The sequence below is a fragment of the Zingiber officinale genome, chromosome 2A (genome assembly GCF_018446385.1).
Source record: "Zingiber officinale cultivar Zhangliang chromosome 2A, Zo_v1.1, whole genome shotgun sequence".
In the NCBI taxonomy this organism is placed as follows: domain Eukaryota; kingdom Viridiplantae; phylum Streptophyta; class Magnoliopsida; order Zingiberales; family Zingiberaceae; genus Zingiber; species Zingiber officinale.
The window spans coordinates 30,901,267-30,973,355 of NC_055988.1; the positions used below are offsets into that span (position 1 = coordinate 30,901,267).

General features: G+C 39.5%; 3 protein-coding genes across 5 annotated transcripts in view; 1 reads left to right on the forward strand and 2 right to left on the reverse strand.

Annotated features, from left to right (window-relative positions):
* Positions 1-40,893: 40,893 nt before the first annotated feature.
* Positions 40,894-44,442, reverse strand: LOC122040999 (probable plastid-lipid-associated protein 10, chloroplastic). Of its 2 annotated transcripts, none has more exons than XM_042600519.1 (8): positions 44,225-44,442; positions 44,046-44,153; positions 43,825-43,959; positions 43,661-43,756; positions 42,705-42,785; positions 41,742-41,828; positions 41,447-41,502; positions 40,894-41,384 (listed from the first exon to the last, which is right to left on the reverse strand). In XM_042600519.1, the coding sequence occupies exons 1-8, from the start codon at positions 44,378-44,380 to the stop codon at positions 41,336-41,338; spliced, it is 768 nt and encodes a 255-aa protein (XP_042456453.1). In that variant the 5' UTR covers positions 44,381-44,442; the 3' UTR covers positions 40,894-41,335. The 2 variants fall into 2 exon arrangements, with proteins under 2 accessions (XP_042456453.1, XP_042456452.1); XM_042600518.1 differs by having other exon boundaries at positions 40,894-41,373; positions 44,225-44,441.
* A 361-nt stretch (positions 44,443-44,803) lies between these two features.
* On the reverse strand, positions 44,804-47,371 carry LOC122041000. Of its 2 annotated transcripts, XR_006128763.1 has the most exons (3): positions 47,209-47,371; positions 46,535-46,584; positions 44,804-45,285 (listed from the first exon to the last, which is right to left on the reverse strand). XR_006128763.1 is itself a non-coding variant. In XM_042600520.1 (2 exons), exon 2 carries the CDS (start codon positions 46,538-46,540, stop codon positions 46,109-46,111), a length of 432 nt encoding a protein of 143 aa, XP_042456454.1. In that variant the 5' UTR covers positions 46,541-46,584; positions 47,209-47,367; the 3' UTR covers positions 44,804-46,108. The 2 variants fall into 2 exon arrangements, 1 of the variants encoding a protein (XP_042456454.1); XM_042600520.1 differs by having other exon boundaries at positions 44,804-46,584; positions 47,209-47,367.
* A 23,216-nt stretch (positions 47,372-70,587) lies between these two features.
* Positions 70,588-72,089, forward strand: part of LOC122041001 (beta-ureidopropionase-like) — a 4,087-nt gene continuing 2,585 nt past the window's right edge. The window contains exons 1-2 of the mRNA XM_042600521.1: positions 70,588-70,800; positions 70,993-71,100. Coding sequence (XP_042456455.1) covers positions 70,606-70,800; positions 70,993-71,100 — 303 coding nt within the window. The 5' untranslated portion in view covers positions 70,588-70,605. The remainder of the gene's footprint in view (positions 70,801-70,992; positions 71,101-72,089) is intronic.

Sequence of the window (72,089 nt, forward strand, 5' to 3'; positions counted from 1 at the left end):
ACACGGTGGTGTAAGGCACTCCTTGTTGGCGCAGGGCACGGCCGTATGACGGTCACACGGCCGTGTCACTTTGGTCGAGAGGAAGGCGTCCAAGGCCGTGTGAACCCACACGACCGTGTCACCTTGGACGAGAGGAAGGGGTCTGAGGCCGTGTGAACCCACATGGTCGTATCATGGGCCGTGTGGGGGGCACACCCTGCTCTACTAAAGGGTTGTTCTCCCCTTTGTACTCATCCTTGGGTTAGGGTTCTCTTTCATTGCTTGAAGAGGGGTCCTCCCCTTTGGGGAGACCCTAGATCTTACCTCTTTGCCACTATAATTATTGTCACACTGATAAATTCATCATAAAGTATTAGATAAGAAAATACATTAGCGCCAAGATCTAACACCTTCAATGCATTAGTAAGTTCCAAGATCTTCTTCCACTGTTCCGTCACACACACACACAAAACACCGCTCCTGCCGCCTCCTTTTACTCGAGCTTTCCTTTACCTTTATCTGTAGTATAAGGAAATGCAAATCTATAAGCAAATACTTAGTAAGTACCATCTACTCACAAAACAAGCATTAAAAGAGAACATGCTTTTCAAAACTGCTTGGGGAAAATACAAAACTTGCACGTGACAGTAATTCATGCTAAAACGCATAATTCGGAAATATATACATGGCATGCATTTTTAGATAGGTTTGTCATGTAAAACATCAACTTAAAACCATGCTAGTAATGTAAACATGTAATGGAAACATAAGTCTTCATCAATACTACACTTTATAACTCTAGCTCTCAAAATTAGGAAGGCTTCCACTAAGACAAACAACGAGTTTTGAAAACTTTATATTAAATAACTAGTGAAAATAATAATAAACTTGCTTGGGATCGGCATTGTACCACTTTGCGCGCATCCTTAATGAGATTCGAGGTAGCTAATCCCGAACCTATTAAGGTACTACTAGGCGATATAGGGCCTAGGGGCGATCTAGGAGCCCACCCATGGACCTTGTGTCTAGTACATGCCACTTTAAAGTAAAATACTTTCTTTTTAACATTGCTTTCTTATACTTGCACTTACTTGTCATTTAAACAAGCACATTATGTACGCTTAATGCCCCACACTTATAGGGAAGCACTTTAGGGCACTTGAATATGCTTCTTAGCTCTAAAACTAAATGGGAAGCAAATCAAGATACTCCAAACATGCTCTTAATACCAAAACTTTGGAGGGTCTCTTGCAATCAGAACATGTATCTTCTTTAACATGCATAAAACATATCACAGCATGTATCTTCTTTAACATGCATAAAACATATCACAACATGCATCATCGAAGCAACTCATACTACAGGTGAGTAGTACTTACATCCTTTCGCTATATCTTACTATTATAGGGTGTAAGAAAGATAATCCTTTCTTATATGCCTTAATCTCCAAGTCACCCTTCATGCACGTACTAATCCTTGTGAAAACTCTCCTCTTAGATTCTCCTCTTAAAGATCTTCTTCCACTGTTCTGTCACACACACACACACACACACAAAACACCGCTCTTGCCGCCTCCTCTTACTTGAGCTTTTCTTTACCTTTATCTGCAGTATAAGGAAATACAAATCTATAAGCGGATGCTTAGTAAGTACCATCTACTCACAAAATAAGCATTAAAAGAGAACATGCTTTTCAAAACTGCTTGGGGAAAACACAAAACTTGCACTTGATAGTAGTTCATACTAAAACGCATAATTCAGAAATATGTACATGGCATGCATTTTTAGATAGGTTTGTCATGATAGGTTTGTCATGTAAAACATCAACTTAAAACCATGCTAGTAATGTAAACATGTAATGGAAACATAAGTCTTGTCATACTATAGAATTCATCAATGCTACACTATATAACTCCAGTTCTCAAAATTAGGAAGGCTTCCACTAAGACAAACAACGAGTTTTGAAAACTTTATATTACATAACTAGTGAAAATAATAATAAAGTTGCTTGGGTTCGACATTATACCACTTTGCGTGCATCCTTAATGAGATCCGAGCTAGCTAATCCCGAATCTATTAAGGTACTACTAGGCGATCTAGGGCCTAGAGGCGATCTAGGAGCCCACCTATGGACCTTATGTCCAGTACATGCCACTTTAAAGTAAAATACTTTCTTTTAAACATTGTTTTCTTATACTTACACTTACTTGTCATTTAAACAAACACCTTATGTGTGCTTAATCCCCCACACTTATAGGGAAGCACTTTAGGGCACCTTCTTAGCCCCAAAACTAAATGGGAAGCAAATCAAGATACTCTAAACATGCTCTTGATCTCAAAACTTTGGAGGGCCTCTTACAATCATAGCATGTATCTTCTTTAACATACATAAAACATAATACAAGATGTATCTTCTTTAACATGCATAAAACATAACACAACATGTATCTTCTTTAACATGCATAAAACATATCACAACATGCATCATCGAAGCAACTCATACTGTAGGTGAGTAGTACTTACATCCTTTCGCTATATCTTACTATTATAGGGTGTAAGAAAGACAATCCTCTCTTGTATACCTTAATCTCCAAGTCACCCTTCACGCGCGTACTAATCCTTGTGAAAACTCTCCTCTTAGATTCTCCTCTTGAAGAACTTAGAAACTTGGAATGTAACGACCACCCTTCTTACTATTACTACTCTCTAAGGATGATCGTTACTTAACTACTAACTCTACTTAGCCGGTACGCTACTTAACTACGAGAAATCCTTACCGAAAAATTTTGACAAAATCTCCCCTATACCGATGACCATATTCAACAATACATGCAATATATACTCAGCCACAAGCGGCTGGAACACATATCAATCAACCACGCAGTATAATAAATCCAAAATAAAGAAAACAATACCACAACTCATCACACCATATCACAATTCATCCACTATGTCCTAATCACATCAAAATATCGTGTACTATCTCAAATACTTCTAACATAACAAATGACAATAGAAACTAAAAGAAAACTTCTTTCTTAGTCCCAAGGCTTCCATAGTCCTGGCATCACACATCCTTCAAACACCTCCTTGTCGCCTTCCTTTCTATATCTTTTCCTTTCCTGTATCTGCAGTAAGAGGAAGTGTAGTCTATAAGCAAAATTTGCTTAGTAAGTGCTATCTAACTCACAAAATCACGAATGTGCATGTATACGAAAAGAACTAGAAACTATATGCTCTAAAAAGAAATAAAGCATAAACATAACTGCTCATGTCAAACTAATAGCAAGGAAAAGCTAAGGAATCTACTCATGTAATTCTAATAGTTAATCATGCTACTCTTCTAATAGGTAAACATGAAAACTACTCATCTACTAGATAAACATGGTAGAATAAAGATCTAAACTTACTGATTTTTAGAACTATATGAATCTTATTTCATTTGTTCTAAACTTAATCTTTAATACTTTATGTTTATGTAAAACTCGTTTTACTTGTCCAAAAACTTATACTTATAATACTTGAAAATAATAATCAACTTCTTCTTGGGCCCAGGCGTAGTACCATCTTATGCGCGTTCCCTAATAGGTTGGGGCAGCGAGCCACCAATCCTACTTGGTCTACCAGGGCCAAGACCTTGGAATTGGACACCTGGATTTGTTTAACGACAACCTTGTGAAGTCGGGTACTAGCCTCTTCTTAAAAGTAAAATACTTATTATCTTGTTTACTTCTTTAAATGCCTTGGCATTTTAATAGGCACCTTGTGTGCCAAAAATCCCTAAAGTCTTGACTTTGGGATTTACTTAAGGCCTTGGCCTTTTCTTTCTTTTCTTTATCTTTCTTATACTTTTCTTCATCTTTCTTATACTTTTCTTAAACCCAAAATACTGTTAGGGTATCTTTCGTATGCATCTATGAATGAAACTAACTATGTAACACATAATCATGCATAGAATACAAAAGAAATTTGCACATACAATACTTATCAAAAATCTGCACTAATGCTTAACAGAAATCTGCATACTAGCTTAATAAAAATCTGCATAATAGCTTAACAGAAATCTGCATACTAACTTAATAAAAATCTGCATAATAGCTACGGCTGTTCATGCTTATCAATGCACGAAAACTAAATTTGCCATGCTAAAAAAAACAAGGCTGATCATGCTTCTTAAAACCGTAATAAAACATCTAAACAGAAACTCCAAAGTGGGGTTGTTTGTGCCCATTTCATAGCTAGAACTAATACTTATACTTTAACAAAGGGTTGTCCTTGCCCATTAAATAACACTAAAAAGGTCTAAACTTGTTAGGACTTGAAACTCTAGCACTTCCGAAATTCATTATGGCTAAATCCGAAGGTAAAGTTTCCATCCTTAATTTACGTCATCAACATTTAGAGTCATCACGAAAGAGTAGAAATCATGCTCAAAATTGATGTAACATCTAAATCTCTTTTCTCATCTTCTAAACTAAACTTCTACTCTAAAGTTACTACTTGCATATCTAAATCAATCACATACTTCTTACCTGTTAAATTCATTACATCACTTCAAATCATCTTTCAGTCTTAATACATGATACTCACCAAAACATCATAATACATATGCTCATCTTCACCCTTTCATCCACACTTCTGCACTAAGGGAATTACACTACCTACTTCATCATAAATAAACCAAAAATCACTGCCGGATCAACCTCCAATTAGCCTAATAAACCAAAACCTATTCCAAGCCATTCTGTATTCATTGCCTAATAGCAAAACAAAAGGGAAACTAAAAGCTTAAAGATAAATCTAACTTTACATATACTTGAAATAAACTGCAAGACTTCCTCAATTCTTATCATAACATGTAAAGAACATCTTTAACCCAACAAAACCTCTCAAATCTACAAAGGAATATACTTGAAACCTCTTAATCTACACCGGAAATTTCCACAAGCAAGGAAAGAACTAAAATGTTTCTTATCTTCTAATTCTTTTATTATAGAATGCCTCAACATTTCTTTGAGCACTTGGCGTGCTGCTGATCCCAAATTCTGAAATTTAGAGATCCTATCAAGACCTTGGTCTTTTATTACTTATAGCTACTCATAATCTTCTAAAAAGATTTAATGAAACACATGCTTTATATTAAATTGCTATTCTTGCTCGTTAATGAAGTAGTAAACTTCAAATCTGCACTCTAAAGAAACTAAACCATATACTCGTGCATATCTAATAGCAAAGAAGACTAGTCATGCTCAACTCATAGCAAACATAACTAGAAAATATACTCTTATTGTCTGAAGATCAAATCGAATAATATCTTCAACTTCAAGTCCAACCATTAACTCCTTTGGAAACCGAATTCTATCTACATAAACAGAATCAATAACTTGCAACATGTAACTGAAACATGTAATTGAATGCCAACTAAATGCTTAACATATACTATCATATATGGATCAACAGCAAGGATAGGAACATAATTTAGAGATCCACTTCCGTGGCATTCAAATTTGACAACTGGACTTCTATATGGAAACAACTAAGCTACTGTTATCTAACTAAATACTTCCAGAACTAAACTAGAAATCTGCTACCGTTTAAATCCTATATAAAGGCTTGAAAAGAAATAAATCTGCATTGCCACTACAGACTGTTCTAAGCTCTAAATAGAGTTGTGCGTTTCTGCAGCAACACAAAGAAATCTAGACTGGAATGAACTCCAAAAAGGAATGTGGCTGCTCTAAGCTCCAAATGAAGCTATTCGTGCCCCTATTGTAGCGTAAATCAACACAGAATTTGCTGGAAAATCAGAACCTAAACCACATGCTCAAAAATCTAAACCCTCACAGGTTCATTGCCTGGCAGCAACAATATCCGAATTGCACAGCAAGCCCCAAAAGGAACTGCTCGTGCCCCTTTCCCAGCACAACCGAACTCCACAGAACACTTCAAGAGAAGCTGTTTTTATCCTTTTCATTGCACAATACTAAGTTATGCTTGCTGGTTTGTTTTTAAGATAGAACCTATGCAAAACTTATTCAATCTTTGAGCATGCTACCACAGAAGCACAAAGGAGAAATCAATTCTCAGAACTACACTTAACCCTCTAACAAAAACCCAATTCTGCACATCACTCCGAAAGTAAAGAAAGAGATCAAAATCCCTAGCAAATATGAATTCGGCACAACACAATCCGAAAACAAAAGCACAAACCACCTACAATTTATCCCAAAGCTTTCGGAAAAAGAAAGAAACAATCGGAGCTATCCTACTGCAGGTGAGTAGCAACTTACTCCTTGTATCCTTGAACTCACAGCCGGAAAGGGGGATCTAGGGTTTCGGATAGATGAGAATCCCGGTAGCTTCTTTGCGTTTCCGAGCTCCTCTCGTCGAGGTGGTCACACGCGGATGAAGACCGGTCAGAAAACGATGCTCGTCGGCCGCTGGAGACGTGCCCTAAGTCGTCTTCGTTTCCACCCGAGCGAGAGCCGTCGCGCGGCGTCGTGAGCGTGAGAGAAGAAAGGGAATTTCGGGAGAAATTTTAGGTTTAGGGAAAAGGATTTAAAACTTATACTCAAGGTTATTTTCGTTTCCAACTATAGCTTAAATGGAATTTTTCTCCTTCTTTAATAACAAACAATCGCTAGCACACTTGGTCAGCCCGGCTTTAACCAAATCAGAGATCTTGGCTTCGATTCCTCAGCCGCGCACTTTTATTTCCAATTTATTTTACTGTTCCTAACTACTACTTAAATATATATCGCTCCATATATGATTAACAAATCGAGCGCAGCTCGGTTGGTTGGGCCGGTTTTGCTTGGGTCAGGGGTGCTGGGTTCGAAACCCAGCTTCTACAACCCTTTTTTTTTATTTTAGTTTATTTTTAAAACTTATTCTCCTTGGTAAAAATACCAAACGAACTCCAAAAATTACATAAAAATACTCTAAAAATTTCTAAAAATCTCTAGAATTTTTCTATAGCATTTCTAAATATTTTTGAATTATTTTTGGGGCTCAAAATGAAGAAATTTGGGTCGTTACATGGAACCCTAAGGTTCTTGGCCGAAAACTAAAAAGAAAGGGGAAGAGGAAATTTCGGCTAGGGAGGAGAAGAGGAAATGAAAAGTTAGGTTTTGATCTCTTCCATTCCCTTTTATACTAAGTGGAAGTTGAAGCATCTCTTCATACATAATCTACATATAATGAATAGTTTCATATTTCTAATGTGATGCTTTACCACCACCCTAATGGCTACTTAAACCAATCTTAGATCAATGGTCTAGGGTTTAAATTCTAGCCCAAGTCATTTAAGTATATATTTTTATTTCTTTTCTCTTCTCCTATTTCTTTTTGTTCTTTTGGAGGAGAGGAAATTTACGGGTGTTACAAAATGTAATTAAATAAATTTCAACAATAACATAAAAATATTTTTCTCATTTAGTTTTCATACGTAATATGCAAGAAAATAAAGATTCATTATTAATATGTTCATTTAAAACTAATACTATACTATAAAAAGTTTCTAAAATTAAATGAGCAATGGGATAATAAACACCATAAAGTTATTCGATTGCTTCGTTAAATACTTTAAAATTTCAAAAATATTACTACAAATATTTTATTGTTATGAAAATAAATATATAATAGTATTAGTATTTTGTGTAAAAAATAAATATAATAATTTTGAAATGAATCTTGTAATAATTGATATATCAAATTCAATGTGGTGGTACATCACGAGGAAATATTTTAGGTCTCATTCCATTAGTTTTATAAAATTTACCTCATTATTTTATTATAGATGGATGTGACCATAAATAAGAAATTACAGTAATAATTGATTTAATATGATATTCTAAAATTTCAAATCCATCTTGAACATATAAATTTTAGACATGGCATACACAATGAATATGAAAAAATAAATCACCAATAATATGTTAACAAACAAATTTTAGCTACGATATTGGAACTAGCATTATCTAATGATATTGAAAAAAAATTATGAGTTAATCCATATTCTTCTAAAATTAAACATAATAATTATGTGATTCATTTAAAACTCTATAAGTTAACAATCTTTTTTAAAAATTCTAAGAGTTATCGATCTAATGGTAAGTCACACTTATATATGAATGTATTTGGCAATGATTACTTCCCATATTGGAATATATAGAAACTTTATTATTTAATTTACTAAATTCATCAATTAAATTCTTTTTTCCTTATTTTACTAATTTTTTAATTGTGCGAGTAAGTGTAGTTCTAGGAACATATTTAGCACATAGATTAAAAGATTCTTTATAAAAATCTTCAAATGTGCATTTAGATCCAAAACTAAAAGAAAAATATTATACAGAAATCAATTTAGCTAATAATTCTCTTAATTTATTATCAGAATATAAAAATAAATCGAAATCAATACTATCGCTAGTTGAAGAAAATCTAGATAATTGTATTTGAGAACAGTCAAGTCCATATTGTTGGTCCCCGTGGGTGTTTTGATGTGATCAACCAAGTTGGTTAGGTCCTGCTGTGTTTGATCCCTGTGTCTAAGTGTGCAGGAGCTTAGGAGCGCAGGAAGTCGAGTGGAAGACGCAGCTAGCCAGAAGGACGGCACGGGAAGGGAGTCGACGGGCTCGGTACGTCCGAAGGATGAGAGAGCTACGGAAGAGTACTCCGGTGGAGCGAGAAGAACGTGCGCAACGTTTGAGGGACGAGAAGCCGGACGGAAGCTGTTGGTGCGGTTAGCACTAACGATTTAACCCAGGTTTTGATGAATGACAAATCAGGTTAAGTTAGTCTGTTGTTGTCTAACACTCTGACCGAGTGTGCAGGAGAAGTCCAAACAGGTCGACGGGCTGACCAGATGTCTGGCACGAAGCCCAGCTAGGTCAACGGGCTGACCAGATAGCTGGCACGAAGTCCAAGCGGGTCGACGGGCTGACCGGACGCTTGGCAAGAAGTCCAGCTAGGTCGACGGGCTGACCGGATAGCTGGCGAGAAGTCCAGACGGGTCGAAGGGCTGACCGGACGTCTGGCAGGTAAGTAAGGTAAGTCACTGGAGGGGAGTGATTGCGAGGACGCGTTCCCGGGAAGGGAACATTAGGCGTCGATCCGGCTTAGATCCATTTCGGATATCTAAGTCGAGATCGTGACTAGATTCCGGTCTCGGAAAGACGAAATCTAAGTCATACTTTTTCTGTTAATTCATTGTGCTAACAATCTGTGTTGCAGGGTATATTTTGCCTCAGACTAACCTTGTTTTGCAGGAGAAGGAATCTCTGGAAAAAGGTTGTCCGGGCGCCCGGAGGCAAGTTTTATCCTCTGCGTCGCCTCGCCACGTGGAGCATCCTGACTGGACTTGCCACGTCGCACCAGGGCGCCCGGAAGAGATCCAAGCGCCCGGAGCAGCATATAAAAGAAGCCCCAGGGTGGAGCTTCAAAAACACATCTCTCAGAATTCCCAGATTGCTTTGCTGCTCTGTGCTCCAGCGACGCCAACAAAGCTCCGACAACGCGCCCTTGCTCTTTAAGTTTTCTTTTCTGTCGGTACAGCTTTGTGTTTTGTTTCATTAGCATTTCTTGTACTCTTTTTGTAATCACATTCGAATTGCTAGTGATTTCCCAACGAAAGTGGTTAAGGACCACGGGCCTTCGAGTAGGAGTCGTCACAGGCTCCGAACGAAGTAAAATCAATTGTGTTCATTTACTTTTCCGCTGCGTACTTTTACACTCGAGTTTTCGAATCGATATTCACCCCCCCTCTATCGAACGATCGCGGTCCTACAAGTGGTATCAGAGCAGGTACCGCTCTGATTTGGTGCAACCACCAATCAAGCAAAGGGGGGTCGTTTTAAAGAAAAAATTAGATATTGTTTGTCTTTTAAATAAAACCTTACGCCTTTCATTTTTTCCCTCCAAAACGGTTTTTGAAAAATACATCACCATCTTTTCACCATTGTTTAGTATTTAAAAAATATTACATTTTCAAAATTTTGAAATAATATTTTTTTCACATATTTTATTAATATTTTAATAATATTTTATTATTTTTTTCCCGAAAATAGTGAAATATTATTTTTTTCAGCACTGCTAATCCAAAACCAAGTCTTGGGATTTTTTTTCTGTTTCTCTGTGTGCAAGAATAATGACTCTTCAAGAAGGACGGAACCCTCACGAACCACCACCATACGATCATGAAGACTTCAACTACTGGAAGCGATTAATGGAATGCTTCTTAGGAAGCATAGACATCGATTATATGTTAATTTTGAGGAAACCTTCTCAAAACTCGGAACTGAACAAAAAGGTAAGTAACATTATTTGTAATGTTTTACCTAACAATATTTTATGCAAATTAGAAAAGTACAAGAATGCATATGAGCTGTGGACCCAATTGATCAAGCTTCATGAGACGCCGATGGAGCTAGAAGATCAAGTTAAAGTCAAATATGGACTCGAGTCAAATCCAATGGAGAAGCCTACTAAATTAGGGGTTGCGCTCAAGGTTAGTAATTTTTACCAAAATACCCCTGCTTATAGTAGTTTAAATAATCAGCATGATGATAAGTATGAAATTAGTCCAAGTATGGTGCATGATAATCTAGATTTAAATGATTTAAATTCAAAATCACAAAATAATCAAGACTCTGATCAATTTGGCATCAACCTTGACTTGGTCAAACAAAACAATGACCAAATCAATTCAAATAATTTAATTAATTCAAAAAATTTAAAATTAGGTGAGCATTTAGACATAAATAAGTCAAACATTAAAATAAATTTGAATTTAAATGCTAAAAATGAGAAAATGGATAAAATCAATAAATACCTTGATAAAATATTTAATAATCAAGATAAAATCAGTCTAGAAAATGCTATCCAAAACCAAGATAATTTAATTAATAAAAAATTAAACTTTAAAGATAAAACTAATCTAATAAATTCAATTAACCATATCAATTTAAAAGGCAAAGAAAATATAAGGATAAAATCAAACACTTTGATAAAATCAAAACGGAATTTAACAAACTTAAAATTAAATGTTAAAGATAACATATTAAACAAAAATAATCTAGAAATTTCAAAATTAACAATTAATAAAAAGCTAAAAGATAAACCGTTAAGAAAATATAATTCAAACAGTTTAGTTAATTCAAATTTAAAATAAATAAAAACTTAAACTTTAAAAATAAGCTATTTAATTCAATTAATCCAATAAAATTGAAATTGAAAGAAAATTCAAATATTAAATACACTCTCTTAAAGAAAGATAATTTGACCAATTTAATTAATTCAAAATTAAAAACTTAAATTTAAATTACAAATTAAACATTAAAACTTAACTAAAACCAACTCTAATTATACAAAAATCTTAAATTAAAATTCAATAATTCAGGGGAGGCTCCAGAGTAGCTGGCACCTCCAAAATTAATCTACCCGACAAGGGTAAAATAAGAGTAGACTACCTGGCAGGGTAGTTAGGAATAGAATAAATAGGGACAAAAGTTTAACTTGACAAGTAGTACTGGTGAAGTTTTGGATGATAGTACGTTGGGGAAGCTTGGGCATCGCATGTCCAGAAAGATATGACTTCGATCTGGTGCATTTGGCCAAGTGGAACTGACCGAAGCTACCCCTTATGAATCCTAACTAATTAGACCAAGGTTTAGTACTAAGCTCCGTGGATAGGACTATTCGGAAAACCTCGAAAGGTTGGTTACTTCTAATGATGTCCAGGTGACTCACCAAGCTTAGAAGTTTATCCGAAGAATGCCTATTTGTTGAGACCAAAGCTAAACCTGAATCCAACACAAGTTAAACCAAACTCTGTAATTAAATCTAATTCATCTCACAAAATTATAGGATTCCCTGATTGATAATCTAAGATCGGGTGAGATGAATAAGGATTAAATCAATTAATTTTCAAAATAAAGTAAAATTAATTAAAATTAAATTTCAAATTTCAAATTAAATTAAAATTAAATTTTGAACTTCAAATTAAAATTAAATTTTGAATTTCAAATTAAAATTAAATTTCAAATTTCAAATTAAATTAAAATTAAATTTTGAATTTAAAATTAAATTAAAATTAATTAAAATTAAATTTCGAATTTCAAATTGAATTTCAAATTAAACTTCGAATTAATTAAAATTAAATTTCAAATTAAAACTAAATTATTTTTTAAAATTAAATTATTTTTAAAAAAAAAATTATTTTAAAATTTAATTAACTTTAAAAATTATTTTAAAAATTAAATTAACTTTAAAAATTATTTTAAAAATTATGTTAACTTTAAAATATTATTAATTATTTTAAAATTAACTTTAAAATTATTTTAAAAATCTAACTGAAAATTTTAACTTTAAAAATTTTATATTTAACTTTAAAAATTTTATTCTAAACTTAAAAATTATTTTAAAATTATTTTCAAAATTCTTTAAAAACTATTTTAAAAAACTCAAAAAAAATCTTTTAAAAATTCTTTAAAAACTATTTTAAAAAATTCTTTTAAAACTATTTTAAAAATTCTTTAAAAACTATTTTAAAAATTCTTTAAAAACTATTTTAAAAAAAAAATATTTTAAAAATTCTTTAAAAACTATTTTCAAAATTCTTTAAAAACTCTTTTAAAAATTCTTTAAAAACTATTTTAAAAATTCTTTAAAAACTATTTTAAAAATTCTTTAAAAACTATTTTCAAAATTCTTTAAAAACTCTTTTAAAAATTCTTTAAAAACTATTTTAAAAATTCTTTAAAAACTATTTTAAAAATTCTTTAAAAACTCTTTTAAAAATTCTTTAAAAACTATTTTAAAAAATTCTTTTAAAACTATTTTAAAAATTCTTTAAAAACTATTTTAAAAATTCTTTTAAAACTATTTTAAAATTTTTTTTAAAACTCTTTTAAAAATTATTTAAAAACTATTTTAAAAATTCTTTAAAAACTATTTTAAAAAATTCTTTAAACACTATTTTTAAAAAAACTATTTTAAAAAATTCTCTAAAAACTATTTTAAAAATTCTTTTAAAAATTCTTTTAAAACTATTTTAAAAATTCTTTAAAAAAAACTGTTTTAAAATTCTTTTAAAACAAAAAAAATCATTTAAAAAATTATTTAAAAACTCATTTACAAATTATTTTTATTTTAAAAATTATTTAAAAACTAATTTAAAAATTGTTTTAAAAATCTTTTAAAAAATTATTTTGAAAACTCATTTAAAAATTGTTTTAAAAATTCATTTAAAAATTATTTAAAAACTCTTTTAAAAATTATTTTAAAAAATTATTTTAACTTAAAAATTATTTTAAAAATTATTTTAACTAAAAATTATTTTAACTTAAAAAAATATTTTTAAAATTATTTAAACTTAAAAATTATTTCAAAAATTATTTTAAAAAAAAACTTTTAAAAAAAAATCATTTAAAAAAAAATCTATTTTAAAAATTGCTTTAAAACTATGTATCATTTTGAAAAATTCTTCTTATTTTTTCACTCTAATAAAATTCTGTCAACCAAAAAAAAATATTGTAATAATAATAAATTATTTCTATAGATTATTTTCACTTTAATAATTATTATTTTGACTTTAAACTCATTTTTAATCTTAAACATCTTTTTAACCTTAAAATTATTTTTTAATTTAACTGAAAATTAAATCTTAAATTAAAACTTAATATTGAAATTACAATTTTTAACTTAAACTTAAAATTAAACTTAAACTTAAATTAACCACTAATATTAATTTAAATTTAAAATCAAAACTGAATCAAGCGTACGTTAATTGACATAAAACATATTATAAAAATCATCTTAAATTCCTTTTAAATATTGTTTTAGAAATCCCATTAGAAATCCCTTTTAAAAAAATATATATTTAATAAATAAATAAAAATAATTATTATTATTATAACTAACACTTTCATTTTACCAACTCAATCAAGTAATATGAAATTTAAATTATTTCACTAAGTATTAAATTATTAAATCAAGTAAAAACTGATCAATAAATTATTGATAATGCTTAACTGTTATTGAATTAATAAAATCTTATTTTATTTAACCTTAAACTAAAGTTAAGCGCCTGAATCTAAAATCAATTATTGATTATTCAAACTCAAAGAAACAATTATACTAAGGATACAGAGATAATAATATAAGTATTACTAAATTAGACAAATGTATTAGAGCTTTGAAATTTAACACAACCAAACCTTAGTATTAACTTAAGGGGGAGATATTAAGGAGAGTAACCAATTCTGGGGGAGGTTCAATTTTCTCTTTTTAAATCCCCTATAAAGATTAATAAATTAAAGGAGAGTAATAAATTAAAGGAGTATCAAATTCAGGGGGAGGTTTTTTTTAATCTCCTTAAGTGCTATTTTTTCTCTTTAAAATCTCTTTAGAAAATTCTACCCCAATTACTTTGAAAATCTTATATTAAAAATTCTTAGCAAATATTTTCAAAAGCTTTATTTTGGATATCAGGTTTAGGGGGAGAATTAAATCAACACTTAGCACCTAAATTATTTTCTCCACCTTAAACATAAAGTTTTTAAAAACTTAGTCAGTATTGAAAAGTAGATTTTTCAAACTTAGTTTTGGAATTTTGGTTTTGAAAACTTATAAAAGCGTTTCAAAGTTGAAACTTGTTTTGAAAATTTAAAACCTGATCTTGAAATTTAGAACTTATACACTTATGTTTGGAAATTAGACTATCTAAACTTAGCTATTTTTCTAAAAGCTAAAAGCTAATACTTTAAACAAGTTTTCAAAAGTTTAAACACCCCCTGATTAACTTGACATTATTTTTTACTTTGTCTGAAGTCTATGTTTATGTTTACTTAATCCATGCTTATTTTTGATGAATGCCAAAGGGGGAGGGTTAGGTGGTTAAGTTAGCTAAACCAGAGTTGAAAATACAAACTAACTTAAAAAAACCCTTTAAATGCTTGTTTTTTCTTGCATATGTTTTCACTAACTTAACCAGGTTGTCATTCCATCAAAAAGGGGGAGATTGTTGGTGTGGTTAGCACTAACGATTTAACCCAGGTGATCCTGTCCGAGTCGCTGAATCGATGGACGCTGGGCCCGTGGCGCTCTCCTCTATCTCTGACTAGCTGCACCGACCTCCGGCGAACCTGCATAGAAGTCGGGCCGGGGAGGGGTCCCCGGCGACGACCCTCCGACGCTTAAATCAGGCAAGCAAACAGCAGATATGAGGCTCCAACATGCGAGAGAGCGTACCTCCGGCGAATGGTGAGGACCCTTATATAGGGCTGTGAAGAGGCATGTGCACTCATACCGAGGTGCACACGTGTTCTGTGTCATACCTTAGTATGGGCTTGTCAGATGAGCTTGCCTGACCCCTTACTGCTACAGTTCGAGCACGTCTCTGATGGGACAGTGAGCCCATGCCCTAAGATCCTGCGTATCACCTGCTGTCAGAGGATGTTTCTGTCCTTGTCTCCATGCCGAGCGTCCGACCGGTCGGCGGTCTCCTCACTTCTGACTGGTCGGATGTGCTGATCTGCTCGGGAGCTTCCTGGTCGCGTGCTCGGGACTGTTCGCAGTGTTGATACTTTATTCCTTTGGCCGAGCGGGCCATCCGATCGGCACTATTATACTGTTCATCATGAGCGTCGGCATCCCGACTCCCCGCCGGGGTGTATCGCTTCCGCTCGGAAGCTTCAGCCGGTCGTCACCATCATAATCAGCTCGGCCAAGCTTCTGGTTAGCCTTTTACCTTTCGACCTCCACGTGGCATTGACTCTGCTAAATGGGGTCCCCCATTCTTACTGCCGGATCACTTGCCTCCCCTTCAAGTCTAGTCGAAGGAGGCAGTGAGTCCGACTGACTGGACTGTGTGTCCGAGCGGGCGGTCATCGCCTTATCACTGCTGCTAATATCCCTTGAGCCGTTCGGCCCTCATGCCAAATTTATCCGCTTGGCTCTTCGCTTTGTATGCCTTGGCGCCCAACGTGGATGTTTGCTTGTCTAAATCTTCTTGAAAATCGCGCAAGTCTTTTTCATTAAGCCGAAGCATGCGCGGATATTTATAGCCGGTTGGCGCAGCTCTCGATCTTTAACGACGGAGCTCGTCGGCGCAGATATTTATAGCCGGTCGGCGCGGCTCTTGATCTTTAACGACGGTGCTCGTCGGTCTTCTGCTCGGGGATTTATAGACGCCGGCTCGTCTCTCGATTTTTAACGTCGGAGCTCGACGGCGCGGTTATTTATAGCCGGTCGGCGCGGCTCTCGATATTTAACGTCGGTGCTCGACGGCGCGGTTATTTATAGCCGGTCGGCGCGGCTCTCGATGTTTAACGACGGGGCTCGTCGGCTTTCCGCTCGGACGTTTATAGACGCCGGCTCGTCTCTCGATATTTAACGTCGGTGCTCGACGGCGCGGTTATTTATAGCCGGTCGGCGCGGCTCTCGATGTTTAACGATGGGGCTCGTCGGCTTTCCGCTCGGACGTTTATAGACGCCGGCTCGTCTCTCGATATTTAACGTCGGTGCTCGACGGCGCGGTTATTTATAGCCGGTCGGCGCGGCTCTCGATGATTAACGACGGTGCTCGTCGGCTTTCCGCTCGGACGTTTATAGACGCCGGCTCGTCTCCCGATTTTTAACGTCGGAGCTCGACAGTGCGGTTATTTATAGCCGGTCGGCGTGGCTCTCGATGTTTAACGACGGAGCTCGTCGGCGCGGATATTTATAGCCGGTCGGCGCGGCTCTTGATCTTTAACGACAGAGCTCGTCGGTCTTCTGCTCGGGGATTTATAGACGCCGGCTCGTCTCTCAATTTTTAACGTCGGAGCTCGACGGCGCGGTTATTTATAGCCGGTCGGCGCGGCTCTCGATGTTTAACGACGGAGCTCGTCGGCTTTTTAAGCCTAATTTGGACAACGTTTACCTGGCCGAACGGCACAGGGTCTTCGGAATTGAGCCTTTGGCTCGTACAATATACCTCCGACTGAGCAGCTCGGGGCCTTCGTAGTCGAGCTAGGGCTCGGCTAACATACTTCTCGATACTCGAGCGTTTGGCTCGGCTAATATACCTCCGTCCGAATGGTACGGGGCCTTCGATCCTCGAGCCTTTGGCTCGGATAATATACCTCCGGCCGAACGGTCCGGGGCCTTCGATACTCCAGCCTTTGGCTCGGCTAATTTACCTCCGGCCGAATGGTCCGGGGCCTTCGATACTCGAGCCTTTGGCTCGGATAATATACCTCCGGCCGAACAGTCCGGGGCCTTCGATACTCGAGCCTTTGGCTCGGCTAATTTACCTCCGGCTGAACGGCACGGGCCTTCGATCCTCGAGCCTTTGGCTCAGATAATTTACCTCCGGCCGAACGATTCGGGGCCTTCGATCCTCGAGCTTTTGGCTCGGATAATTTACCTCCGGCCGAACGGCACGGGGTCTTCCCATCGAGCTCGGGGCTCGGCTAATACACTCCCGGCCGAGCGGCACGGGGTTTCCATCGAGCTCTTGGCCCGGATATATACACTCCCGGCCGAGCGGCACGGGGTCTTCCCATCGAGCTCTGGGCTCGGTTAATATACTCCCGGCCGAGCGGCACGGGGTCTTCCCATCGAGCTCTTTGTAACGACCCAACTCCTGGGTACTAATCTGTGAGCCGGATCGCTACATTAACTACTGAAACTATACTGTGCGGAAAGCTGGGCTAATTAAAATTTTACTAATTATCTGATTAATGTTAATTAGGACACTGACATTCCGGGGTACCTTGGAGTTGTACACTTGCTAGGGGAGATAACCTATGCCTCCCGAATGACCTGCTAGCTGTAATCAGGCATTTCAATCGATCCACAGATCGATTGGGCTGTCGGATCGATCACGGGATCGATCCAGCTTGATACTGGCACGGTAGAGGTCTCTGGATCATACAAAACATGGCATAACATAAGCTGAACATAGAGCTAACATGGAAACTAAACTGAAGCATAATGCTGAGCTAAGCTGAACTAAAACAAAGCTGCAATCAACTCAACTGATATAACTGTTTTGAGTTTTGAAAACTAGTACATAGTAAGTGAAAATACTAAACATGCTGCTGTAGGGCCCTGGCAACTATACTTGCTGTGCGCGCATCCCTACTAGACCCGGGGTTGCAAGTTCCGAATTTAGCAGGGTTTACTAGGTTATCTGAACCTAGGGACGACTGTGGGAGTCCAACCCAATGGATATCTAATCCAGTACAGTGCCGCTGCTGAAAGTAAAATACTGATATGCTAATTAGCTGAATCTAGGTTATCTGAACCTAGAACTAGGTTGTCTGAACCTAGAGGCGACTGTGGGAGCCCACCCACTTGGATATCTAGTCCCATATAAGCTAGAATAAACTGATTTACTGATCTAAATGCTTCTAATGCATTTATCTACGCTGTTTAAAATGCCTAAGTTGCATTTTAGCTGGTCTAGTCATTTTATCGAACACTTGGTGTGCCTAAACCCTCCTTTCCCTTAGGGAAATCACCTCTAGGCACCCAACAGCGTCTATGACCTCCAACTGAAGGAGAATAAACGTGTTCGGCCCATCTAAAGGTGCTAACTAAATCCCTAAATCTGAGAGGAGGGTTAAAACACCCTAGATGTCAACAAAATCTGCATATTACTAATCTAATGCATAGAAAATCCAAACGGAGCTATTATACTGCAGGTGAGGGGTTTCTTACCTCTTGATCGTAATTTCTTACAATTCTATTCGCTAGAGTTCCGGTGGAGGTGATCCTCTCGACGATCCGATCACGTCTTCGCGTTCCTCTCGCGGAGAAGAACCTCTTTCGTGTTGGAGTCGTCGCTGGAAGGTGAACCGATGGACCTTGGGCTTGGTGTGCCGTGCATGAGGAAGAGGAGAAGAAGAGGGGCGCCGGCGTGAGGGTTTGAGAGGGGAAGGTGCCGAACCAAAATAAAAATAACCTAACTCCAACTTAAGTTTATTATTTATATTAAGTGGTTTAATGAACCCAACTCTAATATAAATATATTTGGTTCTCCTTTCTTTCAGCACGGCCCTGCTGGGTTCACCGGTTACTAAACTTATCCGTAAACCATAGGTCTCGGGTTCGATTCCCGCCTAAGCTATTTTACGGTTCTAATTATTTTTGCTACTTCCGCTACTCGGAAAATTCCGGAAAAATATCTAAAATTTCCAGAAAAAAATCATACTATATTTCTAAAACAGTTTTGAGAATTTTCGGGCTTTACAATCCCCCATACCTTATAAAAAGTTCGTCCCCGAACTTAAAACAATTCTGGGTACTTCTGTCTCATGCTGGCCTCTGTCTCCCAAGTCGCCTCTGCTGCTGTGTGATTTTGCCAGCTGACTTTGACTAATGGTACTTCCTTGTTCCGTAATTTCTTTACTGCTCGGTCTATTATCTGAATAGGCCGACTGTCATAGCTGAGATCATCACGGACCTATACCAACTGGGGCTCAATCACCTGGGTGGCGTCTGGAATATGCTTCTTCAGCATGGAGACATGAAATACGTTGTGGACGGCTGACATCTCCTGAGGTAGCTCTAGCTCATATGCTACCTTGCCCACTCTCTTCGTGATAAGGTATGGTCCCACATATCTGGGAGCTAGCTTGCCCTTCTTCCCAAAACGCATGACTCCTTCATGGGAGCTACTCGAGGAAAACCGTATCCCAATCGAAAACTCTAGGGGTCTGTGGCCAGACAAGATAGCTCTTCAGCTCGAGCTGCCTCTATCCTCCGCGGATCTGGCCAGATGGTGGCTGTGGTATCTCGCTACTAGATATGTCTCAAGCTCTAGTTCCCTCCGCTCACCACTCATACTAGCAGATTGAGATTTACACCTCCGCCCATAGAGAGCCTCGTAAGGTGTCATGCCGATAGTGGCCTGATAGTTGTTGTATGCAAATTCTGCTAATCGGATATTTGCACCAACTCCCTTGAAGTCTAGGGCATGTGCTCGAGCATATCTTCGAGTATCGATTCACTCGCCTCCGTCGACCATCCGTCTCGAGGATGGAAAGTCAGGTCGAATCTTAGCTTGCACCAATGCATACACACCCGTAAGTGGGATGAATCTGTCTGAAATGATGGTTCGTGGGACTCCATGTAGTCTGACGATCTCCTGGAGATACAACTGAGCTAGCTTCTCCATGGAGTAGGATATCTTGATAGCTAAAAAGTGGGCTGATTTGGTCAACCTGTCGACTATTACCCAGATGGCGTCAAAACCATTCGTGGTTCTGGGTAGTCCCACTATGAAGTCCATCGAGATATCCTCCCACTTCCATTCTGGAATCTGTATTGGCTGTAAGACTCCTCCTGGTCGCTGATGTTCTGCCTTGACCCTCTGACAGGTGAGGCAGATGCTAACATATCTGGCGATGTCTCGCTTCATCCCGGGCCACCAAAAATGTTTCTTCACGTCTTGATACATTTTGGTTGAACCTGGATGCATCGCATAGGGAGTCTTGTGAGCTTCATCTAAAATCTGTCTCCGCAACTCCCGATCTGGAACACAGAGTCTGTCTCCAAAATACACCACCCCGCTATCGGACACCCTGAATTCTCTACTTTCTGATTCTGCTAGCCCTTGCTTGATTTTCTGAATCTCAGGGTCCTGCTCCTGAGCTGACTGAATATCACCAAGCAAGGTAGACCCTAAGGTCATAGTAGAGAGCTGTCCAATGATGAGTTCGAGACCGAAATCCACGATCTCCTTCTGTAGGGGTGGTGACACGGCTGTAAGAGATAATAAGGTAGCACTGGATTTTCTGCTAAGTGCGTCTGCTACCTTATTGGCTTTCCCTGGGTGGTAGAGGATGTCTATGTCGTAGTCTTTGACCAGCTCAAGCCACCTGCGCTGTCGCATGTTCAGATCCTTCTGAGTGAAGAAATACTTCAGACTCTGATGATCTGTATACACTCTGCACTGAGCTCCGTATAAGTAATGTCTCCAAATCTTGAGAGCGAACACTACTGCTGCAAGCTCAAGGTCATGAGTAGGGTAGTTCTTCTCATAATCCTTGAGTTGTCTGGAGGCATAGGCGATCACCTTGCCGTTTTGCATCAATCGCGCCTAGTCCCAACTTAGAGGCATCACCGTAGATGTCAAAGCTCTTGTCATCCGGTAGAGCCAAAATGGGAGCACCGGTCAATCTCCTTTAGCTCACTGTCGCTCACCCTCCGTCCACCGAAATTTCTGCTCTTCCGGTAAGAGCCGCTGGGGAGGCTATCCTGGAGAAGTCCTCTACAAACTTTCTGTAATATCCCGCTAATCCCAGAAAGCTCCTGATCTCGTTGGCGTTCCTAGGTCTCCTCCAGCTACTTACTGCTTCTATCTTGCTGGGATCTACCATAATACCATCCTTTGAGATTACGTGACCCAGGAAGGACACCTGATTTAGCCAAAACTCACATTTCGTGAACTTGGCGTATAGCTGGTTCTGCTGAAGGATCTGCAATACTATTCTCAGGTGCTCTGCGTGTTCTTCCTGAGTTCCTGAGTAGATAAGAATGTCATCGATAAACACAATAACAAACTTATCTAAATACTCCCTGAATACTCTGTTCATGAGGTCCATGAATGTAGCTGGAGCATTGGTCACGCCAAAGGGCATGACTACGAACTCGTAGTGTCCGTATCTGGTCCTGAATGCCGTCTTAGGTATATCCCCTTCCTTGACCTTCACCTGATGATAACCCGATCTGAGATCTATCTTAGAGAACACTGCTGCTCCCTTCAGCTGGTCGAACAGGTCATCGATTCTGGGAAGAGGATACCTATTCTTGATCGTGACTTGATTCTGGGATCTTAGTCTATGCACAATCGCATGCTTCCATCCTTCTTCTTCACGAACAATACAAGCGCCCCCCATGGTGAGTGACTCTGAAACCCTTGTCGAGCAGCTCCTGGAGTTGCTCATGAAGTTCCTTCGCTGCTGGAGCCATGCGATAAGGCGCTTGGAGATAGGATTTGTACGGTATGAGCTCTATCTCAAGTCAATCTCCACTGCGGTGCTAAGCCCGGTAATTCTTCGTGGAAGATCGCTGGTAGTCACACACGACTCGGACCTCTGCTAGTTGTCCTTGTCCTGTCCGGTGTTGACCACGTGTGCTAAGAACCCCGTACATCCTGAATCCATCAACCTCTGTGCCTTCATGGTTGAGAGAAACTTCTTGGCTTTTCTCTTTGGTTCCCCACAGTATTCAAATTGCATTGCTTCTTCAGGTTGGAAGATGACTTTCTATTTACGGCACTCTATGGTAGCACCGTATTTGATCGAAAATCCATCCCAAAGATAATGTCATAGTCGGTCATCTCTAGCACTATCAGATCATAAATGACCGGCACTGCTCTGAGCCAGTGCGTGGATGCCATGATCTCTCCCGAAGGTAGTGCCGTTAAAAACCGACCACCGAGTACCTCGGGGTATTTGTAATTTTTCGGAGAACATCCTGGCTATGAATGAATGGGTTGCCCCAAGATCAAATAGAACAGAGCACTATAATCGTAAAATGCTAATCGACTGTGACAACGGCCGAGGCATTAGCTACGCCCTCTCCGTGAGTGAGTAGATCCTCGCTTTGTCGTAGCTAGAGGGCTTCTAATCTCCTGGCTGATGTGTGGACCTTCTAGGCGGCTCAGATCCGTATAGGTGAGCTACCGGCTGCATCTTGAATCTGCTACCGAGGAAGACCGGTCTTGTTCTGCACCGCTTGGCCATGTGCCCTTCTTGTCCACATTCAGCATCCTCGTGTGCCTTGCGACAAACTCCCGGTGGAATTTCCACAAGTAGCACACTTTGGATGACCGGGTCGCTTGCTAGATGGTCCTCCTTTGGGTCACTCCTGATTTGCGCTTACTGTTGGAGTTCTTCCAGCTGGAGCTGTGGCCTTGCTGTTTCGAGTGTGAGAGTTTCCTTGGCCCTTGGACTCAAGCGACTTGCTTCTGTTCTGGTAATGCTCTGTGGTCAGGGCACTGCTCACTAACTCCTCGGTGGTTTGTGGCTTATGTATGCCACCAGCCACGTTCATTGCTATCTCTGGCCTCAGCATCTTGAGCATCAACCGGATTCGTTCCTTCTCTGTGCTGGCTAGCTCTGGGCATAAACGAGCCAACCTATTGAATTTCTTCACGGCTTCCTCCACTGAAAGGTTGCCCTGGCGAAATTCGATGAACTCGTCGTAACGGCGGTCTGTGACCCGCATGTGAAAGAACTCCTCGAAGAATTCTTTCTCGAAATCCGCCCATGACATCTGATTCACTGGGCGCTTTGCTCTGACTCTCTCCCACCACATACTGGCGTCCCCTGTCAGGCAGAAGGAAGCACATTTCACCTTCTCCTGCTCCGGCCAGTCCAGAAGCTCCATTATCCTCTCTAGTGTTTTGAACCATGCTTGAGCATCCCATGGTTCGCTAGTGCCTGAGAAATTCTCGGGCTTAACTCTCTGCCACTGGATCAGGTAGGCTTCCTTTCTTGGCTCAGCTGCTGGGACTTTGGGTGCTGGTACTGGTGCTGTTGGCTGCTGGTTAGCCTTTAAGGTGGCTATTTCCTGTTGCTGTTCAGCTAGCTGCTGCTGTAACTGAGCCACCAGTGCTGTAAGATCTGGAGGAGGCACTGAACTGCCTGCCTCTTGTTGGGGCTCAGTAGCTGGTGCCCGCTTGGCTGGGCGTCCTCGTGCCATTTCTAATGACATAGAGAACATACATAACTAACACTATCACAGTTATCTAACTACTGATATCATGTTTAAACTATCACATACTAACAAGCAGTAGGCATATAAACATGAACTGTAATAATAAACAAGAATCATAAATAAAGTAGAGGTGTTCTTACTTGGAAGCTGTAGGCACGATGCTGATGTGTGTGTAGGAAGTAAGGAACACTGCTCTGATACCACTCTGTAACGACCCAACTCCTGGGTACTAATCTGTGAGCCGGATCGCTACATTAACTACTGAAACTATACTGTGCGGAAAGATGGGCTAATTAAAATTTTACTAATTATCTGATTAATGTTAATTCGGACACTGACATTCCGGGGTACCTTGGAGTTGTACACTTTCTAGGGAAGATAACCTATGCCTCCCGAATGACCTGCTAGCTGTAATCAGGCATTTCAATCGATCCACAGATCGATTGGGCTGTCGGATCGATCACGGGATCGATCCAGCTTGATACTGGCACGGTAGAGGTCTCTGGATCATACAAAACATTGCATAACATAAGCTGAACATAGAGCTAACATGGAAACTAAACTGAAGCATAATGCTGAGCTAAGCTGAACTAAAACAAAGCTGCAATCAACTCAACTGATATAACTGTTTTGAGTTTTGAAAACTAGTACATAGTAAGTGAAAATACTAAACATGCTGCTGTAGGGCCCTGGCAACTGTACTTGCTGTGCGCGCATCCCTACTAGACCCGGGGTTGCAAGTTCCGAATTTAGCAGGGTTTACTAGGTTATCTGAACCTAGGGACGACTGTGGGAGTCCAACCCAATGGATATCTAATCCAGTACAGTGCCGCTGCTGAAAGTAAAATACTGATATGCTAATTAGCTGAATCTAAGTTATCTGAACCTAGAACTAGGTTGTCTGAACCTAGAGGCGACTGTGGGAGCCCACCCATTTGGACATCTAGTCCCATATAAGCTAGAATAAACTGATTTACTGATCTAAATGCTTCTAATGCATTTATCTACGCTGTTTAAAATGCCTAAGTTACATTTTAGCTGGTCTAGTCATTTTATCGAACACTTGGTGTGCCTAAACCCTCCTTTCCCTTAGGGAAATCACCTCTAGGCACCCAACAGCGTCTATGACCTCCAACTGAAGGAGAATAAACGTGTTCGGCCCATCTAAAGGTGCTAACTAAATCCCTAAATCTGAGAGGAGGGTTAAAACACCCTACATGTCAACAAAATCTGCATATTACTAATCTAATGCATAGAAAATCCAAACGGAGCTATTATACTGCAGGTGAGGGGTTTCTTACCTCTTGATCGTAATTTCTTATGATTCTATTCGCTAGAGTTCCGGTGGAGGTGATCCTCTCGACGATCCGATCACGTCTTCGCGTTCCTCTCGCGGAGAAGAACCTCTTTCGTGTTGGAGTCGTCGCTGGAAGGTGAACCGATGGACCTTGGGCTTGGTGTGCCGTGCATGAGGAAGAGGAGAAGAAGAGGGGCGCCGGCGTGAGGGTTTGAGAGGGGAAGGTGCCGAACCAAAATAAAAATAACCTAACTCCAACTTAAGTTTATTATTTATATTAAGTGGTTTAATGAACCCAACTCTAATATAAATATATTTGGTTCTCCTTTCTTTCAGCACGGCCCTGCTGGGTTCACCGGTTACTAAACTTATCCGTAAACCATAGGTCTCGGGTTCGATTCCCGCCTAAGCTATTTTACGGTTCTAATTATTTTTGCTACTTCCGCTACTCGGAAAATTCCGGAAAAATATCTAAAATTTCCAGAAAAAAATCATACTATATTTCTAAAACAGTTTTGAGAATTTTCGGGCTTTACAATCCCCAACTTATAACAATTCTGGGTACTTCTGTCTCATGCTGGCCTCTGTCTCCCAAGTCGCCTCTGCTGCTGTGTGATTTTGCCAGCTGACTTTGACTAATGGTACTTCCTTGTTCCGTAATTTCTTTACTGCTCGGTCTATTATCTGAATAGGCCGACTGTCATAGCTGAGATCATCACGGACCTATACCAACTGGGGCTCAATCACCTGGGTGGCGTCTGGAATATGCTTCTTCAGCATGGAGACATGAAATACGTTGTGGACGGCTGACATCTCCTGAGGTAGCTCTAGCTCATATGCTACCTTGCCCACTCTCTTCGTGATAAGGTATGGTCCCACATATCTGGGAGCTAGCTTGCCCTTCTTCCCAAAACGCATGACTCCCTTCATGGGAGCTACTCTGAGGAAAACTGTATCCCCAACTGAAAACTCTAGGGGTCTGCGCCGCGTATCAGCATAGCTCTTCTGGCGGCTCTGAGCTGTCTCTATCCTCTGGCGGATCTGCTGTATGGCTGCTGTGGTATCTGCTACTAGATATGTCTGAAGCTCTAGTTCCCTCTGTTCACCACTCTCATACTAGCAGATTGGAGATTTACACCTCCGCCCATAGAGAGCCTCGTAAGGTGTCATGCCGATAGTGGCCTGATAGCTGTTGTTGTATGCAAATTCTGCTAAACTCAGATATTTGCACCAACTCCCCTTGAAGTCTAGGGCACAGGCTCGGAGCATATCTTCGAGTATCTGATTCACTCGCTCCGTCTGACCATCTGTCTGAGGATGGAAAGCTGTGCTGAATCTTAGCTTTGTACCCAATGCTGACTGTACACACTCCCAGAAGTGGGATGTGAATCTGCTGTCTCTGTCTGAAATGATGGTTCGTGGGACTCCATGTAGTCTGACGATCTCCTGGAGATACAACTGAGCTAGCTTCTCCATGGAGTAGGATATCTTGATAGCTAAAAAGTGGGCTGATTTGGTCAACCTGTCGACTATTACCCAGATGGCGTCAAAACCATTCGTGGTTCTGGGTAGTCCCACTATGAAGTCCATCGAGATATCCTCCCACTTCCATTCTGGAATCTGTATTGGCTGTAAGACTCCTCCTGGTCGCTGATGTTCTGCCTTGACCCTCTGACAGGTGAGGCAGATGCTAACATATCTGGCGATGTCTCGCTTCATCCCGGGCCACCAAAAATGTTTCTTCACGTCTTGATACATTTTGGTTGAACCTGGATGCATCGCATAGGGAGTCTTGTGAGCTTCATCTAAAATCTGTCTCCGCAGCTCCTCCTGATCTGGAACACAGAGTCTGTCTCCAAAATACACCACCCCGCTATCGGACACCCTGAATTCTCTACTTTCTGATTCTGCTAGCCCTTGCTTGATTTTCTGAATCTCAGGGTCCTGCTCCTGAGCTGACTGAATATCACCAAGCAAGGTAGACCCTAAGGTCATAGTAGAGAGTTGTCCAATGATGAGTTCGAGACCGAAATCTACGATCTCCTTCTGTAGGGGTGGTGACACGGCTGTAAGAGATAATAAGGTAGCACTGGATTTTCTGCTAAGTGCGTCTGCTACCTTATTGGCTTTCCCTGGGTGGTAGAGGATGTCTATGTCGTAGTCTTTGACCAGCTCAAGCCACCTGCGCTGTCGCATGTTCAGATCCTTCTGAGTGAAGAAATACTTCAGACTCTGATGATCTGTATACACTCTGCACTGAGCTCCGTATAAGTAATGTCTCCAAATCTTGAGAGCGAACACTACTGCTGCAAGCTCAAGGTCATGAGTAGGGTAGTTCTTCTCATAATCCTTGAGTTGTCTGGAGGCATAGGCGATCACCTTGCCTTTGTTCATCAGTACTTCCCCGAGTTCCAACTTAGAGGCATCACTGTAGATGTCAAAGCTGCTGGTGTCATCTGGTAGAGCCAAAATGGGAGCACTGGTCAATCTCCTTTTTAGCTCGCTGAAGCTGTTCTCACAGTCCTCTGTCCACTGAAATTTCCTGTTCTTCCTGGTAAGAGCTGTCAGTGGGGAGGCTATCCTGGAGAAGTCCTCTACAAACTTTCTGTAATATCCTGCTAATCCCAGAAAGCTCCTGATCTCGCTGGCGTTCCTAGGTCTCCTCCAGTTACTTACTGCTTCTATCTTGCTGGGATCTACCATAATACCATCCTTTGAGATTACGTGACCCAGGAAGGACACCTGATTTAGCCAAAACTCACATTTCGTGAACTTGGCGTATAGCTGGTTCTGCTGAAGGATCTGCAATACTATTCTCAGGTGCTCTGCGTGTTCTTCCTGAGTTCCTGAGTAGATAAGAATGTCATCGATAAACACAATAACAAACTTATCTAAATACTCCCTGAATACTCTGTTCATGAGGTCCATGAATGTAGCTGGAGCATTGGTCACGCCAAAGGGCATGACTACGAACTCGTAGTGTCCGTATCTGGTCCTGAATGCCGTCTTAGGTATATCCCCTTCCTTGACCTTCACCTGATGATAACCCGATCTGAGATCTATCTTAGAGAACACTGCTGCTCCCTTCAGCTGGTCGAACAGGTCATCGATTCTGGGAAGAGGATACCTATTCTTGATCGTGACTTGATTCAGGGATCTGTAGTCTATGCACAGTCGCATGCTTCCATCCTTCTTCTTCACGAACAATACAGGCGCTCCCCATGGTGAGTGACTCGGGCGTATGAAACCCTTGTCGAGCAGCTCCTGTAGTTGCTCATGAAGTTCCTTCAGTTCTGCTGGAGCCATGCGATAAGGCGCTTTGGAGATAGGATTTGTACCGGGTATGAGCTCTATCTCGAAGTCAATCTCCCTGTCTGTGGTAATTCTTCAGGGAAGACTGCTGGGTAGTCACACACGACTCGGACCTCTGCTAGCTGTCGGTCCTTGTCCTGTCCGGTGTTGACCACGTGTGCTAAGAACCCTGTACATCCTGAATCCATCAACCTCTGTGCCTTCATGGTTGAGAGAAACTTCTTGGCTTTTCTCTTTGGTTCCCCGCTGTATTCAAATTGCATTGCTTCTTCAGGTTGGAAGATGACTTTCTATTTACGGCACTCTATGGTAGCACCGTATTTGATCAGAAAATCCATCCCAAAGATAATGTCATAGTCGGTCATCTCTAGCACTATCAGATCGCAAAAGAGCTCTCTGTCTGCTATAATGACCGGCACTGCTCTGAGCCAGTGCGTGGATGCCATGATCTCTCCCGAAGGTAGTGCCGTTAAAAACTGACCACTGAGTACCTCTGGGGGTATTTGTAATTTTTCGGAGAACATCCTGGCTATGAATGAATGGGTTGCCCCAGTATCAAATAGAACAGTAGCACTATACTGTAAAATGCTAATCTGACCTGTGACAACGGTCGAGGCATTGGCTACGTCCTCTCTGGTGAGTGAGTAGATCCTCGCGTTTGTCGTAGCTAGAGGGGCTTCTAATCTGCCCTGGCTGATGTGTGGACCTTCTAGAGCGGCCTGCATCTGGTATAGCTGAGCCGGCTGGCCTGCATACTGAATCTGCTGCGGCTGAGGAAGACTGGTCTTGTTCGGGCACTGCTTGGCCATGTGCCCTTCTTGTCCACATTCAAAGCATCCTCGTGTGCCCTTGCGACAAACTCCTGGGTGGAATTTCCCACAAGTAGCACACTTTGGATGACTGGGTCGCTTGCTAGATGGTCCTCCTTTTGGGTCACTCCCTGATTTGCGCTTGCTGTTGGAGTTCCCCTTCCAGTTGGAGCTGTGGTCTTGCTGTTTCTGAGTGTGAGAGTTTCCTTGGCCCTTGGACTCTGAAGCGACTTGCTTCTGCTGCTTTATGCTGTTCTGGTAATGCTCTGTGGTCAGGGCACTGCTCACTAACTCCTCGGTGGTTTGTGGCTTATGTATGCCACCAGCCACGTTCATTGCTATCTCTGGCCTCAGCATCTTGAGCATCAACCGGATTCGTTCCTTCTCTGTGCTGACTAGCTCTGGGCATAAACGAGCCAACCTGTTGAATTTCTTCACGGCTTCCTCCACTGAAAGGTTGCCCTGGCGAAATTCGATGAACTCGTCGTAACGGCGGTCTGTGACCCGCATGTGAAAGAACTCCTCAATGAATTCTTTCTCGAAATCCGCCCATGACATCTGATTCACTGGGCGCTTTGCTCTGACTCTCTCCCACCACATACTGGCGTCCCCTGTCAGGCAGAAGGAAGAACATTTCACCTTCTCCTGCTCCGGCCAGTCCAGAAGCTCCATTATCCTCTCCAGTGTTTTGAACCATGCTTGAGCATCCCATGGTTCGCTAGTGCCTGAGAAATTCTCGGGCTTAACTCTCTGCCACTGGATCAGGTAGGCTTCCTTTCTTGGCTCAGCTGCTGGGACTATGGGTGCTGGTACTGGTGCTGTTGGCTGAACTGGTGGAACCTCTATAAATGCTGGGGTTGCTAAGTTTGGCTCCGGGGTGACAGTAGGAGTATGCTGCTGGTTAGCCTTTAAGGTGGCTATTTCCTGTTGCTGTTCAGCTAGCTGCTGCTGTAACTGAGCCACCAGTGCTGTAAGATCTGGAGGAGGCACTGAACTGCCTGCCTCTTGTTGGGGCTCAGTAGCTGGTGCCCGCTTGGCTGGGCGTCCTCGTGCCATTTCTAATGACATAGAGAACATACATAACTAACAATATCACAGTTATCTAACTACTGATATCATGTTTAAACTATCACATACTAACAAGCAGTAGGCATATAAACATGAACTGTAATAATAAACAAGAATCATAAATAAAGTAGAGGTGTTCTTACTTGGAAGCTGTAGGCACGATGCTGATGTGTGTGTAGGAAGTAAGGAACACTGCTCTGATACCACTCTGTAATGACCCAACTCCTGGGTACTAATCTGTGAGCCGGATCGCTACATTAACTACTGAAACTATACTGTGCGGAAAGCTGGGCTAATTAAAATTTTACTAATTATCTGATTAATGTTAATTCGGACACTGACATTCCGGGGTACCTTGGAGTTGTACACTTTCTAGGGGAGATAACCTATGCCTCCCGAATGACCTGCTAGCTGTAATCAGGCATTTCAATCGATCCACAGATCGATTGGGCTGTCGGATCGATCACGGGATCGATCCAGCTTGATACTGGCACGGTAGAGGTCTCTGGATCATACAAAACATTGCATAACATAAGCTGAACATAGAGCTAACATGGAAACTAAACTGGAGCATAATGCTGAGCTAAGCTGAACTAAAACAAAGCTGCAATCAACTCAACTGATATAACTGTTTTGAGTTTTGAAAAATAGTACATAGTAAGTGAAAATACTAAACATGCTGCTGTAGGGCCCTGGCAACTGTACTTGCTGTGCGCGCATCCCTACTAGACCCGGGGTTGCAAGTTCCGAATTTAGCAGGGTTTACTAGGTTATCTGAACCTAGGGACGACTGTGGGAGTCCAACCCAATGGATATCTAATCCAGTACAGTGCCGCTGCTGAAAGTAAAATACTGATATGCTAATTAGCTGAATCTAAGTTATCTGAACCTAGAACTAGGTTGTCTGAACCTAGAGGCGACTGTGGGAGCACACCCATTTGGACATCTAGTCCCATATAAGCTAGAATAAACTGATTTACTGATCTAAATGCTTCTAATGCATTTATCTACGCTGTTTAAAATGCCTAAGTTGCATTTTAGCTGGTCTAGTCATTTTATCGAACACTTGGTGTGCCTAAACCCTCCTTTCCCTTAGGGAAATCACCTCTAGGCACCCAACAGCGTCTATGACCTCCAACTGAAGGAGAATAAACGTGTTCGGCCCATCTAAAGGTGCTAACTAAATCCCTAAATCTGAGAGGAGGGTTAAAACACCCTACATGTCAACAAAATCTGCATATTACTAATCTAATGCATAGAAAATCCAAACGGAGCTATTATACTGCAGGTGAGGGGTTTCTTACCTCTTGATCGTAATTTCTTATGATTCTATTCGCTAGAGTTCCGGTGGAGGTGATCCTCTCGACGATCCGATCACGTCTTCGCGTTCCTCTCACGGAGAAGAACCTCTTTCGTGTTGGAGTCGTCGCCGGAAGGTGAACCGATGGACCTTGGGCTTGGTGTGCCGTGCATGAGGAAGAGGAGAAGAAGAGGGGCGCCGGCGTGAGGGTTTGAGAGGGGAAGGTGCCGAACCAAAATAAAAATAACCTAACTCCAACTTAAGTTTATTATTTATATTAAGTGGTTTAATGAACCCAACTCTAATATAAATATATTTGGTTCTCCTTTCTTTCAGCACGGCCCTGCTGGGTTCACCGGTTACTAAACTTATTCGTAAACCATAGGTCTCGGGTTCGATTCCCGCCTAAGCTATTTTACGGTTCTAATTATTTTTGCTACTTTCGCTACTCGGAAAATTCCGGAAAAATATCTAAAAATTCCAGAAAAAAATCATACTATATTTCTAAAACAGTTTTGAGAATTTTCGGGCTTTACACTCTTGGCTCGGGTTATACACTCCCGGCCGAGCGGCACGGGCTTCCCATCGAGCTCTTGGCTCGGATATATACACTCCCGGCCGAGCGGCACGGGGTCTTCCCATCGAGCTCTGGGCTCGGTTAATATACTCCCGGCCGAGCGACACGGGGTCTTCCCATCGAGCTCTTGGCTCGGGTGATACACTCCCGGCCGAGCGGCACGGGTTCTTCCCATCGAGCTCTGGGCTCGGTTAATATACTCCCGGCCGAGCGACACGGGCTTCCCATCGAGCTCTGGGCTCGGTTAATATACTCCCGGCCGAGCGGCACGGGGTCTTCCCATCGAGCTCTTGGCTCGGGTTATACACTCCCGGCCGAGCGGCACGGGGTCTTCCCATCGAGCTCTGGGCTCGGTTAATATACTCCCGGCCGAGCGGCACGGGGTCTTCCCATCGAGCTCTTGGCTCGAGTTATACACTCCCAGCCGAGTGGCACGGGCTTCCCATCGAGCTCTTGGCTCGGATATATACACTCCCGGCCGAGCGGCACGGGGTCTTTCCATCGAGCTCTGGGCTCGGTTAATATACTCCCGGCCGAGCGGCACGGGGTCTTCCCATCGAGCTCTTGGCTCGAGTTATACACTCCCGGCCGAGCGGCACGGGGTCTTCCCATCGAACTCTTGGCTCGGATATATACACTCCCGGCCGAGCGGCACGGGGTCTTGCCATCGAGCTCTGGGCTCGGTTAATATACTCCCGGCCGAGCGGCACGGGCTTCCCATCGAGCTCTGGGCTCGGTTTATACACTCCCGGCCGAGCGGCACAGGGTCTTCCCATCGAGCTCTGGGCTCGGTTTATACACTCCCGGCCGAGCGGCACGGGAGTTCTTACTTAAACTACCAATCTACGAGCAACAGGTAATTGAAAGAACTGACCTATCGATCGGCACGACTATGACCTAATTTCTCAACTCCCGAATACCCGTGGAGTGAGGAGCATACGTTATACTTGTCGAAACTTATTGGCCAGTTGCCTCACCTGATGAAGACCCCTTTGTCGGACCGATATCGGGGTAGGAGTTGCTCCCACCTGAGGGCCGATTGGACCCTTATTTTGCTCCCATTTCTAATGTTTCTCCGGTCGGTCCTCCTAGGTCGCTCGGATATCCGCTCAGCTTGAGCCTTTTGTCTCTGTTGCTCCACGAGCTTAGCTGCTCTTGCCTCCATTAGAGCGTCGAGTTTCTCCTGGGGGAGCATCACGGTGTGAGGTCATCCAGCCTCGTCCATCTATTCCGCTCGGATACAGGTGCCTGTCCGAATCACCGAACCAACGGACGCTGGGCCCGTGGCGCGCTCCTATCGCTACTCCGTCTAGTCGCACGAACCTCCGGCGAACCTGCACAGAAGTCGGACCGGGGAGGGGTCCCCGGCGACGACCCTCCGACGCTCAAGTCAGGCAAGCAGACAGCAGATATGAGGCTCCAACATGCGAGAGAGCGTACCTCCGGCGAAGGGTGAGGACCCTTATATAGGGCTGTGAAGAGGCATGTGCACTCATACCGAGGTGCACACGTGTTCTGTGCCATACCTTAGTATGGGCTTGTCAGATGAGCTTGCCTGACCCCTTACTGCTACAGTCCGAGCACGTCTATGATGGGACAGTGAACCCATGCCCTAAGATCCTGCATATCACCTGCTGTCAGAGGATGTTTCTGTCCTTGTCTCCATGCCGAGCGTCCGACCGGTCGGATGTGCTGATCCGCTCGGGAGCTCCCTGGTCGCGTGCTCGGGACTGTTCGCAGTGTTGATACTTTATTCCTTCGGCCGAGCGGGCCATCCGATCGGCACTATTATACTGTTCATCATGAGCGTCGGCATCCCAACTCCCCGCCGGGGTGTATCGCTTCCGCTCGGAAGCTTCAGCCGGTCGTCACCATCATAATCAGCTCGGCCAAGCTTCTGGTTGGCCTTTTACCTTTCGACCTCCACGTGGCGTTGACTCTGCTAAATGGGGTCCCCCATTCTTACTGCCGGATCACCAGGTTTTGATGAATGACAAATCAGGTTAAGTTAGTCTGTTGTTGTCTAACACTCTGACCGAGTGTGCAGGAGAAGTCCAGACAGGTCGACGGGCTGACCGGATGTCTGGCACGAAGCCCAACTAGGTCGACGGGCTGACCAGATAGCTGGCACGAAGTCCAAGCGGGTCGACGGGCTGACCGGACGCTTGGCAAGAAGTCCATCTAGGTCGACGGGCTGACCGGATAGCTGGCGAGAAGTCCAGACGGGTCGAAGGGCTGACCGGACGTCTGGCAGGTAAGTAAGGTAAGTCACTGGAGGGGAGTGATTGCGAGGACGCGTTCCCGGGAAGGGAACATTAGGCGTCGATCCGGCGTAGATCCATTTTGGATATCTAAGTCGAGATCGTGACTAGATTCCGGTCTCGGAAAGACAGAATCTAAGTCATACTTTTTCTGTTAATTCATTGTGCTAACAATCTGTGTTGCAAAGTATATTTTGCCTCGGACTAACCTTGTTTTGCAGGAGAAGGAATCTCTGGAAAAAGGTGGTCCGGGCGCCCGGAGGGGATCCGGGCGCCCGAAGGCAAGTTTTATCCTCTGCGTCGCCTCGCCACGTGGAGAATCCTGACTGGACTTGCCACGTCGCACCAGGGCGCCCGGAAGAGATCCAGGCGCCCGGAGCAGCATATAAAAGAAGCCCCAGGGGTGGAGCTTCAAAAACACATCTCTCAGAATTCCCAGATTGCTTTGTTGCTCTGTGCTCCAGCGACGCCAACAAAGCTCCGACAACGCGCCCTTGCTGTTTAAGTTTTCTTTTCTGTCGGTACAGCTTTGTGTTTTGTTTCATTAGCATTTCTTGTACTCTTTTTGTAATCACATTCGAATTGCTAGTGATTGCCCAACGAAAGTGGTCAAGGACCACGGGCCTTCGAGTAGGAGTCGTCACAGGCTCCGAACGAAGTAAAATCAATTGTGTTCATTTACTTTTTCCCTGCGTACTTTTACACTCGAGTGTTCGAATCGATATTCACCCCCCCCTCTATCGAACGATCACGGTCCTACAGAAGCCTGCTCGAGGAGAAGGCCGGGAATTGGGTTCGGGTGAGCCCTATTCCGGTTGGTCGTAATCACCCAAAAGATCGAAGCGTTGGAAGTCAAAGCAAGCTGAAAATGAAGCCAAGAAGCTGAGCTACCAGCTTGAAGGCGCCTTCAGCCAGGTTGAAGGCACCTCTAGCTTGAAGGCGCCTCCAGCTTGAAGGCGCCTTCAGCAGGTTGAATGCGCCTTCAACCCAGTCAATCCGACCGTTTACCTTCGAATAGAGTTCTATCCGATCACTCGCTTAGAGGCGCCTTGGACCCTCATTGGAGGCGCCTTGGAGCTTCGAGATCAGATTTCCAGAGGCTATTTAAAGGCCTCTGGAGCTAGGAATTAAACAACTCAAGCAATCATTGTGTAGCCATTCCTAGCAATAGTTCTAGGCTTCCAAAGTGTAAAAGGCTTCTCCGCCTTCAGAGAAGGAGAATTTTTCTACTGAGCTCTTCATCGCCCTGGATTAATAATCGTCTTGGTTGTAACCAGGTTAACTCCCGGTCTTCTCTGTCTTTCTATATTTTCGTATTGCTTTATTAATTTATCACTATTGCACTAATTGAGTTGAAAGTACGAGGAGGGTATATTTTATTTTTTGATTACAGCAATTCACCCCCCTCTTGCCGGCCTCCGCTGCACCTACAAGTGGTATCAGAGCTTGACCGCCTCAGAAGGACTAACCACCGACTGAAGCACGAAGATCAAGACGATGGCCGGAGCGAACATCCATCCCCCGAAGTTCGACGGAGACTTCGCCACATGGATGCACAAAATGGAGGTATTTTTTAAAACCGAATTTGACATTCTTTTAATAATGAAATATGGATATGCAGTCCCGAAAGATAAGGAGGAAAACACCTGGACGAAAAAGGAACAAGCAGATTTCGTCGCCAATGGAAAGGTTGAGTTCCACCTACTCAGCGTTCTGCCACCACAAGAGGTAAATCGAATCGGAAGTTACGACTCCGTGAAAGATCTCTGGGAGAAATTCCTGGAGCTTCACGAAGGTACCTCCGAAGCAAAGCTGGCGTGGAGCGACATCCTCCGGACCCAGTTGACGAACCTCCGGATGAACCAAGGTGAGAAGGTAGCGCAACTCCAAGCGAGGATCAAAGAGCTGATCACTCAACTCAACAACCTTAGAGAAGAAGTAACGAACTGGGACTCAATTCGATACGCGCTCAACACCTTCCCGAGAACTCCCGAGTGGGCCTCCTTAGTAGATGCTTACTACATCTCTAAGGATCTCGAGGTAAGTACATTGGAACAATTGTTTTCAACTTTCGAACTTCACGAATCTCGACTTGCAGAAAATCTAGTAGAGAAGTCGAACCTCAACATTGCCCTATGAGCCGAAAAGGACGATCCTGACTCCGAAGCGACAATCGACGAAAACGAAGCTGCATTAATGGTAAGACGTTTTAATAAGTTTTTTAAATCTAACAAATTTAGATCGCAGTCAAGTAAACATCGTCAAAAGAGAAGGACAGCCCGTTGCTACAACTGCAACGAAGAAGGGCACATCAAGGAGGACTGCCCAAAATTGAAGAGCAAACAGAAGGATAAGGAAAGGAGCAAGAAGCCAGCTCGAACCAAACACAACCTAAAGGCCACGTGGGATGATTCATCATCCTCCGAATCGGAAGTCGAAGAATTCTCGGGACTAGCACTGATGGCCAACCATCAGCTAGAAGAAACGTCTAGCTCAGAGATGAGCATCGATGAAGGGGGAGGAACGTCAAAAGAAGAAAGCTGCAGTGAAGGGGGAGCATCACCGAGTCAGGTAAGTAAGGTACGCAATCTAACCCCGACTCAGTCCTTTAAATTTATCAAGTCTTTGTCTAAAGAATTAGATAAATTAGAAAAAGAAAATGAATATTTGAAATCAGAAAATGAAAAATTAAAATTAGAAATTGAAAAATTGAAATATGATGCATGTTTAAATAAATTTCTAAAATCAAAAATTAGAATTTATGGAAAATTAAATTGGTACATTAGAAAACACCAGGGTCAACTTAGAAAAGTGCCCAAAAATCATGTACCCCCTAAGTTTTTGACCAACCCTGTAGGAAGGAACCTTTATTGGGTTCCAAAATCTTTGCTAGTTTAAAATTTTCTTTTAGCTTACAGTGAGAAAATTAAATATTGAAATTCTTTATGGAAGCTTTGTCTAAGGAAGTGGTTGTTGCTCCAATAACCAAGAAGGCCTAGTGCCTCGCCACGACCTGAAAGCTAAAATATTGAAAGAAAATGTTTAATTAACTTTCTGAAAAAGCATTAAACAAGAATTAAATAATACTTTGAAAATTTTTCAAACATTTTTGAAAATTTTAAAAAAAAAAATCGATTTTGACTCAGAAATTATTGTGGAAAAGTCATAGATTATTATGTCTTATAATTTTCTTTAAATCTCAGTTATTTTTAACTAAGAATTAATTTTAAAAATTAATTTTTCCTTGGAAAATTCATTTGACTTGAAATTTTTTTTACTTAGAAAATTTTTTCAAGAACCTCATTCTTACTTAGAAAATTTTTTGGAAAAATTCAATTTTCTGAGAAATCATTTTTGAGTTCTCACCCCGTTTTTGCTGTGATCAAAGGGGGAGAGAAAGGTTACAAGTTAAGGAGATATGGACAAGTTAAGGGGGAATTAGAATGTTTAAAATTTTAATATTTTTTTTCTAAAATGTGTTGTAATTTTATTTATTGCAAAACTTATGCTTAACATGCTAGTTTAGTAATTTATCTTTAAAATTACTTTTTATGTCTATTTTATCCCTAACTTGAACTTGGGTTGATGCACATCAAAAAGGGGGAGATTGTTGGTCTCCGTAGGTGTTTTGATGTGATCAACCAAGTTGGTTAGGTCCTGCTATGTTTGATCCCTGTGTCTGAGTGTGTAAGAGCTTAGGAGCGCAGGAAGTCGAGCGGAAGACGCAGCTAGCGAGAAGGACGGCACGGGAAGGGAGACGACGGGCTCGGTGCGTCCGAAGGACGAGAGAGCTGCGGAAGAGTACTCCGGTGGAGCGAGAAGAACGTGCGCAACGTTCGAGGGACAAGAAGCCGGATGGAAGCCTGCTCGAGGAGAAGGCCGGGAATTGGGTTCGGGTGAGCCCTATTCCGGTTGACCGTAATCACCCAAAAGATCGAAACGTTGGAAGTCAAAGCAAGCTGAAAATGAAGCCAAGAAGCTGAGCTGCCATCTTGAAGGCACCTTCAGCCAGGTTGAAGGCACCTCCAACTTGAAGGCGCCTTCAGCTAGGTTGAAGGCGCCTTCAGCAGGTTAAAGGCGCCTTCAACCCAGTCAATCCGACCGTTTGCCTTCGGATAGAGTTCTATCCGATCACTCGCTTACAGGCGCCTTGGACCCTCGTTGGAGGCGCCTTGGAGGTTCGAGATCAGATTTCCAGAGGCTATTTAAAGGCCCCTGAAGCTAGGAATTAAACAACAACTCAAACAATCATTGTGTAGTCATTCTTAGCAATAGTTCTAAGCTTCCAAAGTGTAAAAAAGCTTCTCCGCCTTCAGAGGAGAATTTTTCTACTGAGCTCTTCATCGCCCTGGATTAACAACCTTCTTGGTTGTAACCAGGTTAACTCCCGGTCTTCTCTGTCTTTCTATATTTTCATATTGCTTTATTAATTTATCACTATTGCACTAATTGAGTTGAAAGTACGAGGAGGGTATATTTTATTTTTTGATTACAGCAATTCACCCCCCTCTTGTCGGCCTCCGTTGCACCTACATATATTCCATCGGGTGCTTCATTTCTACGTGTTGTTTCAACGACCCATAACCGTCACTGACTTAGAATTTGTTGGAAGCATTGCAATGCTTATACTTTGCATGCAATTCTCCTGACAGAATAGTGACATTCTCAAAATGTTTAGTGAAAATAGAAGATTTTAGAGGAGGAAGTTCCCGAACTTTAGAAGTATTTACATCGATATCAGAAGGTACTCGGTCTCATCATCGATGGATTGAATGTTCTCGTGCTGATTCATTATTTTCTTTCTCCTTTGAGATTGAGATGATGATCCTCCAGGGCCCCCTTCCCTTGTAGTTGAAAATTGGAAACAAAAGTGCTTAGAAGTGGAGACTTGGAGTCAAAAACGTGTAGAGAATATGAAAAAAAAAATAAAAGTAGAGAAAATGTGTGTAAAAATAATGAAATGAACTCCCTATTTATAGAGTTTGGATAACAACGGGCACTAAATTATAGTCATTAATCAACAAATGATCAAATGATGTTAACCATTAAAAAAATACTCCACTCCCCTCAACCATTATGAACCAGCGGTTCCAACGGCTAGGAATTGCCATCGATACTTCCAACGGTCCTTTAAAATAATATAAAAAATCAGCAGGTTGAACTGGCGGTCCGCTAGTTTTGGGGGCCTGAAACCGGAATTGGCCTGGCATTTTGTCGGGCCGAATTCAGTTCGGCCCGACATCATGCCAGATGATTCCGGTTCAGCCCGTTTACCCGGTTATGGGCCCAGGTCAGGTCTAGGCCGGATCCGGTTACGGGCCCGGGCTAGGTTCGGGTCGGACCCGACAAGGGGTCACATTTACTTACAATGCTTGTTCTTACAAAGAAGACAAGAATATAAATATATATGAGAAAATACAATGAAAGTAAGCGACTTTACAATAATCTTATTTTAAATGCTTTCTTGTTATTTTAGATTTTCTTTTAATGGTCCGAAAATACAACAATACTTTGTTCCCAAACCTCTAAGAATCGGCGCTTTCAATCTTCCTCGAAACCCTCTTTTATAGGATTGTTGTCAGGTTGGTTTCTATCTATCAGTTAATTGATCATCGCTATCAGTCGATTGTTCCATCGAATCCGATCATTGCACCTGCTTAACGACCCTTACAAACTTAGTTTGACAACTATCAGTCGACTAGTAAACCCCATCAATCATGTGATGGTCAATGAGTTGAGTTTTAAGTCTAATCCAAAACACTCTATTTGCTGCTGCAATATTGTCATTATTTAGACACAAGAAGATCCCAGAGTACATGTGAGACAAGATATTACGAGTAACTTGTAGTCTTGGATTTTTGGATAGTTTTTACTTAAGTGTGAGTAAAAAATAAGTGTTTCAAGAGAATAGTCCATAATCCAGTTAACTAAACATTGAGTTCAACTAACTAAACACTTTAGTCGACTTGCTAGTCGACTCAAGATATTATACTCGTAAACAAGTGTTTTATTTCAACATGAGTTGATTGAATGGTAATTCAGGCAACTAATGTGACATTAATCGATTGGGTAGTTGAATGATAGAAACATCTTATTCTGTTTGATTTGAGTCATCTAATCAGTATTCTATTTTTTTTAAAATAGACCATTTAAGGGGATTTTGTCAACTTGAGTCAATTGACATATATTGCGTCGATTTACATATATTGAGTCGATTTAATAGGATTTAAGTTGATTGAAAGTGTTTTGAATTTGATCCCAATCGCAATTGCTTGCAATCTAATTTAGTTGTATTGACTAATAGGATCAAATTAAGTCGACTGGATAGACATTGAGTCGTTCGAGACAACAATTGACAAACAAGGATTCCGTGATAAATGTTTCAATCGATTGGCCATAATTTGAGTGGAATAGAATTAAACAAAACAATTGGTTAAATCTTATCCAAGCTCATTTCGAAACCCCAAAGCAAATATTAACAAGACATCTAGCATGGCATCTCAAGCATCATCGACGAAACAAACAAGCATGCCACGTCAAGCATGAAGAGCCAACATGACATCTCAGACGAGCATAACATGACCTGAATTGTCGCCTTCATTTAAACATATCAGTCGTCAAATGTTGATATTCAGTTAGCCCTGCATAACATCAATCTCACAAACAATTGAGATTTGATATTACATTTCTGGAAATTATAAAAGAATCATATATTTCCAGCTACAAAGCAGAAAAAAGATAACAAATACAGTGAGGCACCAGTAAACCCAAGGCAATGAGTAAACCTGTGATGGATTCATTAAATGTATCGCCGTTGTCTGGCCATAATTTATGCAGATATACCAGGCTATAGACATTCTGAATAGTCCATTGGCTACCTTGGCTCTTTGCTGAACACTGTTCTTTTATCTGTGTTTTTCTTTTCAAACTACCTCTAGCTAATGTACTATAAGAGGTTGCGCCCGTGTAAAAACAAACACACCCCCACCACCAGCGGCACGACCTAGCAGCATATCACGGTCTAAGTATGATAAGTAGTACAACCCTCCCGGGGATCGTCTGCAAGGAAGCTGGCAGAAATGTTGACATCCTTTTTTAGGAGCGTAAGTTACTTGGGTTAAAAGTCCTTTACCTGTCTGGACCGCTTACAGGTACTTGAGTTCGAAAACTCCGTATAAACTGCAATATCTGCATAAAATTGGTTGAGTAAATAATCACATAAAGTAGGTTCCTCAAAAATGTCTGTCACTCTCTTGGCGATGCATATGCCACCAGAATTTGCCCATTGATAAGTCATCAAGAAAAGAGCAGGACATAGTGTTTTGCAAATAAAGTTTTTCAGTTTTATCACCTGTGCAAAAGCTAGATAACCATGTCTAGATGTTAATAAGAGCTAGTTGATTAGAAAAGGAAATACAATTCCAGACCTGTAGACTTAAATATGAACGAGGGAATATAGCTGGAGCTATCAACGCTTGTAGTTCTTCACTAATTCTAATGTTTTCAACAGCAACCTAGCATTTAGGAAACATTCTCAAAGAAAAAGTAAGGTAAGAAAAAATAAGGAATTTACTTGAGCTGTCATCTTTATATAGTAAGGAAGGTACAATGTAATAATCACCACAATTCACACATTCAAACAACAGATCATGGAGGAAAAAGTTGTCTAATTATGAGTCACACTAGTCATGCCAGAACATCAATACTTCAAAGTCATTAGTTCTTCTAAGATAGAATGTTAGCAAGAGCCTCAACATCTAATTGTCAAAGGATGCGCATGTACATTATTAACTCCTAAAAAGTTTGGATGAAATTTCAAAACATCAAATAGCATCTCCCTAATTCATTCTGGTTAAGAGTTAACTCTGTTACTCAAGTAAAAAGCACTTATTCAGTGCTCTATTTTATCATTAACTCATTGAACTTCCATCGTTTTTCTTTTCAGTTGTCTATCCATAAAGAAACAAAATGTGATTTGTGATTGGATTCTGAAGCCCAATGTTTGCTAACGACCAAGGTTATCGAATAGCCAAAGGTAGACTTGATTAGTGCTGCACAGGGAAGACAAGGTTCCATCCTGCAAAACAAATAAACTACTATAACAAGGCATGAGTCCCCCCATCTTATCTGTCATTGAACTCTATCTCTATGTAAAGTTAATTTCTATTCCTATTATTAAGCAGGCTTGCCCCATAAATAGAAACTTAAAAACAGACAAGTTTTTCAGATACAACCAGACTGAACTCGGTGGCAATTTACTCAATTGGATAAAGTGGTACAATTTTCCAGATCGAAATTTATCACAAAATGGATCTCTTTAGGTATTAATAGCTTAGCAGACTCACGAATTTTCATATAAAAGATAAAAAAAATTGTACAAATAGTACTACCTCTTCAAACTGAAGAAATATATTGCGCTTAGAAAGGAGTGAAAATTTAGCAGAGACTACCAAAGTTGCACCTTCTAGTTCCTACAAGGAAAACTAAGAACGATCAAAACATCAAAATGGATGTGTCAATAAGGAAAAATAATTTCACTAGAGATGAATTAGACAATAACTATTTTAATTGAATAATATAATTTCATGTTTCGTAAATCAAAGCCATTATAGTTATTAAGGAATATATTTATTTTAAAGAAAATATATGATAGATCTTTTGCAATAAGTCAATATGTTTGTAAGGAAATGAACAAAGATTCCAATTCTATTAAGTTATATGACCATTTTGAAGACTAATCTCATCAACAATGACTCAAGGAGAAAACTCATCTTTTTTACTAGGCAAACGTATATGAAATCAGTTTATGGAAAGACCCAAAAAGTGTCACTGGAGGTAGTGTTAAGAATCCTATAATAAATGAAAGGATCTTCAGAAGGGAAGGGTTTATTTTATACAAAACATAGACACTAAATATTGAGTCCCTTCTTTGATTCCAATTAAGTTGGGTCTAGTAATGATACAAGGCCCGCCTTAGGATTTTATGTACATCGAAATCCAATCTTATAACATGGAAAAGTAAAAGAAAAGTACTGTGTCGTGATTTAGATTTAGTGAGAAAGCAAAATACATAACAATGACTTGTAGAACCGATGAGATAATGTAATAAAATTTCTTGTTAAAGAACTCAACTTTAACATTATAAAGACAATAAATATGCACTGTGACAATTACACAACCATCTAAATTGTAAACAATCTATTGTAGTATCAAAAAATAAAAATTAAAGAAAAAAAATTCAATTTAAAAAAAGGCATGTTATGTGCTTGCACTTCAAAAATCATTGCTTAAATCACAATATTTATTTTCCAGGCATACTCGTAGAGCAATTTATGCTCATGTTTACCTCCAAGAGGGGAGAAATACTCCAGCGTACTACATTCCGGACTACCCCCCCGTCTGATCGATCCTTGCATTCAAATTTCTGAAAGATCTGCCCGACCTATCACAACGCAGCGCGTAAGCGATCACTGAGACAGTGAAATTGAGGGAATGAAGGATGAGAATCACCTGGAGGAAGGGAAGCCTAGTCGCAGCTTCAAATAGGACGAGAACGTCAGATGCAGTGGTGTAGTTGAGCCGCCAAGTACCATCCAGCTTCGAGAGGACCACAGGTGAGCCGGCGTCGTACTCCTCGACAGACACCTACGAGGCAATCTCTCTAACATCGGAAGAAGAAGAAGAGCCGAAAAGGAAAAGGTAGAGACGGGCCAACGGAGTCAAGTACTCACGAGGGCCTCCTCGACGGCGGAGCGCTGGTCGGCGGTGGCGGAGAGGCCGCGCTGAGTGTCTTGAACGGCTCGGAGGAGATCGAGCTTCCTCCTTTCCAGATCCGCCGCCTGAGAGGGGTTCCATCACAACAAAATCACATTCGGACGGAAAACAAGACAGAAACTGAGAGAATGCCCACAGGTGGGGAGGCGACAGCAGCGGCGACGCGAAGACGCGGTGGTGGAGGAGAGCCACGGCGGGTTGTGGAGAGCAGCAACGAAGAAGGAAGGTCGCTCCTGGGAATTGGGGTTAGGATAGAAAAGGGCCTTGCAGGGGAGACCACAGAGTTCTTCATCTTCGGCAGGCGCAGCTTCGTGGATCGTAGCTCTGCCTGCGGATAAATACTTTTTAAAGTTTAAACAGAGCTATATATTTATTTATCGAGTTAAAACCCCTTCAATCAATGCATAAATTATACTCCAAACTTCTCCCCCTCCGTATTAGTCCCGAGACGAATTAATGGGATGTCAAGAGTATTTATCTTTAGAAGTGTTGCCATCATAAATTATACTCCAAATTTAAGAAAAATGAAATTTCATAGAGGTATAAAATTTCCATGTGGCAAATTCTTATAGAGAAGACACAATTGGATTATAATAATATATAACATACAATAAGCAAAAAGGTTAATTTTAAAACCAGATATACAAACAGTTATTAGTGTAAATTCAGACTAGAGAAAAGGGGAAGAACTCTCTAATCAATGTTAAGGGAGACATAACAAATTGCAACCATATGCATTTAAACTCACTGAAAAGAAATGATACATTCGATTTGTTTCACATCAAACACATATGGAATATGATAAAATGTTAATGGGGTAAATAAAAGGGAAATGTATATTCATCTGGATCCCTTAAGATAATAGAAGACCATGTACATTAACAGTGGTACAGAAACAATTGATACATCAGCAATTGCAGTTGCCTTTCTTTTGATTTGGAGCTAAATACATCTAGAAAGCCTCTCTGAGTTAGAATGATGTATCATCGAGATGGCAATGTAGTTAATGACTGGATATCGGAAGATGCTTCAGCAAGCTGGCCACAAACAAACAAGGTGGTCTCCCGTAGGACAGTTAAAAATTTTCTCGAATAGATTAGCAGCGGCAGCATTGAACATCTAGCGAAGGGACTATCAGCATCCTTTGGTTTGTCGAATCCAATGGTAAGAAACATGAATGCACCCCACAATTTGCACCTGCAAATATGAAATCAGGTCAGAAGGTGCTAACCGTAAACTAAAATCAACCCAACTAAATGAGAAACAATTTTCATATACTGATCTGTCAGCGCTTGAGTTCCTGCAAAACAACATAGATTTTCAGGTAAATGAATAAAAGATTGCAAAATTAATTAAGGAAATATAAATAAACCGGCACCTGCAGACAATTGAAAAATAAACAAGTAATATCAGCAAATAAAAATATCTGCACCTAATGCATAAAACCTGCCTTTCGGGTTGTTATTTACATACATGTCTGCAAGAGCTCAGTAACAAGTAAATTCAGTCAAAAGTATAATTTCCACCAAACAAAGATAGAAACAACAAGATATAAAATCATCACTATGATGAACTACAAGTAAAAGAAAGCTATTCTGCATTTCCTATGCTATAATTTCCCCTGCAAGAGTTAAAAAAGGAATGAGGGAGAGCATCTACCTCAAGAAAATAGTTATATATACAAGATATAAGTTTGGGTGAGCTAATCAACTGCAGAGCTTAGCAAAAGGATGTGATATATAATGAAGCTACAAGCCTTGAAAAATGCAATAGCAATCCTCTCATAAGGTAAACCTAGATATTTGATTCCCAATACCTGTCATCCTCTCAACGAGAAGTTCAAACTTAAGCGGTTACAAAAATATAGTATAAAAGTTTGATTTGAAAATTACTACAAAGTTCTGCGTGCCTTCCATGTATTGTTTAAAAAGGTCTTTTTCCATCCATAATATAGATGGCATGGAGAAATGGAAATAGAAAAAAGAGGAAGAAGAGAGAAGGGAAATGGGTGTAATCAGCTCTAACTCATATCCATGCCATCTCCAATTTGACTGCATATTGGAGATACTGCAGAGCAGGTCCTCTCAAAAGGAGAAGGATGCAGCTGGGCATCTCGCCTACGCTTAAAAGCACAGCCATCAGCATTAGTCATTTCCAGTTTCCTCCGCACTCCTCTCACAGCCTGCTCTTCTGCTGGTGAAAGAGGAAAAATCTGCCTACTCACTCTGCAGAGAGAACTATGGTTATCATACAAAATCCTCTGGTCACAATTATTATCGCAGATGTGTGTCAATCCTGTTAATTTGCACCGGTACACATTCCCAAACACAAGCTCATTTTGGCATCTGTTTTCACATTTATGACTAGGAATTGACCCTTCCTTGTTAAGAATACTGGACAAATAAATCACATTGCTTGACTCAGCAATCATGGATTTGCCAAATACCTCCATGTCAGATGATGCTACGGCTCTTGGTCGTGTAAAAGTCACTGCAACTGCAACCCAGAGAGAAAATTTTACTTATTTCCGTTGACATCACACAACATGCCAATTGAAGCTTAGAAGATAACTGTCATTTTCTTGACATGACAAGAGAAAAAATAATCACAATCGCAAACAACAGGAATGATGATGCAGCAAAGTTTGATAGTAAACCGCCATACCGTCATACTTAGAGCAAGCTGCAAGGAATTAGCGGTTAAGCAAATCACAGGAAGCGTGATAGTTCACTAGGAAGTTTACGCATCTTCTAGCTTTAAAAATTTCCTCAACGCTTCAAAATATTCCTTTGCTCGCCCCAAATAATTTTTCCCCAATAATAAAGGAATAAAAATGGCATTGTCCGATTAGAGGTAAGCAAGTTCCGCGTTACAAATCAAAATGAAGAGATTCATCATTTTGACAACACTCAGATTTACAAGGTAAATAATGGGAGCTAATCAGTTTTATCCTATTTTAACATTTATCTGGCTGCCGGCAAACTGGTAAATAATTATAATGAAAATATGAATAGTATACACAACTAATTTCTCAAGATGAGATTGTTGGTTTTCTCAAGCACCCAGAAGAAGAAGGGAAAAAAAAAACCCTAAACAAATTCCAAAAGCAAGAGCCTTTACCTGCAAAGAGAGGTGGAAGGATCGAACGGAGATGGATCCCTAAATCGAAAAGACGATGGCGAATATTGGAAACCCTAACAGCGGATCGCTTCCCTGCCTTCCGTTATCCTCCTCGCCCTGGTCCCTGATCGTTGAGCACAATTGCTCAATCATATAAGCACAGAAATGGACAAAGTCGTCTCGGCTCTGCGGCTCATCGATCTCTGTAGTCTAAGCCGAACCGAGCTAAACCGAGCCGGAGCAGGTGAAGCGAGAGTGAAGTGCCACGCGGCATTTGGTGAGTTTGGGTAGACGGATTCGCGCGGGATCGGGGGGATGGTAAATGACTTTTAATTGGAACAACGTGGCGAATTAATTGTGAGGGCCCCTTCTTGTGGCAAAAGGCGAAATCGTTCGTCTCCAATATTTTCGTTGCACCCGACCTAAGGCCAATACGAGGGAAGTAAATCAAAGCATCCTGAGTGAGCATGTGGCAGGTGGGGTGAGTTGCACAGGGACCAGGAATTTATGCCCCGACTACCCCGAGTTTCGACCCCGCGACCTCATGTGACAAGTATCCCACCACATACCAACTCGGATGACCTATGGGGTCAAAAAAAAAAAAATTTCGCGCGTGTTTGTTTGAAGCACCGTTGGATTAAGATTCAAAGGCATTAAGAAGAGGAACTCTAGTGCTAGATTTTACTCAAACCGACACGATTAGGGACAGGGATCTTCTGATCTAGGATCCTTGAATTAGTCCTGATCCTCTGTTCATTTATTGGCTAGATAAATTGGATTCCACCTGTTTAACAGGTGGGTCCAGTTCATCCAGCCAATAAATGAACAGGGCCTTTTCTAGTCCAGAAAATTCTGGACCAGAGGATCTGTCCTCCACGGTTAGCAACAACAATTAAGTTGTATCCTATATGGATCAACTAAATGAATCTTTTATATAATTTGATACGATGCAACATAAGTGTATTAAGTTATTATTTAAGTATAGGTGGTTTGATCGCCGGTTATAATATATTTGTAAAAAAAAATTTAAATAGGACATCTAATTATAAAATGTTAGGCTTTTGAGTCATCCATTATGAGCACTTCCTGATTTATCCTGATAGTCAATGAAAAATTTTCATAAAATCGAGTCGACCACCCCAAGTTCAGTATTACCTGATTCATCATTCATCCCTATGAGAGTGTCCAGTTGGTTAGAGGGTGACAGCTTTACTACAATAGAACAAGGAGTCAATTATCGGCAGACACATGTGTTGGTGCAATCTGTTGGATCGTGAATTTCGATAGGGGGTGAATATCGATAACAAAAATGTCAAAAAAAATTAAGCGCAGCGGAAAATAAATAAGCAAAAAGGAACAATACTGACACAGTTTGATTTACTTGGTTCGGAGTCTGTGTCGACTCCTACTCCAAGGCCCTCACACAAGGGTGCTTTCAATGGGCAATCACTAATTAATTCGAATAATGATTACAGAGGAATTAAGTACAGAAATGCTAGAATTAATTAGGAAAAATGAAAACCGACAATTAGTAAGGAAAGAACAAACAAGAACTTTGTCGGAGAGCTCTTCGCAGTGTCGCAGGAGCACCAGAGATCGAATTCAGAGTTGTGTTGGAGCGTCAGCCTTGACCCTCCTTATATAGGTGGGTTTGGGGCGCCTGGAACCTTCAGGATGCCTCGATCATGACGTGGCTGCCCCAACCAGCGAGCTCCACGTGTCGACGCCGCGATTCAGGATAAAACTTGCCTTCGGGCATCCGGATCCCCTTCGGGCGTCCGGATCCCCTCCGGGCGCCCGAACCACCTTTCTCCAGAAAACATCTTCTCCTGCAAGACAAGGTTAGTCCGAGGCAAATATATAATGTATATCCTGCAAAACAAAGTATTAGCACAGTTTATAATTTGACAGAAAAGAGTATGACTTAGATTTCGTCTTTCCGAGACCAGAATCTAGTCACGATCTCGACTTAGAGTTCTGAAATGGTTCTAAGTCGGATCGGCGCCTAAGTTCCCTTCCCGGGAACGCGTCCTCACAGTCACTCCCCTCCAGTGACTTACCTTTACTTACCTGCCAGACGTCCGGTCAGCCCTTCGACCCGTCTGGACTTCGTGCCAGCTATCCGGTCAACCCCATCGACCTAGCTAGACTTCGTGCCAAATGTCCAGTCAGTCCTTCGACCCATTTGGACTTCGTACCATCTATTCGGTCCGCCCGTCAACCTAGCTGGGCTTCGTGTCAGACATCCGGTCAGCCCGTCGACCTGTCTGGACTTCGCCTGCACACTCGATCAGAGTGTTAGACAACGACAAACCTAACTTAACCTGATTTGTCATTTATCAAAACCTGAGTTCATAGTTTAATGTGATCTAATTTATGATTAAGGAATATGACTTAAGGGTTTAATTGTTATGAATAAATTAATGTGGATACCATGTGCAATTTCTAATTTGTTGAGGGGTCAAATTAGAAATAAGCAATTTAGGCTTCTATAAATAAGGGTTATGGTCCCAGTTTGTAGATGACGTTTTTGTTTTGTTTCCTCATCGACAAAACTCTCTAGATACTAAGGAAGATCTACAAATTGAAGATCTTGCCCAAAATCAATTGCATACTATGGATTCTGTTATGCTTCCGTAATTTTATCTATCCAGTTTATACTTTCTTAAGAATTTGAATAGAATGCATATATTTTGTGTTGAGATTTCTCAACCCAATTATTTTAACAATTGGTATCAGAGCGATCTATTCCAAATTCTTAGGGAAATAATTTTTGATTACAAAGTTTTATCTTTGTGTAATCTCGATTTTGGTTCTGGATATATCATCTTGCGATTTTATTTCTGCATCGCAACTTCCACTGGATTCTGGGAAAGTATAGTGGGAGGTTGTTTGTGATCATGTTCCTGGACCGGCGACGACATCCAGGATGGTTGCCTGGTTGGCAACACGCTGAACTCTGATTCTTGAGTTTTCTACTCATCGCGAGTGAGCGTCAATGACCAACAGTAGGCTACCAGCGACAACTTCATGTTGGAGGTTATTTTTCTCGGGCAAGATAAAGTGTTACAGTTGGCCGGAGATACGTCTGTGGCTGTTGAGTTGACTATGGCCACCTCTCACTGTTTCTGCACAAACAGAAGCCGGCAACCACGTAGGCAAAAGATGACCGGGGTTCCAACATTGGAAAGGTCGGCAACGGTCCTGGTATGTCGTCGGTTGATTGTCGTGGTCGACAACCACGGTTGTGGTGGTTCATGCGGCGTGGAGGCATGATTAATCAGTTGCATGCAACGGTTCATGCGGTTGTGGTTCACACGATGAAACGTCGGTTTTGGGAAGATGAACAGTTGCAGTTTTTCAACAATTTCAGAAAATGATGCTACGTTTAGGAGAACAGTGGACTTTTGAAAACTTGTTTAAAGCATTAGCTTTTAGCTTTTAGCTTTTAGAAAATAACTAAATTTTGAAAAGTAGCTAATTGTAGCAAGATAACTTAGTGATGAGTTAGTACATTTTGAGTAATTTTTAAAGATAATTTTTGCAAAATTAATTTTCAAAATGAATTTGCAAATTCAAAGAGAATTTTCCAATCAAAAAATTTTAAAAGTTAATTTTCACGTATAAGTTTAGGAAAGCTAAGTTTAGACAATAGTTTTCAAACATAAGTGTATAAGTTCCAAATTTCAAGATCAAGTTTTAAATTTTCAAAATAAGTTTCAACTTTGAAATACTTTTCAAACATAAGTTTTCAAAACCAAAATTTCAAAACTAAGTTTGAAAAATCTACTTTTCAAAACTAATTAAAATTTATTTTTCAAATCTAAGTTTGCAAAAGATTCTATTTTCACAACCTTAGTTTTATAAAATCCAATTTAAAAGCTTAGTTTTATAAAAGCTAGTTTTAAAGAATAGATTTTATTAGATTTCAGATTTAAAGAAATTTTTAAGAGGAGTCATTACTTTTTAAAGCGGAGAAAATAATTTTGGTACTAAGTATGAAAATAAGTTGATTTAATCCTCCCCTAAATCTGACATTTAAAATAAAGCTTTTGAAAATATTTGCTAAGAATATTTAATATCAGATTTTTAAAGTAATTTTTTTTAAAAATAAATTGAGATAGAATTTTCTAAAGAGATTTTAAAAAAATAACACTTAAAGAGATTAAAAAAATAAACCTCCCCCTGAATTTGATACTCCTTTAATTTATTACTCTTCCTTAATTTATTAATCTTTCTTATTTTATTATCCCTCTTAATATAATGTTAAGGTTTGGGTGTGCTAAATTTTAAAGCCTTAACACATTTTTCTACCTAAGTGTTCTAGGGGATTTAGTAACACATAATTATCTCTGTATCATTGATATAATTGTTTATTTGAGTTTGATTAATCAATAATTAATTTTAGATTCAGGTGCTTAACTTTATTTTAAGGTTAAATAAGATAAGATTTTATTAATTCAATAACAATTAACTATTATCAATAATTTATTGATTGGTTTTTACTTGATTTAATAATTTAATACTTAGTGAAATAATTTAAATTTCGTATTAATTGATTGAGTTGTCAATGAAAGTGTTAATTATAATTTTTTTTATTTACTTCCTTTTAAGTAGGATTAATTTAGTTTGAAGTTAGTATGAAGTTAAAGTTATTAAACACAGTTAAATAAGGTATGATTCAAGTCAATTTTAGTTTTCAACTAAAGTTAGACTTAAACAATTAAGTTATACATAATAAGGTTTAAAGTTTAAATTAATGGAATTTAAGTTTTTAAGATTGGTGTCTAAGTTTTAAATGAATTTAAAAGAATTTATTATTATTATTATTTTATTTATTTATTTATTTATTTTCTTAAAGGGATTTCTAACCGGATTTCTAAAATAGTGTTTAAAAGAAATTTAAAATAATTTTTATAATATGTTTCATGATAATTAACATATCAGTTTTATTTTAGATTTAAATTAATATTAGTGTTTAATTTAAGTTTAAGTTTAATTTTAAGTTTAAGTTAAAATTTTTAATTTTAATTGTAATTTCAATATTAAGTTTTAATTTAAGTTTTAATTTTCAGTTAAGTTAAATTAAGTTTAAAAAGAATTTTAAGGTTAAAATAATGTTTAAGATTAAAAATAAGTTTAAAGTCTAAATAATAATTTTTAAAGTGAAAATAATCTATAAAAACAATTTATTATTATTTTTTTTTAAGTTAACAAAATTTCATTAAAGTGAAAAATAATATTTAAAAGAATTTTTCAAAATGATTTCAAGTTTTTTTTAACATAACTTTTTAAATAGTTTTTAAAACGATTTTAAAATATTTTTTTAAAAGGATTTTTAAAATAATTTTTAAATTAATTTTTAAAAGGATTTTTAAAAAGTTTTTAAATAATTTTTAAAAGAATATTTAAAATGAGTTTTAAAAGTTTTTAAAACAATTTTTAAAAGAATTTTTAAAATGATTTTTAAAAGAATTTTTAAATAATTTTTAAAAGAATTTTTAAAAGGATTTTTAAAATAATTTTTAAAAATATTATTGTAAGAATTTTTAAAATGATTTTTAAAAGAGTTTTTAAAGAATTTTTAAAAGAGTTTTTAAATAATTTTTAAAAGAATTTTAAATAATTTTTAAAAGAATTTTTAAAATGAGTTTTAAAATAATTTTTAAAATGATGTTTAAAAGAGTTTTTAAAATAATTTTTAAAAGAATTTTTGAAAGAATTTTTAAAATGATTTTTAAAAGAGTTTTTAAAATAATTTATAAAATAATTTTTGAAAGAATTTTTAAAATGATCTTTAAAAGAGTTTTAAAATAATTTTTAAGATAATTTTTAAATGATTTTAAAAAATAATTTTTAAAAGAATTTTTTTAAATGATTTTTAAAATATTTTTTAAATATTTTTTTAAAATAATTTTTAAATAATTTTTAAAAGAATTGCTAAATAATTTTTAAAAGACTTTTTTTTAAAATGTTTTTTAAGTTAAAAGAATTTTTTAAATGATTTTTAAAGTTTTTAATATTTTTTTTTGAGAAAGTTTTTAAGTTAAAAAAATTTTAAAAAGAATTTTTGAAAAAGTTTTTTTAAAAAGTTAAAATAATTTTTAAAATAATTTATTAAGTTAAAATAATTTTTAGGTTAAATAATATTTTTTTAGGTTAAAATAATTTTTAAAATAATATTTTAAGTTAAAATAATTTTTAGGTTAAAATAATTTTTAAAATAATATTTTAAGTTAAAATAGTTTTTATAATTATTTATTAAGTTAAAATAATTTTTAAAATAATTTTTAAGATGATTTTTAAAGTTTTTAAAATAAATTTTTAAAGTTAATTTTAAAATAAATTTTTAAGATTAAAATAAAATTTTAAATTTAGAGATTTAAATTTAATTTTAATTTAATTGTAATTTTAATTTTAATCTTAAATTTTAATTCAAAATTTAATTTTGAGCCTTAGTCATCTCACCTGATTTTAATATTCAATCAGGATATCCTATATTTTTATGAGATGAATTTGATTCAATTATAGGGTTTGGTTTAACTTTGTATTAGATTCAAGTTTAGTTTTGGGCTCAACAAATAGACATTCTTTGGATAAGCTTCTGGGCTATGGTGAGTCACTTGAACATCATTAGAGTAACCATGCATTCGAGGTTTTTCAAATAGTGCTATCCACTGGACTTAGTACAAAACCTTGGTCTAACTGGTTAGGATCCATAAAGGGTAGCTTTGGTCAGTTCCACTTAGCCAAATGCACCAGGTCGAAGTCATATCTTCCTAAACATGCATAGACTAAACTTCCCTAACGTACTATCATCCAAAACTTACCAGTACCATTTTTCAAGTTAAACTTGAGTCCCCTTTTCTAATTAATCCTAAGTACTCTGCCGGGTAGATTAGTTTGGGTTACCCTTCCGGGTAGGTTAGTTTTGGAGGTGTTAGCTATTCTAGAGCCTCCCCCTAAATTATTGGCCGTTAATTTTATTTTTAGTTTTAGATTTATGTCTATTTCTTTTATAGTTATAATTTACTTGGTGATAGTCTAAGGTTTGGTGAGTTTTAAAGTATTTAGATTTTGAATTTTTTTGTTTAGGTTTGAATTTTGGGTTTTGATTTGGTTTATTCGAATTTATATAATATATTTTTTCTTTAGGTATATAGTATTGGTTAAGTCCTACTTGCGTGATCAAACACGCTTTCGGAACCCAGGCTTTGCTCGTTGGTTTGTGTTGGGTTATTAATGATTTAAAAGTTTTGTTTGAGTTTGACTTATATCCAAGTTTTTTGATCTTGTTGTAAATTTTTCTAACATTTCTTTTAAATTATTAATTTATGATTTTAGTGATAGATTCTCCTCCTCAAGTGTTAGATCTTGAGTTGGATTATTATTTACAATTTGTTCCTTGAGATTTTGATTCCCTTCAAGGAGTAATTTGTTTTCACTTTCTAATTTAACTAATTTATTATTTAAGCAAGATATAATTTTAAAAAAACTTTCAATTTAAAGTTAGGTATACCCCTTCGGAATCTTCGAAAACGAGTACGGACTCATGGCTCGATTCGGGTTCGGACCCGTCTTCCGATTCAGCTTCGTAGGCCATTAGCGCAAGATGACTCTGGTGCTTCTTATCTTTGACCTCCGATTCGTCCAAGGAGTCGTGTCACACCCCGGGGAAGTCCCTATCCGAAGAAATTTCGGTAGCACCTCCCCTGTATGGGTGACAATCTGAAACATTTCTACAGACACAATATACATCAGCCACAGGCGGCTGGAATATACACACAACCACGCAATTATATATGCAGCCTACTCGGCTGATACCACAAAAATACAACCATGCAGTTATATATAAATCTAACAGCCCACTCGGTTGTACCAAAATCAAACACAGCGAAAATCCAATAGACAACACATACAACTATAAACAAAGACTGCTAGCCGGCTAGGCTTACACCACACAATCACACAACACTCCGGAAACAAAATCGGAACACAAAGCCAAATACACATATATCATATACCAAGATAAAAATGAACAAAAATACGGAGACTAGTCTTATAATGTGACGTGGGATCGGTAGGTAGGATACTCCAAGCGACTCCATAAACAACATGGTACCTGAAAAAGATAGTGTCCACGGGGTGAGTTCAACAACTCAGCGGGTAACAACTGATATGCATAATAAAGAAAATAACAACCAGCACTAATCATGCGTATAGTCTCCTGATACAAGAAGGGTAAATGTAACTGAAATAAGTAGGAGAAAACTGTACTAACCAGGACCAGGGTATAAGTATAACAGGGTCGTCAGACCGAGAGTGTCATAAATCCTGTATGCATGTCAATCATATGCATCCATATAAATGCAGCAAGTAATTTCAGCAAGCACAAGCAATAAATGCATCATGCATATGATGTCAATGCCATGGTCACCCTTGACGCCAGTCAGCCATCTCACACACAATGGTGAGACCGAGTGGGTAGGGCTGTGACAACCGTGTACTCTGCCATCACTGCTCCTGATGAGTGACCGAGTGGACGGGATGCTGTCGGAGTACACCGATCCTCCTACCCCAAATCATAAATGGGGGAGCTCAATGCTCTCATCTCCCGATACACGATGACGGGGAGGAATCTCTGTCGGCTACCACGCTGCGTAACACTACCCATGAGCGGACCAACGGAGCCAAACAGAGTCCAACCGCCTGCCGGCTACCACGCTGCTACACTAAACCAACGGAGCGAAACAGAGCAGAACTGTCTGCCGGCTACCACGCTGAGTCACCAGACCAACGGAGCCAAACAGCAAAACTGTCACACACCTATCTGATATACGACTAACCCATGAGTGGTGGTGTGTACAGATACATATAACTGGCGATGTGCTCGACAATAATGGAGTAGATTATCGCGCAGCATGCAATCATACGAGATGATGCATGACACTAAACATGGCAATATCCATATATAAATATAAAATGTGTACCATATGACAATGAATCAAATCAATGATACACATATCAGATAAGGTATCAAAAACCCTAGGTCCTGAACATAATATATAGCATGATTGTGTCACTACCCCTATAAGCATGTGTAATCAGATAAGTACTAACATGATGTGCATAACAAATAAACAAAAAGCATGTAACAGATCAGGTAGTGATCAACCGAAGCAAATAAGAAACACAATCATTGCTATTTGTTAAAAACATTACTATGCATATCAATTGACATAAAGTCAAAGTACCCGCCTCCAAAAGAAAAGTCCAATCTGGTCCAAATCTGACGTCGAGATACTCGTCTCGCATCAGAGTCCTGTAATACATGATATAAAGATTTAGTTGATTACATATAAACAAATTAGCTAAATCAAATCCTCAAGAAGCTAACCTAAATCCAAACCCAGTTATAAACCCTAATTGGATCATCTAACTCCTTAATCAAACCCCCATATATGATAATCATTCCTATAATCCGAATCATAATCATTAAATCATATAACTATCATGAATCACCTACTAACGCAATACAATAAGATATGTTTTCATTCTATCAAAAGAAATCATATACTAACTCCTTACACATCCCCCTTCTCCTCATCAAATTAGAACAATTTAACTACGGAAATATCATCACTCTGCATCAACCCAAAAACTGAATAAAACTCACCTCAATCTCTACACGTAGCCCTTAATGAATTTCTGCTGGAAAGGGTAGCCGATACCAGATGGAGCTGCCGTCACCCAACTCAAATTTCCCAACCCAGCACTGTACCTAGACCCATGCTTAGATAAATCAAGCTTTAGTCAATTCTATAAACCAATTCAAGTTTAATTCGACAACCTTACCATAGATTTGTGTCAGCAGTACAAGGATCAACGGTGGACCTAGATCGGCTGCATCTGGCCGGTGAAGCAGTAGGTAATGCCGATCAAAGCTAGGGCACGGATGAAGAAATCTAGGGCTTGTAGGTGGCTCGGGCAGAACCTGGTGTTCAGCAATCGGCATGGTGAGGACCTCCCCCCTTCTAGTGATGGCTGGACTCAGCAGAGTCGGGGTGGCACCGTGCGATGAAGAGGAGAAAACGATCGTGTAGATGGCTAGGGCTCAGAGAAATAAAGCGGTGGCCGGCGCTAGGGCTGAAGGAAAGGCCGACGATGCTCTGTTGGAAGAGAGGAACAGATGGGGACACAGGGGCTTGGCCGGCGTCGCGAGAGGTGAGTAAGGAAGGACGGTTCGGCCGATGATGGCTCTCACAATGTCGGCTCGATGCCTAGTCGCCCCTCTCTCTTCCCTAGCGTCGTTAGGTGGAGGAGCCGAAGTGGTGATCGGCGCAGAGAGGAAAGGAAGGCGAGGAGGGGGATCGGAAGAGAGGGGATCGCAAAAGAAAAGGAGACGTCGGTTTTGGCGCAGAGGAGGTTAGGGCACGCGACACTGTTCGGTTGGGGGGGGGAGAAAAAGGAAAATAAAATAAAAAGGAAAAAAATCCAACTTTCCCTCATTAAAATGGGGTAGCCTAAACAGGATTTCCCAGGACCCCATTTTTATCCCCATAATCTCGTCCATACGAGCTCAGAAAAATTCTCAGAAATTCTGGAAAATCCCTTTATTATTATCGACCCTTTTTCGATATTTTACATTCTCCTCCACTAATAAAAATTTGGTCCCCAAATTTCGTTATCTACCATCAGCAAATACTAACAACAGGTAAAGAGTATAAATATTGAACGGTAAATTAAATCATATACCTCAAGTAAAAAGGTGGGGGTATCGAGCTCGGATAGTATCCTCAAACTCCCATGTAGCCTCCTCGTCCGAATGATGCTACCATCCGACTTTAACCAGCCGAATAGTCTTGTTCCGCAACTGACGCTCTTTCCGGTCTAAAATCCATACCGGAATCTCCTCATAAGTGACGTCAGACTGAACAGGAACTGAGATATCTGTTAGCACATGTGTCGGATCGGGTATGTATCTCCCTAGCATAGACACATGGAATACATCGTGAACACCTGCCAGGGACGGTGGTAGTGTCAGACGGTAAGATACCGCACCAATCCTCTCCAAAATCTGGAAAGGTCCAATCTATCGCGGAGCTAGCTTACCTCTGAGGCCAAATCTTCTCACCCCTTTCGTGGGTGAAACTCGCAGAAATACATGATCGCCAGTAGAGAATTCCAGGGGTCTACGTCTCAGATCTCTTCTGACGGTCCTGCGTCTCTGACATCCTCCTTCTGATAATATGGACCAACTCTGCCTCATGCTGAGCTCTATGAGGTCCCAACAGTTGGGCCTCCCCAACCTCATCCCAGAGGGTGGGTGTCTGACAAGGCCTACCATACAATGCTTCAAACGGTGTCATCTGGATAGCCGAATGAAAGCCGTTGTTGTAGGTGAACTCCACCAATGGCAAATGGTCCTCCCAACTGCCTCCAAAATCCAATACACAAGACCTCAGCAAGTCCTCTAGAGTTTGAATGGTCCACTCTGACTGTCCATCTGTCTACGGATGGAAAGCTGTACTGAAACGGAGCTGAGTGCATACGGCCTGCTGCAGACTCTGCCCGAAACGAGACGTGAATCGGGGGTCTCTATCCGAAATAATACTCAATGAGACACCATGTAATCTGATGATCTCCCGGCAATACAGATCTGCCAATCGATCCAGGGGAATCAGTCTTCCGGATCGCTAAGAAGTGCGCTAATTTGGTTAATCGATCAACGATTACCCAAATTGCGTCATGGCCTCATCGTGTCCTCGGCAAACCCACCACAAAGTCCATAGTAATGTGTTCCCATTTCCACTCAGGAATATAAATCTGCTGAAATAAACCGGCAGGTCTCTGATGCTCAGCCTTCACCTGCTGACAGACCAGACATCTCACTACAAATTCCGCGATGTCTTTCTTCACGTCGTTCCACCAATAGGAACGCCTCAAATCCCGATACATGCGGGTTCCGCCAGGGGGATAACAAATTTAGAGCGATAAGCCTCTCGAAGTAGCTCCTGTAAGACCGGGTGAGACTGAGGTATGCATAATCTGCCTCGGAAGTATATAATACCCGTTTCATCTCGGGTAAACTCGGTCTGCTGCTCGGAAGCTATCTGACTGCCAATGGACTGTAAATGCTAATCTTCGACCTAGGCCTCCCGAATCCTCATCCTGATCGACGATTAAGCAATCATGGTAACGAGAATACCCTGCTTTGTCTGTCCCTGCTCCTCAAGGCCTAACTCAGCAAAACCCTGAACCAAGTCTGTGACTGAAACTCGATGGCAAGCCAAAGTCCCTCTGGACTTCCTGCTAAATGCATCGACAACCACATTAGCTTTTCCCGAGTGATAGCTAATGGTACCATCGTAATCCTTCAGGAATTCCATCCATCTCCTCTATCGGAGATTAAGTTCCTTCTGAGTAAAAAGTTATTTGAGACTCTTATGATCAGTGAGAATCTCAACTGTAATACCATAAAGGTGATGCTGCCAAATCTTTAAGGTAAAAATAATGGCGGCCAGCTACAAATCATGTACTGGTAGTTTTCCTCATGCTCCTTCAACTGTTGAGAAGTAGGAGACTACCCTGTCGTGCTGCATCAAAACAGCGCCCAAACCCTGTAGAGATACGTCGGTATAGAGCACGAATCCGTCCTCTCCAGAAGGTAAAACCAAAATCGGAGCCGACACTAGTCTCCGCTTCAGCTCCTGGAAGCTGGTCTCGCAATCCTCAGTCCAAGTGAACTTCACGCCTTTCCTGGTGTAAGTGGCATAGCAATCCAAGAGAAACCCTCAACGTATCTCCAGAAATATCGAGCCAAAGAAAAGAAGTTACGAGCCTCCTCTATAGACTCCATCTACTCCCAATGGTAACAATCTCTATCTCCTGTGGAACCACGGTATACCCTACTGGTGACCGTGTGTCTCAAACGTCTCACAGAAGACAACAAAAACACACACTACTAATCTTCACATATAGACGTTTCCGTCGAAACATCTCTAGAACTATGCGAAGATGATGTACGAGACTCACCTCGGATCCGTAATAGATCACAACATCGTCAACAAAGACAATGGAAACCGATCCAAACATCCTAGGAATACCAAATTCATCGAGTCCCTAAAAACATCTAAGGCTCCGCAAGCCCTAATGGTAAAACCAAGACACATAATGTCCGTATCACAGACATTCCTAACCATAAGATCCCCGACAACAAGTCAGGAATCTGATCACCAACGATATAAATCACCAAAGAATAGATCCTCTAGTGTGAGAGCAACGCTCCATCACACGAAATACCACATATGTGGGAGCAACACTCTACCACTAACAAGGTGTAGGATGCAGCACTCCACCACCACAATCCAAAATATGTAGGAGCAACGCTCCACCACAGACAATCCATAACATGTGGGAGCAATGCTCCACCACAACTATCTAAAATATGTGGAAGCAACGCTCAACCACAATCAATCCATAAGTGAACAAGACCTCTAACTATCCAACTAGTGACTGCACGAAATCACTCTACCATATATCACTGTGAACAACCAAGGGTATCACAATCCAATACGCAAATCAAATCCATCGTCAACTCTATCAACATCGTAATGGGTCACCGACTATTAGGAGAATTAGTTGACAGGGTAATACAACAAATGACATAATGTAGACACTCTACATCTTGCATTCAACATAAGTAGAATCATCATGATGTCACCAACAATAGGTATGATCGACATAATCCTTCAATCAGTACACACCCAACACACTCATAACACATGTATAAATCAGTGTGATACCTCCAATATTACATACCAAACCCGTGTGCATAAATCAACGTAGGTATAATCGAAAATACACCTCAAACAATATTCACCTACCATATATATACACCTATGCCAAGAGTATAATCAACGTAATACTTCCAACAAATCATAATAGACATGAGTGTACACACAGAACAAATATAATGAACAAGATACCTCGAATATTACACCGAACACATCTGCACATATCACAACTCAGATTAAATCGATAAGATACCTCTAATAAAACACTCAAACACATGTGCACATTTCACAACATAGATTTAATCGACAAAATACCTCCAATAAACCAATCAGACCACTCAGTATAATCTACTAGAAACCCACAACAATCATAACTAGAAAAGTATACACCCACTACATGCAATTAGACTGCCCATCATAACACTCCTACAACACAAAATAATCATATGTACACACCACATAGATATGCAGAATCAGCATATTTAATCCAATCAACCTGATATTCCCTATGCTACCTTCTATGTTATCCAACTAGGTACATACAGTCTAAAATTAACATACCCATGAAATAGGATACATCGATCCTCTATAGACTAACTAAGCTGACAATGATACACGGTTAATTCAGTCCTCTCCCCGTCAGTACAAGTCATGTACCCAATGTACTCAAGATATCCAACTAAGCACAAATCACCCAAAGATCAGTATTTTTATAAAATAGAGTAAGTCGATCCCCAGCTGATCGGACCAACCAAAACAATGAATCGGTGATCGACTATCTAAATCTAACAAATGTACGTTAATCCTCCGCAAATCACAAAGGTATATCGATCTATAACTAACCAAGTCGACAAACGTAAATCAGTCTTCTACTGACCGATCTAACAAGAGTAAATCAATATTTACTGATGAAATTAACTAAGATAAAATGGTATACTACTGGCAAGGTCAACATGAAGATATAGATACTATCCACTACCCAGCTAATAATAGCAGAGACTGGTATGTGCCTCAATCTGCTAACCAACTAGTAGTAACAGAAGCTAAAACTACTGGTGTATGATATGAAAAATCACCAGAAACTGTAATCCTTGATCTCTGATAGGGTCGATCATCATCAGTGCTAACCCATCACATGTAATATGGGCTACAACATCAGACATATACCAATTACAAAGTGCTAATACATGTCATAACTATTATAGTCAACAATGCATATACCAACAAAAAGGTAGGATGACAATATACCAACATACCTCCTATAACTTGGAGATGTCCTGCCGCTGCCAGGTCCCAAAACTCGAAAAGTCACATCGAGAAAGCTAAAACATGAAATTCGAAACACGAGAAATAAGACTCGTAAACCGAGCTTTGATACCAAATAAATTGGTATCAGATAAATCTCAAAAATCCAGAACACATAGCAAGTATCGTAACTTCGCTCTGATACCACTAAATTGTCACGTCCCGGGGAAGTCCCTGTCCGAAGAAATTTCGGCAGCACCTCCCCTGTACGGGTGACAATCTGAAATATTTCTACAGACACAATATACATCAGCCACAGGCGGCTGAAATATACACACAACCACGCAGTTATATATGCAGCCTACTCGGCTGATATCACAAAAATACAACCACACAGTTATATATAAATCTAACAGCCCACTCGGCTGTACCAAAACCAAACACAGCGGAAATCCAATAGACAACACATACAACTATAAACAAAGACTGCTAGCCGACTAGGCTTACACCACACAATCACACAACACTCCAGAAATAAAACCGGAACACAAAGCCAAATACACACATATCATATACCAAGATAAAAATGAACAAAAATACGGAGACTAGTCTTATAATGTTACGTGGGACCGGTAGGTAGGATACTCCAAGCGACTCCATAAACAACATGGTACCTGAAAAAGATAGTGTCCACGGGGTGAGTTCAACAACTCAGCGGGTAACAACTGATATGCATAATAAAGAAAATAACAACCAGCACTAATCATGCGTATAGCCTCCTGATACAAGAAGGGTAAATGTAACTGAAATAAGCAGGAGAAAACTGTACTAACCAGGACCAGGGTATAAGTATAACAGGGTCGTCAGATCGAGAGTATCATAAATCCTGTATGCATGTCAATCATATGCATCTGGATAAATGCAGCAAGTAATTGCAGCAAGCACAAGCAATAAATGCATCATGCATATGATGCCAATGCCATGGTCACCCCTTACGTCAGTCAGTCATCTCACACACAATGGTGAGACCGAGTGGGTAGGGCTGTGACAACCGTGTACTCTGCCATCACTACTCCTGATGGGTGACCGAGTAGACGGGATGCTGTCGGAGTACACCTATTCTCCTACCCCAAATCATAAATGGGGGAGCTCAATGCTTTCATCTCCCGATACACGATGACGGGGAGGAAACTCTGTCGACTACCACGCTGCGTAACACTACCCATGAGTGGACCAACGGAGCCAAACAGAGTCCAACCGCCTGCCGGCTACCACGCTGCTACACTAAACCAACGGAGCCAAACAAAGCAGAACTATCTGCCGGCTACCACGCTGAGTCACCAGACTAGCGGAGCCAAACAGCAGAACTGTCACACACCTATCTGATATACCACTAACCCATGAGTGGTGGTGTGTACAGATACATATAACTGGCGATGTGCTCGACAATAATGGAGTAGACTATCACGCAGCATGCAATCATGCGAGATGATGCATGACACTAAACATGGCAATATCCTGAACAGCATAGCAATATCCATATATAAATATAAAATGTGTACCATAGGACAATGAATCAAATCAATGATACACAGATCAGATAAGATATCAAAAACCCTAGGTCCTGAACATAATATATAGCATGATTGTGTCACTACCCCTATAAGCATGTATAATCAGATAAGTACTAACATGATGTGCATAACAAATAAACAAAAAACATGTAACAGATCAGGTAGTGATCAACCGAAGCAAATAAGAAACACAATCATTGCTATTTATTAAAAACATTACTATGCATATCAATTGACATAAAGTCAAAGTACCCGCCTCCAAAAGAAAAGTCCAATCTAGTCCAAATCTGACGTCGAGATACTTGTCTCGCATCAGAGTCCTATAATACATGATATACAAATTTAGCTGATTACATATAAACAAATTAGCTAAATCAAATCCTCAAGAAACTAACCTAAATCCAAACCCAGTTATAAACCCTAATTGGATCATCTAACTCCTTAATCAAACCCCCATATCTGATAATCATTCCTATGATCCGAATCATAATCATTAAATCATATAACCATCATGAATCACCTACCAACGCAATACAATAAGATATGTTTTAATTCTATCAAAAGAAATCATATACTAACTCCTTACACATCCCCTTCTCCTCATCAAATTAGAACAATTTAACTACGGAAATATCATCACTCTGCATCAACCCAAAAACTGAATAAAACTCAACTCAATCTCTACACGTAGCCCTTAATGAATTTCTGCTGGAAAGGGTAGCCGATAGCAGATGGAGCTACTGTCACCCAACTCAAATTTCCCAACCCAACGCTGTACCTAGACCCATGCTTAGATAAATCAAGCTTTAGTCAATTCTATAAACCAATTCAAGTTTAATTCGACAACCTTGCCATAGATCTGTGTCAGCAGTACAAGGATCAACGGTGGGCCTAGATCGGCTGCATCTGGCGGGTGAAGCAGTAGGTAATGTTGATCAAAGCTAGGGCACGGATGAAGAAATCTAGGGCTTGTAGGTGGCTCGGCAGAACCTGGTGTTTAGCAATCGGCATGGTGAGGACCTCCCCCCTTCCAGCGACGACTGGACTCAATAGAGTCGGGGTGGCACCGTGAGATGAAGAGGAGAAAACGACCGTGCAGATGGCTAGGGCTCAGGGAAATAAAGCGGTGGTCGGCGCTAGGGAAAGGACGGCGATGCTCTGCTAGAAGAGAGGAAGAGATGGGGACACTGGGGCTTGGCCGGCGTCGCGAGAGGTGAGGAAGGAAGGAGGGTTCGGCCGACGGTGGCTCTCACAATGTCGGCTCGATGCCTAGTCGCCCCCTCTCTATTCCCCAACGTCGTCAGGTGGAGGAGCCGAAGTGGTGATCGGCGCCGAGAGGAAAGGAAGGTGAGGAGGGGGATCGGAAGAGAGGGGATCACAAAAGAAAAGGAGACGGCGGTTTCGGCGCAGAGGAGGTTAGGGCACGCGACACTGTTCGGTCGGGGGGGGGGGGGAGAAAAAGGAAAAATCCAACTTTTCTTCATTAAAATGGGATAGCCTAAACAGGCTTTCCCGAGACCCCATTTTTATCCCCGTAATCCCGTCCATACGAGCTCAGAAAGATTCTGGAAAAATTCCCAGAAATTTCGGAAAATCCCCTTTATTATTATCGGCCCTTTTTCGGTATTTTACAAGTCGTCCCACGTCGCTTTGAAGGACTTCTTTTTGATAAGCTTCGTTTTGTCGATCTTCAATTTCGGACACTCATTCTTGTAGTGCCCCTTCTTGTTGCATCCGTAGCATGTCATGTTCCTCGGTTCGGTTGGAGAACTGATCTTTTGTAGATCCTTCTCGCTGAAGATTTTCTTTCTCCTGATGAATATTTTTCTTACCAAGTTCACCAGGTACTCTTCATTTTCGGAGTCTTGGTCAGAGTCTTCTTCAGTTCAGGCTTGATCTTCTTTTCTTTGGAGGAACCTGCAAATAAAGCAATATCTTTCTCAGTTCCAGCGTTAGTTTGCTCATGTAACTCTAATTCACAGAATAATTCATCTAATTTAAGTTTAGAGAGGTTCTTAGAAATTTTGTAGGCATCCACGATGGATGCCCACAAATTGTTGCGTGGAAACGCGTTTAATGTATACCTGATTAGGTCTCTATTGTCCATTGGTGGCCTATCGCGTAGAGCCCGTTGAGGATGTCTTTGATCCTCGTGTGGTGCTGACTTGCTGTTTCTCCTTCCTGCATTTTTATATTAAAAATTTTATTTAACAACAAATCCCTTTTTGTTACCTTAGCATCGCTAGTTCTTTCATGCAGTTCTATCAATTTATCCCATAGCTCTTTCGCGTTCTGATGCAGTCCGATCCGATTCAGTTCTTCTCTTGTCAATCCGCATTGTAGCGTGTTGATCACCTTGTTCTCCGTTGATGCCTTCTTCTTTATGTTTGACGTCCATTGTTTAGGATCCAGTAGATTCCCGGAGCTGTCAACTGGTGCTTTGTAGGCTTTTGTGACACTGAGCCACTGGTCGAAATCTGTCTTGAGATACACCTCCATCCACTTCTTCTAGTACGAGAAATCATCCCCTTTGAATAGGGGAGGTCGCACTGTGCTGAAGCCTTCGATCTGAGACATCTTGCACACAAGAGAGTAGCGACAAAAAAATCCCAAGACTTGGTCTTGGATTTAGTAGTGCGGGAAGAAATAGAATTAATAAAGAAAACTAAATTGGTGTTGCACTAATTTAGATTAACTGCAACGGGAAAAAAAATCCAAAAAGATAATAATACCAGTTTGGAATTATACGAAAAACTGAAAGCTGAAAAAAAGAGAAAAAATATTAGCTATCCGGTCAGTCCGTCAACCTAGTTGGACTTTGTGCCAAATGCCCGGTCAGTTCTTCGACCCATATGGACTTCGTGCCAGTTATCCGGTCGGTTCGTCGACCTAGCTGGGCTTCGTGCCAGACATCCGGTCAGCTCGTCGACTTGTCTGGACTTCGCCTGCACACTCGATCAGAGTGTTAGACAACGACAAACCTAACTTAACCTGATTTGCCATTTATCAAAACCTGAGTTAGACCGTTAGTGCTATCCGCACCAACACAATCAACTTCTAGGGTTTTGATGTTTAATATTAATGTATCTAAGTTTGGTCAGTTTAAGCAAGGGTTGATCTAACTAGAACTTTGTCATTGTCAAGACTAGATGACTAGCAGGGAAAAATCATAACTGGAGGTTAGACAAGGAGAAGTTCCGGTGAGTGAAACCAGGTAATGGAAGCTCTAGTAAGTAAAGCTAGGTTTTAGTGAATGAAGCTAAATGATGAAAGTCCTAGTAAGTAAAACCAAACAGTGAAAGTCCTAGTGAGTGAAGCTAAGCCCTAGTGAGTAAGTTAGGTTGTGAAAGTCTTAGTTAGTGAAGTTAGACAGTGGAAAACCCTAGGAGAAAGTTAGGTAATGGGAAGTCTTGGAGGAGTGAACTCCAAGTATGAAGCATAATAGGTCAGGTAGACTTACAGGAGTGCAGCTTGATTCTAAGGGATTAACCCTTAAGTAGTAGATTTGAAGGAGGAACCTCCAAGTAAAAGGTAAGTCTAGTAGGTCGAGTAGACTTATAGATATAGGCTAGGTTGTTTCTTTATATTTTGTATGATTGTTTTATAGAACATGGAGCTAGAAGCAAAACAGAGAGTAGATAAATGTAAATGGCTAAATCAGACTTAACTCGGGTTGAACCAAACCCAAACTGGATCAGTATATCAAACCAACAGTTTGGTAGACTGACTAGATTCGATCCAAATTGTTGAGTTGTGAAATGTTGACATGGAAGATAATGTGACAAAAGATCTAGTTCATCTTTATGATTTAGATGAGGATAAGGATAAGCCGGATAATGTGGATAGAGATAAGACTTGATCTAGATATAGCTTCATTCAGATATGATTTCATTATGATAAGAGTTTATCTAGATAAAGATCTAATCCAACTATATAAAATAAGATGAAGGCTCTACATTTAAGAAATCAATTCTTTGTCCTACTATTCATCTATGTGTTCAGACTATCGTGCACTGATCCTACAATTGGCATTAGAGCAGGAGATTCTTATCGGATTAATTGCTGAAGGAGTAAATAGGCCAAGGATTGAGGGGGAGCAAGGTATAAATTTTAATTATGGTTTTTAAATTTCACATAATTTGCTTCAAGTGCAAAGAAAGAGGACACTATAAAAACAAATGTCCTACTCGTAAGAATCAAATGATGCCATTGGTGGTAAAGGAGGAATCGATGCCCAGAATTCATAGGAGCAAAGATCACATCAAATGCTTCAAGTGTCAGGAGTTCAAACACTACAAAAACCTCTGCCCAATAAGAAAAATTATAAAATAGTTAGTAATTTTATATTTCATGCAAGTCCGATTTTTTTACAATCATAGCACATTTAAAAATAGTCTATAAATTTACGTAATGATATTGTTTTCGAAACTACCTCTATACATGATAATTTAGAAAATAATTTTTTAATAAATTAGATAATATTGTGCATGATAAATTAGATTTAAATTTTTTGAATAATTCTAATAATTTAAATTTTAATTTAATTAATAAAAATATTCACATGAAAATTTTAAATTCTAATAATTTCAATAATTTGAAATTAAATTTAATTAATAAAAAAATTAACTTAAAAAATTCAAATCTAATTAATCAAGATAAATCAGAAATAATTAAAATTATTAAAAACTCAACTTAAAAACAGACTAAGTCAACATGCATGAAATTGATAAAATACTTAATAAAATATTTAATTCTTTGAAATATGCATTAAATGAACTAACTATTAAACCTAAATATAACACAAGGTCAATCAATCTTTAGATTCAAATTTAAATTTTAAATCATATAAAACTAACAAAACATCTCACAAAATCCATAAAATTACCTTGATTGATTGTGTTGAAATACTTAAAATGAGTGAGATGACAAGGACTATTAAATTAAAACTATTTTTAAAAAAAATTCAAAATTCATAGATAATTTTTTAAAAATTATTTTCAAAATAGTGATGTGATATAATAATGTTTAATGAATTTCATACTTGATTGGGTATATTTATATCTAAATTTTAAACAATTATTTTAAAAATTATTTTTAAAATTATATTTTTAATTAATCTTTTGATTTTGATCAACCCCTAGATATATAGGTAGTTCTCTTTCTAGTTAACAAGGTTTCTTAAGGATATGTCGGGTTGAGAGAGAGTTTTGATTAAAAGATGACATAATGCTTTTTAAAATTCCTTGAAAAATTTGAAAAATCTTTTAAAAGTTTAAAACTCATGCTTTTTAAATATTTTTTAAATGTTTGAAAATACTTTTGAAAACACTTTTAAAAACTTTTGAAAATACTTTTCTCAAAAAATTTATTTAGAAAATATTTTAAAAAATACTTTAGTTGTTCTTTTAATTTGGATCAATCCCTAAGACACATAGGATGTGTTCCTTGTGGTTAATAAGGATTCCTAAAAAATGTCAGATTGAGGGGAGTCCTGATTGAAACAATCAAATATAAATTTTAAAATTCTTTCAAATTAATTTTTAAAATTCTTTGAAACTGTATTTGATTTTTTTTTTTTTTGAAAATTCTTACATTTTTTAACTAAAATTTTAAAAATGATATTTTCAAAAATGATCCTATTTCAAAAATAAGATTTGGAAACCAATGTTTTAACAAAAATTCCTCAAGTGTTTTCAAAATTGTTAGTACAACACTAAGGGAACCTTAGGTAATCTTTTTGATGTGTGTCAAAGGGGGAGACCTCAAGTTAAAAATATTTCAACTCCTAAATTTAGTATAAAACCCTAAAGACTAAATACCTAACTTATATAAGAAAATTGTCAAACATCAAAAATAGGAAGATTATTGGTATAATCAGCTTCCATGATTTTGATGTTTGACCAAATTTACTATTGGCATTGTCCTTAGTAGATTGTTAATATCATATTAGTCAATATTAGTTGATTATTTAAAATAAAATAAAATAAAATAAAACTTGTCAAAATCGCAGACAATTGGACTAGTAAAGTGCCATCAGTCTACTAGTTCATAGACGTTAACCTAAAATTTATTTCAGAACTATCACTTAACTAGTCAAAATAAATTTCACTGAACTTGTTGAATACCAAATGTCATCATAATGATTTTGGATAGATAGTGTTGAATTTTGCAGTACATCAACTTCAAGAATATAGGTAAAGATTGACTGAGTCAAATAATAAATCTAATTTAAAACTTTCACCAATAAGCATGGAATTTAATCAAAATACGCAACAAGACCTCGACTGAGTCAAATAATAAATCTAATTTAAAACTTTCACCAATAAGCATGGAATTTAATCAAAATACGCAACAAAGCCTCAATTACCCATGACTTATGCTATCTTTACCTTTTTGGAGGAAAAAAACACAAAAAAAAGTTTGTATTTTTTTTAATAAATTTATTAATACATAAATCAAGGATGGGTCATGACATGAGACGTTGTCATCCAGACATTTGGAAGTCAAATTTCTAACAGCAAAATACTCATTTTCCTATCCCCTCTACGAATGAAGTAAAGTTATTTTGGATTCTCCAAATAACTGTAGGACCGATCCTACAGGACGTCCCGATTAATCTTGTTGCAAGTGTTGCAGCAGATCCTCTACGTGACGTGGCCGAATGGCTGAATCTCGTATTAATTAATCGGATTTATATTGACACTCGTCAACTCGTACGCACTATACACCCCCATCGTGATTGGATTCGCGAAGCGCGTACAATTGTTCATTGCTGGAAATGAATGGTATCAAATAATTGCAGTTCATCAAGAAATCGCCACTCGCCTGAGTGGAGTTTGGATCCGGCGGAGATGATGGGAAGCCAGCAGCAGCGAGAGGAGAAGGGAGGAGCGATTCGGACACCGAAGGATTCCATAGGCGGTTTCGAGTCTCTCCACCGTCTCCTCGAGGCCAATCTGAAGCCTGATGTCTTCCAGGTCTGGCTCTCCCTTTTTGATTGGATCGACGGCTATTAGATGATGAAACCAGACCTAGTTGGGAAGGGCGTGGTTTTTGTTTGTATTGTGACTGAGAAAGATCGAAACACTGAATAATAAATGAAACGTTTCTTCAAGTTCGTGAAAGGATGGATCGATTGTAATATGTTATTGTTGTTCTTGATGTAACAGGAAGTGAGTCGATTGCTGTTGGGATTTAACTGTGGGCGCCCTCTCGAGCCGATTTCGTTGCCCGAGGCTGCTACTTCCCTATCGGAAGAGCATGATTTTGATTTACAGGTATCTACCCCTTAATATCCCGACTTGATACATAAGTTATTCGATTGGTTTCTGGTTGAGCGACCCTCGTTGTGTTGCTACAACCTGTAAAATTTGTTTCTGCCTAATTTGTCAACTTTGATTTTTTTTTTTTTTTTTTTGTTAATCCTCCTTACCTTAGAAGCTCCTACTTAGTATTTTTCTTCTTTCTACTTATCTTTTTGGCAAAATCCAATGGCGAAATGATCAAACAACAGAGCATAGTTAAACGTATATTTTTCTTCCTTGCTTGTCTAATACAAAGAAATCTTTGTTGGTCTTGTAGATGATTAATGGTTGTTTTTTTAAAAGTTGTTTTCTCTTTCCTCCAAAAACTGATACTCTATCTTGGATTCCCCACCTTGGAACCATAAAGATCTCTCCTTAATTGTTTGATAATTACTCAAAGATTCAATTGGATCATACATTATTACTAAAAGATTACAAGAATCCTTATATAGACCTCTCCATTCCTCCTCATGACTATAATTTCTAGAGAACACACTAAATGCTCATCCCACTTCCCTCATTTTCTTCTTTAAGTTCTCTTCGTGATTCTCTTTGACACAAGACAATTGGTGTGTGTATTTACTTATCATCTAAATTATGTTGGTAGGAGAAGTGGGTGGTTGTATCTGTAAAGGTGTTTCCTAACAGGTAAGAAAGATAGGAAGTAAATAAGGTGAATGAAAGATTCCTCCATTGGTACTTTCCCTCCATTTCCTGTAGTGGAAAAAGAGAGAGGGAAGGAAAAAAGCCAAGAAAATCTTTGTTTAATTTTACCCTATATTGCTTCCATCTGATTTAGGCAGAAAACTCTTAATATAATGCTATCAGCATGCATCAACCAACTTATTTCCTTCACCTTTTCTTGCTATTTATATTTGATGATCAACTTTACATCCTCAATAATCTAGGTGCTAGAATATTTATTTACAACATTCTAAGATTTTTATTCATTTTATTTATTT

Excerpts from the sequence above, each read along its gene's own strand:
- LOC122040999 (XM_042600518.1), bottom strand. The coding sequence starts at position 44,380 with ATGAAGAACTCTGTGGTCTCCCCTGCAAGGCCCTTTTCTATCCTAACC. Across the intron at positions 41,829-42,704 it reads TATTTCTTCAGTTTGAAGAG|GTTGCTGTTGAAAACATTAG; the intron begins GTAGTACTATTT and ends CCTAAATGCTAG. Across the intron at positions 41,503-41,741 it reads GTTCATATTTAAGTCTACAG|ATATTGCAGTTTATACGGAG; the intron begins GTCTGGAATTGT and ends AATTTTATGCAG.
- LOC122041000 (XM_042600520.1), bottom strand. The coding sequence starts at position 46,540 with ATGGAGGTATTTGGCAAATCCATGATTGCTGAGTCAAGCAATGTGATT.